The 71,343-nt window shown below is 46.4% G+C and overlaps 4 protein-coding genes across 4 annotated transcripts in view; 2 read left to right on the top strand and 2 right to left on the bottom strand.

The window, feature by feature from the left end:
• LOC142563695 (uncharacterized) overlaps positions 1-7,740 on the top strand; it is a 7,907-nt gene extending 167 nt beyond the window's left edge. The window contains exons 1-4 of the mRNA XM_075674289.1: positions 1-145; positions 3,682-3,862; positions 5,960-6,104; positions 7,499-7,740. The exon at positions 1-145 is cut by the window's left edge and continues 167 nt beyond it. Coding sequence (XP_075530404.1) covers positions 1-145; positions 3,682-3,862; positions 5,960-6,104; positions 7,499-7,585 — 558 coding nt within the window. The 3' untranslated portion in view covers positions 7,586-7,740. The remainder of the gene's footprint in view (positions 146-3,681; positions 3,863-5,959; positions 6,105-7,498) is intronic.
• Positions 7,741-12,991: 5,251 nt separating this feature from the next.
• On the top strand, positions 12,992-23,977 carry LOC142563630 (uncharacterized). The gene is made up of 4 exons (XM_075674206.1): positions 12,992-13,147; positions 20,688-20,868; positions 22,479-22,620; positions 23,462-23,977. The coding sequence occupies exons 1-4, from the start codon at positions 13,051-13,053 to the stop codon at positions 23,549-23,551; spliced, it is 510 nt and encodes a 169-aa protein (XP_075530321.1). The 5' UTR covers positions 12,992-13,050; the 3' UTR covers positions 23,552-23,977.
• An 8,076-nt stretch (positions 23,978-32,053) lies between these two features.
• LOC142563180 (uncharacterized) lies at positions 32,054-40,956 on the bottom strand. The gene is made up of 4 exons (XM_075673731.1): positions 40,812-40,956; positions 36,682-37,313; positions 35,196-35,827; positions 32,054-32,578 (listed from the first exon to the last, which is right to left on the bottom strand). Exons 1-4 carry the CDS (start codon positions 40,954-40,956, stop codon positions 32,125-32,127), a joined length of 1,863 nt encoding a protein of 620 aa, XP_075529846.1. The 3' UTR covers positions 32,054-32,124.
• Positions 40,957-46,932: 5,976 nt separating this feature from the next.
• LOC142563179 (uncharacterized) lies at positions 46,933-70,989 on the bottom strand. Its single transcript, XM_075673729.1, has 6 exons — positions 70,795-70,989; positions 60,393-60,657; positions 55,453-55,890; positions 53,711-54,013; positions 47,975-48,076; positions 46,933-46,961 (listed from the first exon to the last, which is right to left on the bottom strand). Exons 1-6 carry the CDS (start codon positions 70,987-70,989, stop codon positions 46,933-46,935), a joined length of 1,332 nt encoding a protein of 443 aa, XP_075529844.1.
• Positions 70,990-71,343: the final 354 nt, after the last annotated feature.

The raw sequence follows: 71,343 nt of genomic DNA, 5'->3' as shown, positions 1-71,343 counted from the left end.
ATGCCTTTGGCTGCTTCTCCTCGGCGATTGCGCAAGGCGTCCCAAAACAAGGCTTTGACTGCGGTGGCTCTGGCGGTGGTGGTCACGGCAACTTTATGCGCCGGTACAGAAGTTGTACAATGGCCCAAAGTGACATCGTGCATGAGTAAGTGGACCGATTTAGGGTGGACGATTAGTAATGTTTTTGAGACAGAATGAAATACAAATCGAATAGCGCCAGAAGCGAATCGGAAATGGAATACTTTGTCGAATAGCTTTCGAGTAACGAACATCCGTTTCCCCAGTTATTAAAGAAAGCAATGTTCATATCCAAACATTGTCAACGCTAACAAGTTTCTATCATTACATCAAACAAGCTGTTACTTCTCATGCACAGTACTCTTCGGGGACTGCGAAGGTTCTATGTATAGCCACTAAGGTATTGCACCTGAAGTGATGTAGCCAGCTATACTACATGAAGCTCTCATGTTTTATGTGTGTGTACTATACCCAGGAGGAAATCACCGTACTTTTGCTCCAGTTTTATGCTTACAAGGCACAGTTGGCATTTTTATTTATTTCTTTATTTCTTTATTTCTTTATTTCTTTATTTATTTATTCATTTATGCATACTGCAGCGCAATTTGCGCTGTAGCAGGAGTGGGTTGAGCAGAGGTACAGAAAATGCATTGGAGTATACAGCGGTAAACACAAGTGAACACTTTTACAAAAGAGCGCTGAAAAAAGGAAAATACACGAGAAGTTATACAAATGCTGCCGGGCATGGGTGAGCACGATTACGCAACTAGGATGGCGGTTGCAAAATTCGCGATGAGCATGAGCGAATGGACCCAGGTAATGAATTCCAGTCTTCGACTGAGCGGGAAAAAAAGCTGAATTTGAACATGTTAGTACGTGCGTAATAAGCCTCTCTATATGGCTTTCAAAGATTGCGAAATGGCCCTTGATTCAGTAGAGACACCAACAGTCATAACGGCATTACGTAATCAAGGAGTACAGAACGCTTACGCAAATATCATGGAAAATATCTACAGAGGTCCTACAGCTACCTTAATTCTACACAAGAAAAGCAGGAAGATACCTATAAAGAAAGGGGTCTGACAGGGAGACACAATCTCTCCAATGCTACCCACTGCGTGCTTGGAAGAAATATTCAAGCTTTTAAACTGGGAAGGTTTGGGAGTAAGGATCGACGCCGAATACCTGAGCAACGTTCGGTTTGCCGATGACATTGTTCTATTCAGCAACACTGCAGACGAGTTACAACAAATTATTGAGGACCTTAACAAAGAGAGTGTAGGAGCGGGATTCAAGATTAATATGCAGAAGACAAAGATAATGATAAATAGCCGGGCAAGGGAACAGCAGTTCCGGATCGCCAGTCGACCTCTAGAGTCTGTGAAGGAGTACGTTTACCTAGGTCAATTAATCACAGGGAACCCTGATCATGAGAAGGAAATTCCCAGAAGAATAAAAATTGGTTGTATCCCATACGGCAGAAATTTCCACCTCCTGATTGGAAGCTTACTATTATCCTTGAAAAGAAAGGCGTACAATCAGCGCATTTTCCCAGTGCTGACTTATGGTGCAGAGACTTGGAGACTGACAAAGAAGCTTGAGAACAAGTTAAGGACGGCGCAAAGAGCGATGGAACGAAGTTTTCTAGGCATTACGTTAAGAGGAAGCTTTAGCTCGGGCCCAACTCCGACGCGGCCTATTCAAATACATGTAAAACGCAAAAACGTTTTTATGAGATAACCCCTGGACCGATTTTGATGAAATTGGTTGCATTTGAAAGAGAAAGTTAAATTCTAGTGACTGTTGGAAGCCGAATTTTGATTTAGGGCTTGAATTTTCTTAAAACGATTTTCAAATATTTGACCGTTTGAAAAAAATAGAAGCACGAAGTTTACAAATTCATAGCTCTGCATCAAAAACTGATATCGCGGTTCCGTAAACGGCATCCATTAGATCATTCAAAGCGGACAAATTCAATATGTCATTTTACATCTTACGTGAATTTGTTACGTTGGTTACAACAGTTCTGCAAAAGTTGTATTTTCCTATGATTAAATTTTTTTATATTCATGTGTAACATATCAATTTTGTCCGCTTTAGACGTACTATTAGATGCGATTCACAGAATTGTATTATCATTTTTAGTGGTTGAGTTACAGAGTTGTAAACTTGATAGTTTCGTTTTTTGAAAATTTACGATTTTTGCCAATTTTTAATAAAAAATTGACGACCTAAGTCAAAAATTCGAAACCAACAGTCACTAGATTTTAAGTTTGTCTTTTAAATGCAACAAACCTCGTCAAATTTGGTGCAGTGGTTGCCGAGAAAAACGAATTCTCCTTTTACATGTATTTAGATAGGAGCACTCGAGCTAAAGCTTCCTCTTAAGAGACAGAAAGAGAGCGGTTTGGATCAGAGAGCAAACGGGTATAGACGATATTCTAATTGACATCTAGCGCGAAAAAAATGGAGCTGGGCAGGTCATGCAATGCGCAGGTTAGACAATCGTTGGACCATTACGGTTACAGAATGGGTACCAAGTGAAGAGAAGCGCAATCGAGGAGTACAGAAGACTAGGTGGAGCGACGAAATGAGGAAATTCGCGGGCGCTAGTTGGAATCGTTTAGCACAGGACAGGGGTAATTGGAGATCGCAGGGAGAGGCCTTTGTCCTGCAGTGGACATAAAACAGGCTGCTGCTGCTGATGATGATGAATCTTATCGAATGCTTGGTCCTGTGTTTGTTCGCCACGGCTTTGTAGCCAGTGCTTCCGTTATCCGACCCGCAACTATTCCAATGTGGGCTGCGTCGACAGACGTAAGAGGAAGCTTTAGCTCGAGTACTCCTATCTAAATACATGTAAAAGGAGAATTCGTTTTTCTCGGCAACCACTGCACCGAATTTGACGAGGTTTGTTGCATTTAAAAGACAAACTTAAAATCTAGTGACTGTTGGTTTCGAATTTTTGAGTTAGATTGTCAATTTTTTATTAAAAATTGGCAAAAATCGGAAATTTTCAAAAAACGAGACTATCAAGTTTACAACTCTGTAACTTAACCACTAAAAATGATAATACAATTCTGTGAATTGCATCTAATAGTACATCTAAAGCGGACAAAATTGATATGTTACACATGAATATAAAAAAAATTTAATCATAGGGAAATACAACTTTTGCAAAACCGTTGTAACCAACGTAACAAATTCACGTAAGATGTAAAATGACATATTGAATTTGTCTGCTTTGAATGATCTAATGAATGTCGTTTACAGAACCGCGATATCAGTTCTTGATGCAAAGCTATGAATTTGTAAACTTCGTGATTCTATCTTTTTCTAACGGTCAAATATTTGAAAATCGTTTTAAGAAAATTCAAGCCCTAAATCGAAATTCCGCTTCCAACAGTCACTAGAATTTAACTTTCTCTTTCAAATGCGGCAAATTTCATCAAAATCGGTCCAGGGGTTATCTCATAAAAACGTTTTTGCGTTTTACATGTATTTGAATAGGCCGCGTCGGAGTTGGGCCCGAGCTAAAGCTTCCTCTTAAGGGCTGAGTAACAGATTGTACCCTTTACAGTAAATACGTAACTCTGGCCCGAGCGGCGTCCTACATAGGCCTTCCCACTTCCCCAATTAACGACGCGTTTATGTTTGTTTCAGCTGGAAAACGTGGCTTTCGCCTCAGAGACTTCTCCATCCAGGACTCAAAGGTGGGCCGCTACATGCGTGTCAACTACACGGTCGACGTCCTCCGCGAGGGCGATCATTCGCCGGCCGTGAAGTTTACCGTGCACAACTCCATCGGGCTGCGAACTCCCTGCGTGGACGACTTCGGCTCCTGGTTAGTGATGCTGGAAAAAACGCCCGCGCTTTACCTTGTCAATCTGACTGATCCAGTCGTTGGGTTTAGCGTCCCAATGTAACACTGGAGCTATGTGAAACGCTGTAGGGGAGGGCGACGGATTAATTTAGGCCCCCTTCGGTTCTTTACCTGTCCTTCAATTGAAGTAGCGTTTTTTTTTTGCATTTCGGTCCCGACAGAATGCTGGAAATGCTGGGCTGCGGACCTTGTCAAGCCATAAAAGGCTTTTTGTTCGCGGTCCTCCACACTGTGGTGTTAAAAATAAAGTGAATTGAATTGAATTGAATGCAACGTGAGAACTTTATAGTCACAATTTTGCCCCCAATTTTAAATATATGAATATTCACTATTGGGGGCTACAAACAAATGCTTACACTCATTGCAAAACCACGAGTGTGAGTACTGGCAGTATATGTTCGGCTTGAAAGATCAGGCACAAGAAATATAAATAAAACGAAAAAAAGTCTACATGAGAACGAGGAAAACAGGATCAGTACTGGCCACAGGTTTTTAGTTTTCTTTTTTAGAGATAGTGCAGCAAATATACGTTGCTCTGTGCAAGCGCCACACCTGACAAGAAACATGAATATACTGATGTGTAGATAAATACGCAGGTCGATAGATAGATAGATAGATAGATAGATAGATAGATAGATAGATAGATAGATAGATAGATAGATAGATAGATAGATAGATAGATAGATAGATAGATAGATAGATAGATAGATAGATAGATAGATAGATAGATAGATAGATAGATAGATAGATATGGTAACAAGTGTTACGTTACCATAAAATGAAATTTACGAGTGCAGGTGAATCATATATTCATGCCCTGACAGGCCTATACTGTCTCCCTTCTCCACCAATCCCCCAGCGTTCTCTTCCTCATCTCGACTTTCCGCGTAATGATCTCCCACTTGCAGCTTTAAAATCGCGATGCTTCGTCGATATCTGCGCTTGCCTCGTCTACTTGAGGCTGAAGGAAATCGCTCTTAAGACATGTTTCATCCTATCTCTGGCTTGCATCTGCAGCAACGAAAATCTTATCCACGCAGTGAAGCCTTCATTTGCACTCTCTAGTCATCTAGCTCTCAGCCTTGACCTCATAAGGTTACGCACACTGCCTTGAGTTGTGGAGAAAAAAAGGCTTCCTCGCAATCGTTTTGTTTAGCCATCCTACAGAGTTTTGATGTTCGTTTATCTTGCATTTTAGTTGTCCAGTATTACCTCTAGTGTGCATGCCTTGTGCTCCGTTTTAACATCCGTGTTTAGTTGCAAGCCACCGTTTTTTTTTACCAGGTGTCTACACCGTAGCGATACAGGTGTGCATGAAAACTGTCGTCGTGCAACCTTTGCACTCCATTTGCCTTTTAACCGTTCGTCAAACGGAAGCCTCTTCTTGTGGTTCATATGTCGCACTTCACACAATGAAGAAAACGATCCGCCTTAAGTTGTTTGATTTGTCCCGCTGTGATGGTCACCTAAAGATTCTCTTTACCTACTCATAGCCCTCTGCCTAATTTCAAGGGTATAATGGCGGTCTGATTCCAGGTAAACAACCGCATTTACAAGCGTGTGAACCGGCAGCATTCCACCCTTCAACATTCCCAAAATATTGCGCATTATTGCTCCCACGTGGTTTTGTGCTTTATGAGCACAGTACTCAATTTTTCTTTCCTCTTTGATTCCCTTCTATGCTGTCGCATGTAGTCCTTCTCATAATTTATCCATACGACAAGTGATACACACATTTACTATAGATGTACAGCGCCTGTTTATTTTCATATTACCATAATAATCACATTTTCTTTGCCCCGCTTACTTGTAAGCCTGAGATATGTGTCTTTTGTCTATAAATATAAAGCAGCGTTGAAGACATCAGTGGACTGTTTGGCGACGAAGTGGAGATACTGAACAACGTTTTAATATTTTCTGCAGTCGCTGGAGGGCTGCTTCGCACATGCGGACTGTGTTCCTGAAGTTTCGTTCAACAGTTCCCGCCAGAAATGCTAAGGGCTTTTATAGGTTAAGCTGTCTTCACACTAAACACACTCCATTTTTTTCCCGATGCAGCACATACAAGGCCTGCGGAGGCACGAAGTTGACCGAGCGCATGATCGGCGCTGGCTGGAACAATAGTTGCGAGAACATCCCGCTGGGCTCCTATCAATCGTCGATACTCCTCAAGGTCATCCCTGCTGTCCGGCTCGTAATGGGGGTAAGTGTGCACGCGGCCTTAGCAAATCAACTCGACGGTATTTAGCATGGACAATCATTTCCTTATACAAACGTGTACTCATCGTGCTTGCCGCATGTTTTTTCAAGGAGACACTAAAGGCAAATATTTAGTCAAGATAAAGTGATAGATTAATTCTTGAGAACGTCTAAGACGTCTATATTATCGTTAACAAAGCTTTAGTAATTCAGAAATTGAGGTTATTGGAGGTCACGACTTGAGACTCCACCGGAACATTCAATGGCAAGCCTGATGACGTAGCAACTCCTGATTACAATTCTGGCACTTGTGCTCGACCACTCATGAAAGTCGCAGTTTCACCCGAAAGGCGAAGCACCGATTGCGATAAAATTAGTGGATAGCTGAACGAAGTAAAGATAGTAGTCTTAGCGGCCGTACAAACGTGTGAACATTCCCTTAATAACTAAATTAACAATGATAGAATGTATAAGCGTGACTGAACGAGGACGTACGAAGAAACATACACACAGAGACGGCACTGTCTTTGTGTGTTTGCTTCTTTCTGCGTCCTTGTACAGTCGCGCGTACACACTCTATCATGTATTAAACCAACTACCGCCCCGACGTGTTTTAACTGAATTAACATGCACGATGCCCTGCGCGCACAGGTCAGCATGAACACATCTCACTCGATGAACGCGGAAACTCGCTGTCAAAATGCTAGAGTTACAAGTCGCGGCAGCACAGCACAGCGCATACGAAGCTACGGGCGCTACGCGCACTCTGCATACATCGCAGATCACATTGAAGATGAGGCCCGCGTTGGCGCGAACTTTGGCCACGTCGCAGATTGCTTTCAAGACACACAAGCGCCGGCAACGCATCCCTATGGCCTCCGCCAAACTACGGCGGGCGCCATTCGCGTTCCCCACGCTGCAGTAGTTGCCGCAGTTGTCTCCACTCTGTACAGATCTGTGGGTGAGGAGGATAACGAGATAGCCTAGCAGCCGCCGGAGAAGAACGCCACTCTCTCGCCAGACGCTCCTGCCTCACGCGCGACAGCGGACGGCACACTTCCAGTCCGCGTTCCTCGCTTGCGCACGCGAGATTGAACCGCGTTCGCCGGTTCACCCTTGCACGCATTCACTCGCACATACAGCATACGGCGTGTGGCGATGGTTTTATCGGCCTTAGACTTTTACAGAACCTCACGGCGACGGCGACGGCGACGGCAGAAATGCGCCTGGCGTGTTCATATAATTGCCCACGCAGTAATAAAGAAAGATCATTGCATTCCGTTATAATGTAGAGAAAATGCTACTTGTCTACATGAAGGAGCCCTATAAACATAGTACTCTGTATTCGGACGTTGACAGGAGCTAACTCTTTGTTTTGTGTTTCTTTTTCGTTCACAGAATGGCACATTCAACATTCGGGTGGAGGGAATCACTGAGAAAGGACGAGTTGAGTGCGTCTCTTTCGACATCTTCATCGAGGACTGAGCGAGAATGTGGTCGGTCGAAGGAACGAAGGCTATCGCCTTCGGCGTTTCCCTTGTAAGGCGTAATGAAGTACTGAAGCACTGCAGACACGTGACTTCCACTCATTGACTTAAAAACAGTAAATCGCTATTAAACCTGTTTTGCTGAGAATTATGGTTTCGGTTGCTTGAATACGGGATAACGCCTAGCAATCACAGAAATGTACTGACGGGGCATTCTCTATCTGACAAGGTACCCCAATGACTATGACTATGCGTTGTTGAATGCAATACCGCTGGTGTGATCGCGGCCGTGACCGCCGCATTTTATACAGTGAAATGCAAAAAACGCTTGTGTACACCCGTGAGCAAAAGTATACAGGCGAGAGATTGCACGATAAAGCCCATTCATTTATCTGCCTGCGAATGGAACATAAAATTAATAACTGCCGCACAAACTTGGCATTGCGAGCTTTCCAATGCACTTATCAATTTCAGTTTATGCTGGTTAATTACGAAGAAATTCAGGTTTTTCGGCGACCCTGTGGTCCGTATACTTTTGCTCACGGGTGTACATAATTTATGTGCATGGTTAAGAACGTCAGGTGGCAAATTAATTCGCGGTGCTCCAATACGGAGTGCCCCAGAATACACTGCGGTGTTGACACTTAAAATCCGAGAATTTAATTTTGTTTGCCATTGTACTAAAATTTGGCCAGGAAGATCTGCACTCATCCTGAGAACTAAATACTCAAGGACAAAGACAGACTGGATAAGCTCGTTTCGAAAACGCTTAAAGAGAGCAGACCATGCCCACTTCTACTCATTTGAGTAGCGCTCCCTTCATTGTAGGACGCAGAATTTTTCAAAGGCGGAAAACTGTAGCACTGGCAAATATGAGCTCAGAGATTCTACACATTGTCAGTGGACTCACTCCATAATAAATCGCGAAGTTTTCATGTTTGGCCAAACGACGTCCACAAAGCTGCAAATAAAAGGACCGAGAAAGTCTGGTGATTTTGTTCTGTAGTGGCCCTTTGGCTTTGCTGTACGAATTCTTTGTGAGAATTAGTCGAGAAAAATTGGGAAGCAGTTACTCCACAGTTTGTCTATAGACTAGTGAGGCCATATAATACAAAAAAAATCGCGCCTGTATTGCCTGTAAACTATCGCAACGCATTCTTCGTGAACCAGCATGCGAAGAACAGGCGGACCCCGCCTTGCAAAGGCAGCGCCGGCGAAACACAACGCAATGTTGTTTTGTAAAATAGAGCTGCAACACACAAGCCACGTGCTCGATCAGTCCAACTAGTCCAGCTCCTTGCTGAGCCGAATAACCGAAGGCGCACGCACGCACTTCGGGCCTCTCGCACGCATGCCATGTGCTTCGAAAATTTCGTGCGTTTCTCGATCGTCCTACTTTCTGAGGATTTTGCACTACGCGAAACGGGGTGCTCAACCGCACATTGCTACGCAGATGGCTACAATGTAAAAAAAATCACCGTCCAAGCACTCCGTACAGATGGATAACGAGCGATGCTGAAACTTGCGGCCACGGTGTTTATCAATGGGGTATTCCCGACGCTTCATTAAACGACGGCTTGGTAAGCTGCTGGATCCTCGGTAGGAAGTAGCCGCTTGCGCTCGGCTTCACGAGCCTGTTCATGTGGCCGGGCGTCAGCATTGGCATGGCGTAGACGAGCTCGTTCCTGGTTCTGCTCGCGGTGCTGCTGATCGAAAGCTGCCTGCTCCTCAGGAGTAGGTATGACGCATGGCCTACCCATTTCGGAGCCGGAGAGAAACTGTTGCGCGCGCGCTCGGCTGCGACGGTGAGCAACGACGTCCCTACTGGTGCAGCCAATCGCGCGCTTCTCTTTCTGTGTTCTTTTTTCGCGCATGCGGATGGCGTTGCGCCAGAGGATTTTCCAGCGTACGGGAAACAGATGGACGGGCGGACGAGTCGGCTAGCCCGTATACGGCTTCACTGTAAAAAAATGTGCCCGTTCTTCTCACACATATCCTGGTGGTGGTGGTGGTGGTGGTGGTGATGTTGAAGCAGGCGGGGTTAGCCTGGCATACATAGCCGGCAATTGTTCCGCCTGATCCTCCTTCAAGTTGAGATCAGGGGCGTGTCACCAGGTGTCGATGAGCCACGTGTCTCGCAGGAAGGCTATCAGCAGGCGTTGCGCTCTCTTCCTGAATGCCGCGGGCCCTCCGGGGAAAACAACGTCTTCAAAGGTCCTGTGCGTGAGACCGCTTTTTTGCAGGTTGTCGACCAACGCTTTTCTTTCTGTGTCAAACTGTGGGCATAGCCAAATGAAATGTTCGATGTCACCAATGTCACCACAGAAAACACAGAGTGGGGAAGCGCGAAGCCCAGTCTTGAATAACCAAGCTGGGGTGTATGCGGAGTCGGTCCTGATGCGGTATAAGAGCGTCCACACACATATCCTGCTGTAGAAATTACGGCCCTACGACTGTATAAACTGAGAGAAAACGGGGCTGCTCCGTTATAGAGCCACGCCCATGCGCAGTTTTCTCGTCATGTGCCCCGACAAGCCTGCTGTATGCGGTCAGCGTATTGGCGGATGCAAGAAGCGCTCCCCAGTATCCGCTCTTGGCTCAAAAAGTGAGCAGTCGAGTGTACAAGCAGTGTCGGCAAGTGATAAACGTTGTTTCAGGAGATTAGTGGGGGGGGGGGGGGGCTTAATGGCTGAAACTGGCAAAATTGCCCCACGTGGCAATTTTGCATCTATATGCGGGCTTCTTTCATGCTCGGAAAAAGCTTTTATGTAGCACGTATTGAGCAACAGAAAGATACATCCAGAGTTTCTCATGTTGCTCTAGAATTCTCTCATTGCCACTTTCTATATTATTATAAATATTTGACAAGTTCATTAAATAATTCAGGCTAATTATGCAATTAGGTGCAATGCAAAAAAATACTCTGAGTATCTCCAAGTGACGACAAACAACATTATCTTAGTCCTGTTCAGCTACGCGGCATTTGCATATCTTTAAATCTGTGTGCATGGTAGTTGGGACACTCTGTATAAAAGTGTTATGTGGGGTAACAATGCAAAACATTCTGGCGTTCGTGTCCAGGAGTCTTTACAAATGCGCACTTTTGTTGTTGTTTACTGACGTATCTATATCATGTTTCATGCAGGTGTTCTTATGATTGGCGTCGCGATGTACCATTGAATACAGCTTCGGTTCCTATCTTTCTAGTGCGTGCCTTTACTTGCCCCGACTTAGCCCCACCAGCACTGACATGATGAACCTATTTGAAGTAACCAACCAAATACTGCCAGATGGGCAGTTGACCGGCTGTTTATACTATTCCTACTTTTTTGCGAGCAAGAGTGTCAATTCCGGCAGGTTGTTTTTGAGCACATTAATAAAGTTCACTGATTGACTGATTGATTATTATTAGTCATTGGTCTGGGGCCCGTGCCTACACTACACGGTCGACGCAATGCAATCCAATATCGATCAGTTCACTGTATATTTTCTTACCACTCCCGCACTACCAGTGTTTCAACATTGAACAGCTTTAAGAAGCCACCGTGTCTCATCATCTGATCAACCACCTCATCAACAAACTTTTCTTGCGTGACCCCGCTTTTAAATAAGAACCTTTTAAAGCGAAAGCTTTACTGACCACGAACTTGCGATTTCGCCGTGGCGGTGCTCCGAGGAGGCACATGACGTCACAGCGCACGCCATGCCGCGGATATTTCTCTCTCTCTCACTCCTTGGTCACTACTGCGCATGCTCCACTAGTAGCACCGAGCCACATGGCTTCCGCCGCTGCGCAGCGCCACGCCTTTCCGCCCCGACGTTTGGTATGACGTCACAGCCAGTTCCTCAACGTTGCGCTCGCCTCCGGTAGCCTCACCAGCTGCGTCGCATGCCTGATAACATGTCGGAGGATTGAAAAGGAGAACTCGCGTGCGCCGCAACCACAGTTGAGGCGGCAGTATGGAGGGCGACAATTCTTACAAACAGGAGGAGGCCTGGAATCGACATCGGAACGAGATGAAGAGGAAACGAATCGCCCAGGAAACAGACGAACAGCGCGCCGAACGACTGGCTAAACCCCGCAACATAGCTGCACAACCGGACTAACCTGGACTTGCAATCAAGGTTAACCAAGGCTAACCATGCTATGCCTTAGCTTTCGCTACGTATATCCTTGCATAGCCGAGCTAAGCCACTGCCAATTTTTTACATTCAACATGTTTTTCACCATGGATTGGTTACTGACATCGTCGCCATTCCTATTTCTAATAGTAAAATGTCTTGAGACTGCTCAATACGTAAACCTTGTTCGGACTTGGACCACCTTCCCCGCTGCATTGCCAATATCGAAGTTGCCGCGTCAATCCAAGTGGTCATTATCGTTCGTATTTTGAAATCACCTGCTCTTATTGTGTTTTCGGCCATTTGTTTGCGATATAAACTATTTTGTAGACTGCCATTGTAGTTTTATTTGTAATTGGTGAGTTTCACCTTACTGCTTTTTTCTTTCAATGCACCCGCTCCCCTCAGAAATGTCCTATGCACCCTACGGCTATTGCAGGTAATAAACAAACAATATATATGTGAATAAATAAATTAGGCACCCTTTACAAAGTATTAAAGCAAAGATAAATAATAAAAGTTATTTACATGAATAGGTGTTCGATAATTATGAAGTGCTGGTGACAACGGCATCGGCGACGGCAGCCGGGCTTGTGAAGTTAAGGCGGTGAAGGCACGAGCAAAGCCGTTACAATGTCTTGCTGCTCGAAGCCCAGAAAGCAGTGCTAACGCTTCTTCCCTACCTGAAGGCAACAGACTTATGTGCCCGACTATAGACATCCTGCACTTAACTTAGTGCATGAGAAAGTGCGGTATAGACTCATGTTTACTCTCTCCCTCTCTTTCCCCTCCCCGTTCCCCTGCCCAGGTGTAGGGTAGCAAACTGGACTCAGTCTGGTTAACCTCCCTGCCATTCCTTCTTCCCTTCTCTCTCTCTCTCTCTCTCTGCTGCTCGAATAACCCAGGAAGCTTTGAGAATGCTGGTCCGGGCAAGTGGGCGCTCAACATCAACTTGATACTCGGTGCGATAAAAGTAGAAACAAATTGCATACGATGAATACCTATGAATGCGGAAACTGTAATAATATATCTTGTTTGAGGCAGCCAGACTAGCAGTCATGGCTTGGGTACTAGAGAAAAAAATATGAAACGAATGCTGCACTTGTAACAAATATAGAAACTACGGCATGCGCTATAGGTGACACATCGTTAATCACTCAACCCATGTCGCCCATTCATCGCGTAGACTTCTTCCTGGTGGGCACTTAGCATAGCGAACAGGTGGCCCAAACTTCAGAGTACACAGTAGAATGTTTTTAAGCCCATGACACATCAACCTACGCGGAAGAAGCAACCTCTGCTGGCACAAACACTGCAGTTGGCGACGCTCCTCATCCCGCGATGCTGACACTCTCGTTGGTGGCAATATTCTTCTTCTGGTCCACGCTCTCAACAGGCCAGAGCGAAATCCAACGGCCCGAGTTGACACAATGCCCCTGTGAGTCCCCGCTATTGACTGACATTCGTGCTGTCACGGAGCTAGATCAGGGCTGTGCGCATGAGAATATTTTGCTTAGCACTAGCGATGCATCCTTACAAGCAAGGCGTATCCTAGAGACGCTGCAGAAGCTCTTTTATTCATGGTGTATCAAGTCTCGAGATACACAGTGGTACCGTACGTGCCAAGACGGCATACCACAGACTTCACAGTCTGCCAACAGATCGCCACAGCGTACCATTTGCATTGTGAGAATAACGCACGGCATAGCGGCGTAATTGCCCATTTTCCCTGTTGGTTCATTTGTGTAACCCATTTATTTATTTATTTTATTTTATTTATTTATTTATTTTCAATACCCTAAAGGCCCCGAGAGGCATTACATAGGGGGGGATACAATTCACACATGATATTGTAATAAAAATGACTGAAGGCAAGAAGCACAGATTTCAGTAGAAGAAACACTTTGTAAAAGAAAGATAAAAAAAGGGAAAAAAACGAAAAGTAATTTGGGCGAGAGTTCATGGTACAATTCATATTTGCTGTACATGGCATTTTTCAACAAGGCACAAGTGGCAGGTGGGTGCGGGTAAATGGAAATTTAGAAATTATACATATATGTAACACAGGCCAGTCAAGAAGTGGCAGCTGAACATTTTATACATTTAAAAATGTGCGCAGGGCTGATTGGAAGGCAGACGGGTCAGTGATTGTCACAATATCTTCAGGTAGGGCGTTCCATTCGTTCACTGATAACACGAAAGGGGTCCTAGCAAATATGGGAGCCACTTTGCATACATGGTCATTGCGGGTGGACAGATAATGGGCGGGTAAGATGGGAGCAGATGAAAAAGATGAACCACTATAGTAAAGGGAGTGAAAAAAAGACAGACGGAAATATTTCCGTCGTGTGTCAAGATCCGGAAGATTAAGGGTCTGTTTTAATGCTGACACACTTTGATATGGAGAGTAGGAGCGCAAAATAAAGCGGGCGGCCTTATTTTGAATTGATTCGATGCAATCAGAAAGGTTAGCTGTGTGAGGGTTCCAAATAATTGAGGCGTAATCGAGGGTTGTTCTGACAAGGGAGATGTATGCACGAAGTCTTGTGTCACTGTTTGCAAGGTACAGACGGCGTTTTAAAAAGCCAAGTTTTTTTATTGCCTTGTTAGTAATATGCTCAACATGCGTGGCCCAGCTTAAGTCAGATGTAAGAATAACGCCCAGATATTTAAAGGAAGAGGTTCGTTCGAGTATGCAATTGCATAGAGTGTATACGTTAGATGGAAAGGTTAGCTTGGAAGAAAATGTCATGACCTTAGTTTTCTCTGCATTAATTTCCATCTTCCATACGCGACACCATTCAGCTAATGTGGTTAAATCTTTTTGTAATATGGCAACGTCATCAGGGGTGGTTATCTGTCTATAAATTACACAATCATTGGCAAACAGCCGTATTGTTGAAGTTATATTCGTAGCTATGTCATTAATATATATTAGGAATAATAATGGGCCTAACACGGACCCTTGAGGTACCCCTGACCTAACGCGGCAGAAAGTAGATTGGTTGTTATTAATAGTTACCGACTGAGAGCGACCAGATAAAAACTCGTTAATCCACTGGGTAGTTTTCTCATCTAACTTAAGGCTGTTTATTTTCATGATTAGCCGTTTATGGGGAACACGATCGAAAGCTTTCGAGAAGTCAATAAATATTGCGTCAGTATAAAGCAAATTGTGCAAAGAGTCATGTAGGTCAGTGGTTAGTTCGAACAACTGTGTTTGGCAAGACCGTTTGTATCTGAAGCCATGCTGATTTTTGAATAACAGATTATTTGCATTAAGATGACTCATAATGTGGGAGTAAATTATATGCTCAAGGAGTTTACAGCAAACTGATGTCAGTGAAATCGGGCGGTAATTGCTTGGACATGAGGGATCACCAGATTTGAATATAGGTATGATATGGCCAGACTTCCAATCATCTGGAACACAGCCGGTATCCAGTGATTGTTGGAAAATTAAACACAGTATAAATGCTGATACGTGGGAAGTTAGTTTTAGTAGTTTAGAACTGATGCCATCCGGTCCAGGACTGGAGCTAAGCGGGAGCCTGTCGATAGCCCGTGATACACCTGTTGCAGTAACGGTGATGGGCTCGCTTGGATGAGTTATCGTAGAAAGAGAGACGGTACAAAACTGGTCGAGTGGCGGTTCGTCGGTAAAAGCTTGACTGAAAGTGTTGTTCAAGAGGTCGCCACATGCTTCATTGGGCACCATGCAGCCAGCTGCGTCCTTTAGGGTCATTGCAGTGTCCGTATCTTTAGGGTTAATTACACGCCAAAACTTTTTTGGATCAGACGTTAACAAAGTGGGCAGGGTATAATTGAAATAATGATCCTTAGCTTCTTCAATTGTTTTTTGTGATTCACGAGCTAATTCTTTATATTTTTTCCACGCATAATCAGTTTTGGTTCGCGAGGCTTTATTATACGCTCTTTTCTTTTTATTCAGGCAATGTTTGACTTTTTTTGTAAACCAGGGAGCATTTGTTCTTGACGTGAATGAAATCTCTGGGATGCACGTATTTTAGATTTTCTTAAGGAAGTCACGGAACACTATCCAATTGTCATTAGTTGAACGATTAATGAATTCGTTTGAAAAGGAGCTAGCAAACTCGATTAGCATGCTATCCATTTTTCCAAAATCTGCCTTTCTGTAATTAAGTATGCGTTTTAGCTTTGTTGGTTTATTAGGAAGTGGGAGTGGGTGCGAACAATGTACTACTCTATGGTCACTAATTTCATCAAGGACGTGAACTACAGCATTAGTCGGATTGTTAGTTAGGACTAAATCGAGGGTGCGTTCGCCTCGTGTCGGCTCCTTTACCAACTGAGTTAAATGAAACAAGTGTAATGTTTGAAGGAAGCGAGACACCTCGAGCCGGGCGGGTGTTAATGGCGATGATGGCATTGACCAGTTAATAGCAGGGTAGTTAAAGTCGCCGCCAAGCAACAAAATACACTTTGGATATTTATTATAAATAAATTCAAGCACACTGGTCATGTGGTCAACGAAATCGGGTTTGCTATCAGGAGGCCGATAACATACGCCGATGATGCATGTGCGACCTTCAAATCGGGTTTTTACAAAGATCATCTCAAGAGGGGTATCAATAACTACAAGAGAAGGTTGATACGCAGTCCTTATTGCTATCAAGACACCACCTCCTCTAGACAAAGTTCTATCTTTACGAAATATTGAAAAGTAGTCAGGAAGTGACAACTCGCTATTGCGTATGTCACCCCGGAGCCAAGTTTCTGTGCATAGTATAATATCAGCAGAGCACGTGTGAACTATTGAAAGTAAAGAATCAACCTTATTTATAATGCTGCGAAAGTTAGCCAGAAGAATAGATAAGTTATGTGCCTTTCTACTGACAGGCTCGATTCGTACAGTTTGTCATTCTGAGGCCCGTGGTTGTGGTGTGTCTGCCTGAATTACACGGGCAGAAACCGCATCATAGCAGTAGATGTGCCCTTTAAGCTTCAGTTTGTTGTACCGTATCGTGTAGCGGTCATCCTTCCCTTTATTTTGTTTAGCAAAGTCACGCAGCATTTTCCTTGCAAACTGTATTTTTGGGGAAAAATCTTCCTCAAGCCAGATCTTAGGTTCAACATCTCTGAGTTTATGCGCATTGCGAAGAAGTGTGTCTTTCGTCTTGAAGTTTAGGAACTTGATAATTAACGGACGCGTAACATCAGGTCGAGGCTGCCCGATTCGATGCGCGCGTTCAATGTCTTCAGTGTGCAAGGTTATATTTAGGTGAGTGGGACAGAAATCTCTTACTAACTTCTCGCTAGCGTCATAGTCTTCCTTCGCAACTTCAGCTAAACCTTTGATAATTAGATTGTTTCTTCTTGAACGATTATTCAGGTCATCTACAACATCTTCTAAGTCGCCATTCGTACGTGACAAAGTCATTTTTACTTCTTCAAGCGAGTCATTAACAGCTTTAACACCAGTGCCGATTTCGGGTACAATAGGTAGATTTTTTTCAACTGCGCAGACACGGGACCTAATATCGGCAACATCTCGCTGGATTTCTTTCAGAATAGTTGCAGTGGTGTCAAAATTCTTTTTGTTAGTATCCATGAATTCTTTGAGTAGCGCATATACATCATCTACTTTGGGGCCAGGGTTGGCTTCAATGTCCCCAGCACAGAGCAACAGCAGCGCTAAGCAAATTGACAGGGCAAGCGAGGGCTTCGGGCAGACGACACAGACTAAGCTGACTACGGCATGTGAGCGCTCAGTTAAATCAATCTTATTCCGGTGACAGGTACTGAAGGCACCGATACGAACCCTGTAGGTAACTATGTCAATTCCCATCACTCAAAGAGGTACAGGAATGCTGGGCAAAAACAGCAATAAGGGGATAAGCAGCCACGGTACTAGTTAAAGAAGAAAAAAATCAGGGGTGAGGGGTGTTAAGTGCTACTACATACCTAGAACACAGCAGTGAAATGTTAAGACGATGTCGTGCGTGACCGCATATCCCGGAGGGCCAGAGAGAAGCAGTGCCTTTTATGCGGTGCGGTGGCGCTGGACCGAGGAGTCGCAGCGCAGGCGCAGTTGCTTGCCCTACCAGGACACCGACGTCAGTCGGTCGACACGTGGGCCAGGCCGTATCTTCAAAGTCTGGTAGGTCGACACACGAGCAGCAGGCAGTGGCGATGGCAGAAATCTTTTATGCGGTGCGGTGGCACTGGACCGAGGAGTCGCAGCGCAGGCGCAGTAGCTTGCCCTACCAGGACAGCGACGTCAGTCGGTCGACACGTGGGCCAGGCCGTATCTTCAAAGTCTGGTAGGTCGACGCACGAGCAGCAGGCGGTGGCGATGGCAGAAATCTAGAACACAGCAGTGAAATGTTAAGACGATGTCGTGCATGACCGCATATCCCGGAGGGCCAGAGAGAAGCAGTGCCTTTTATGCGGTGCGGTGGCGCTGGACCGAGGAGTCGCAGCGCAGGCGCAGTTGCTTGCCCTACCAGGACACCGACGTCAGTCGGTCGACACGTGGGCCAGGCCGTATCTTCAAAGTCTGGTAGGTCGACGCACGAGCAGCAGGCAGTGGCGATGGCAGAAATCTTTTATGCGGTGCGGTGGCACTGGACCGAGGAGTCGCAGCGCAGGCGCAGTAGCTTGCCTTACCAGGACAGCGACGTCAGTCGGTCGACACGTGGGCCAGGCCGTATCTTCAAAGTCTGGTAGGTCGACGCACGAGCAGCAGGCGGTGGCGATGGCAGAAATCTAGAACACAGCAGTGAAATGTTAAGACGATGTCGTGCGTGACCGCATATCCCGGAGGGCCAGAGAGAATTAATTAATTAATATTTGGGGTTTTACGTGCCAAAACCACTTTCTGATTATGAGGCACGCCGTAGTGGAGGACTCCGGAAATTTTGACCACCTGGGGTTCTTTAACGTGCACCTAAATCTAAGCACACGGGTGTTTTCGCATTTCGCCCCCATCGAAATGCGGCCGCCGTGGCCGGGATTCGATCCCGCGACCTCGTGCTCAGCAGCCCAACACCATAGCCACTGAGCAACCACGGCGGGTAGGGCCAGAGAGAAGCAGTGCCTTTTATGCGGTGCGGTGGCGCTGGACCGAGGAGTCGCAGCGCAGGCGCAGTTGCTTGCCCTACCAGGACACCGACGTCAGTCGGTCGACACGTGAAACAGGCCGTATCTTCAAAGTCTGGTAGGTCGACGCACGAGCAGCAGGCAGTGGCGATGGCAGAAATCTTTTATGCGGTGCGGTGGCACTGGACCGAGGAGTCGCAGCGCAGGCGCAGTAGCTTGCCCTACCAGGACAGCGACGTCAGTCGGTCGACACGTGGGCCAGGCCGTATCTTCAAAGTCTGGTAGGTCGACGCACGAGCAGCAGGCGGTGGCGATGGCAGAAATCTAGAACACAGCAGTGAAATGTTAAGACGATGTCGTGCGTGACCGCATATCCCCAATGGCAATGGCAATGGCAACCCATGGCAATGGCTCAGTGATACGCAGTTCTGTTGCGGAACACAAGGTCAGGATTTCGATTCCGTATAACTGCAGGCTCATTCCCGTGTAGGTGAAATGCAAATAAAGAAAAAAAAGGAGCACGTTCCCCAAACTTCGGTTGCGGGCTGGAGTACTCAAAGTATTCGAAATTATTTCGAAGCCCATAACTGCGTCGCCTCGTGTTCCTAGTCTTGATTTGGGACGTCAAATCCTGTTGCTCGGTTGGAGGTTCTCGTGTCTCGCGAAAGCCCTTGCATGGTACGTGCGCAGTTTTCGATCAACAGTGCTCGAACGAGGGGCGTCTCTGGAGCCAACGTTTTGACAACGGTACCCTTATGCTTTAAAGTGTGAATAACAGCGCAAAGACAGCAGAGGGGACAGAAGAGAAACAGCGTATTTTCTTTTCAGAAAGCATAAATGTTATATAGCCACGCACTGGCACACCAGCCATGTGCAGAACACCACGACAAAGCCACGCCAAATTAAACGATGACAAGAAGGTGTACACAGCCACGACAAAACCACACAATTTTGTGGGCCTTTTTCGTGGCGTTCTGCGCATGGTTGGTGCGCTAGTGTGCGGCTATATGACTTGCTATGCTTTCTGAAAAAAAAATAAACTGCTGGAAGTAAGCGCTCTGTCCTCTCTTCTGTCCCCTCTGCTGTCCTTGCGCTGTTAGTCGAACTTTAAAGCATGTTTCCCCAACAAGCCAAATCCTACACCCTTCTTAATCACCCTTATGGATGCTTTGGCTTCAGAGACGCGACATATTTGACCATGTTAATCACTTCATGTCATCAACTTGATGCTTATCGTTGTCTTATGTGCATGAACTTGGTGCTTGAAGGTGCGATTTGATGACAAAATGGAGTTTTCTGGGCGGGCATGCGCTTATGTTATTGGCCGTATTCGCCATTTCTTTACTCTACTTAGCTTTTCCTAACTAAACACAAAGGCATGGGTGGTCCAACCTTCCTATCATATTCCTTCCCTGTCATTTCACATCTTCCAGGCAATGCAAAAGGTGTGGGATCATTTTCACCTGCGGCAAGCTGTCGTTTTGTCAACTTTCGTTTCCCCCTTTCGTAGTATTTATACATTTTATTTATACACAGCAATTATTTACGCTTATGCTATCTCGGATTTCATTGCTGTGTTTTTTCATAAGGTTTTGCCAAACAAGATTCGGGCCCTTCGGATGCCCTTATTCTTATGACATTGCAGAAGATTCACGAGCATTAGAAAAGTTCGCGACTTCTGAGGATGCCACGGTGCTTAAACATAGAACCTGGTTAAAAACGAACACCCTTTTCTGTGGCTTCGTAATCTCTCCTTTGAGGATGCATTTACAAAGGAAAATTTCCGGCCCATATCTTTTTTACTTCAGAATTGTTCTGTGCTAATGTCACCGGCATGTGTGCCAACCACCGACAAGCTTGGCTTAGTTGTATAACTTTGTGTCTCCTTCTTGCAGTTACTAAGAAAGCCATGGAACTTAAGGACTTGGTCGTAGAAGATCTAGCGCTCGGCCATGATATGAAGCTCAACTTTACTGGGCGGCTCCTGGAAGAAGTGGTAGGCGAGCCATCTCTAAAGTTCACGATGTGGAATTCCTACAACGTCCGAATGCCTTGCATCGAGGATTACGGCAGCTGGTAAGGACTGCGTGATTCGCGCAGTCAACCTAGCTTTCTGCTGGCTGTCAAAGCTGTTTATAACTTGCTTGACTACAGCTTTGGTGACACCTGTCAGCAGAGTTATTACGTTTATCATGATTATTATGATCACTGTCGTACCATCACGATACTAATTGCAGAAGGTGTCGCTAGAAAAGAAAAAGTAGTAGAAATAATCGAAGGTGATTGCCGAAATAAGCGTGTATAGCTTGTAGAAACCGCAGGATTCAAGTGGAGACGTCAGCCATGCTTTCGAAGTATGCCGCTGACGTCGATAATGGTGCTTGACGACGGTGACAGAGGTAATCGTGTAGTTTCGATGGGCGGCATGACGGCGTGACCACGTTGACGACGGTATGGGGACGATGAAGACGATGACGGCGCAGTGACGATGGTAGCATGACCAAGATGGCATGACGACAACGGAATCTCCGCAGCGTGACGAGAGCAGTGTGATTGCGGTGGCATGAAGATAACGAAACGAGGACAATGTGACGACGGTGACATGACAACGAATGTGCATATCCTCTGTCTTCTCCATTCGTTTACGCTACACGCGGTGGTCAGCTGATGTTTTCCACGAGCCGAGACGGTGCCGTAGCTACGAGCTCGAGCAGAGCTGGAAGTGTGTCTACCATGATTGTTTCTCTCCAAAACAGCCGCAGCAGTCGCATAATACGTGTTGCAACTTCTCAGCAGCGTTACAGAAAGAAAACATTGGGTGATGGTTGTTCAAGGCCATGATATAAGGCATGTAGCAACGCATACGCAAATGTAGCTACAATAAGGGTTCACAGTCCACTACAGAAATACTAAAAAGGAAAGAGAAATACGATGCTAAATTGGTGGGGAGTTTAACCAAGGAAGAGAATAATTCCGTTTGCGACCCTGCTCTGGGAAGCGGGTAAGAAGAGACAGAGAGAGAAAGAAGAAAAGCACGCACTGAGAGAGGAAGAGGGAAAGAAGCACACGGATAAAAAAAAAAACGCTAGAATGCCACAGTCGTTCGACAAAGTCGTTTGAACGGCGGAACTTCACCGACGCCTTTATACTGGTGTGCTCTATACTCAGCGCAAGAGCAGCAACATACACAGACAGCCAGGTACGCACAAGGACTACACAGTAGCGTGAATTGATTTGATTTCATTTGCGCTCAGTTTCACTTATTGACTAATTAAATTACATGAATGCAAACGTTATGCGGTAAAGAAAAATTAACATCGGTAAGCAGAAACGCCAGCAATCACAACCTACAGGTTTGCAGTTCCACGGACATATAAACATACAATGCTCCTAAGGGATGGTCTGGGAATCATTAACTTTAAGAACAACTTTGACGTGTTTGTTAGGAGGTGCACTAAATGCGCTGATTAGCTTGACGGAACTGCTAGACTATCGACGCATTGCCACCTTTGCGATATATCATTAAGAAAGTTATGGGAAATTGTATTGACTGGTATCTACTTGCTTCACGAATTTTATGTACCATCAATTGCCTTTATAAGCAGTATTTATGTTTCTGCGACTGGTAAAGAAGTTAGGGTGATTACGACTTCTCTTTGTATTGTGTTTTTGCCACTCCCGTACAGCACCTACAAACTGTGCGGAGGCATCAAGGTGATTGAGAAGATGGGAAGCGTTGGCTGGAACAACACTTGTCCTATTTTACCCGGAATGTACGAGACTTACTTGAAGCTGCCGGTGATAGCGGCTGCGAAGTACGTCCGCGGGGTGAGTAAGACTCAGAGACCTTCACATTTTTAAGTAACAGGCATGATGTCAGTATAGCGAGAACTAATACGAGAGCTTGATTAGTTTGCAGCTATCATCGATAAGGTTATTTCGCAAACACTTATCATTATCATCTTCCACAGCGATCTCTAATTACCCCTTCCCCTGCGCTAGCTGATTCCTAGCTATGCCCCCAAATTTCCTAATCTAATCAGACGCTCTAATTTTCTGCCGTTCTGGACTGCACTTCCCCTTCCCTTGGCACCCATTATGCAATTCTAATAGACCACCAGTTATCTGCCATACATATTATATGGCCTGCATAGCTTCATTTCTTTACTCTTACTGTCACCTAGATCACAATGTCTGTTTAATAATTGAAGTCATAGCGATTCCTCAAGAAAGTGCCACCGCTTGCATAAAAGATGTTTCCACAAAATGGTGGTAACAACTGTTCAAAAACAGACCTATATTAAGCAGGTCTTTACGTCAATGGGGCAAAACGGCATGGCGAAAGATGATCACGCCACTCAACAACTGGCATGGTTCTTATTTGTCTGAAAAGTAGGACACCTCTCCACGAGTGGGTATCAGCTACGCTTTGATGCAAAAACAGGAAAAAACTCTGTTAAAACCGAACTAGATTAAACAGAAAAGAAAAATACTCTAATTACAGGGAAACCAATAAAATAGCGCCCATTTGCTGCGTATTTTTCCGATTTTATTTACGTATTATCGTGCTGGAGTATTTCAGTGAGTCTTTTTGCAATGCCTTTCTTCACGTTTTGTAGGTCATTCCCCAGCTCACATAAGAAATGTTATTTTTTAAATTCTTTTTCAGAATGGTACCTTTCGGGTGAAGTTCGAAGCCATAAATGGGAAAGAAGTGATGGAATGCAAGACGTTTCATGTTTATCTCGCACTAAAGTAAAAGAAAACGGTTATTCCGATTGCCACTGCATTGCTTGGCCCCGGATCAAGCCAAATTAAGTCAAAGTTTATTTCAAACAGCAAAACGGTTGTCCAAGTGCGAAAATATGTCCCCAATATCTGGAGTGCATCTGTAGAGACCTGTACAATCGGCACCAGCTGTTAGCTTGAATTCAAAACGGACACAAGGTACTGCAATCTAACGTAAATTATACGCCGAAAGGGCAATGAAAACAAAGTATAAAGTCAAAACCGAGCGCGTGCGATAGATTTGGTGTAGCTCCAAATATGCCAGGTTGTATTTGAACTCACGCATGATTAAACAAATATCCAGTGGTACATGATTATTCTTTTCCTTGAGCTGGATTGCTCCAAAATGTGGACATTACTAAATAGAATTGCTAAGTAAATAAATTACACGAATTAAGTTATACCTTTTTACGTACTCAATTACGAATTCAAGATGGTTAGCTTGAAAGGCATATCTTCTTAACACGAATTCTGAAGATTGTGCTGGATGATTGCACCTCTGCATCAAGCTTTAATGAAATGGGGCAACCTGTGTTAAGGCGTGAGGCCAAGCCCCATAAAAAGAAATTAGAAGAAGATAATGAGTACAAATCACCGAGGTTTGACAGTTCGGCCATGGGGGGGATTCTTCGCTGCTCGTCAGACCAGGCTTGTGTTCAAGATTCACTGAAGTTCGATGTTTTCGCGACACATCCGGTGAGCAGTTTCATTCCTCATCACCTTGCATGTACCAAAGGCCTAGTCCGCGGTGTCGACATAAGTCTATATCCGGAAGAAATTTTGGAAATGTTTTCAGCAGCAGGCGTGATTTCTGTGTATCGTTGCAGCCGTGTCCTTGACAATAAGCGCATGCCCACTGAAACAGTCATTGCTACTTTCGCTGGAATGAACCGCCCATCGGAAATCAAGGCATGGCCACTGATATACCGAGTTGAGCCTCTATCACCTCGCGTCCTTCAGTGTCTAAAGTGCTGGCGGTTCGGGCACTCGATAAAAGGCTGCAGATCCAACACACGATGCCGAATTTGTGGTGAAAGCTATCACTCAAATGATTGTTCTTCCCGAAATGAGTCCTGCTGCCTTTGCAGTGGTCCCCACCCCGCAGATGAGCCTAATTGCCCTACAAGGTCAAAAGAAGTTCGAATCCTTGAAATAATTGATAGACGTCGATGCTCTCGTCGTGAGGCCATTGGAGAAATTCAGAGTAGGACTCAGGGGTATGCGGGTACAACGGCCCGTCAAACGATGTGTATGGAAAACTCAGTCTCTGAGGCTGTGGCAGCTTCTGTAGAAAAGGCGCTGGAGAAAGCAATGGAGCGCATCATGACAAATCTCGCCGACTCCCTTGTTCAGATGTTGTCCTCACAACTAGCTCCGTGGCTTCAACTAACTAATAAAGCCAATATTGAGGATCCGGTGTCAGATCTACCGCGGAGTCCACCAATTGGAATATCGACCGCGCAGACATGCACAAATAACGAGTCGTCTAAGCCATCTACTTCTAAGAAAATCGACCAAATCTGTCTTTCTGACACAGATGGGATGGAAAATCAAGATGTAGACATGGACCCCCGATCTCTTAAACGAACAAGGTCACCGACACAGAAAAAACCTAGCTCTCCCACCAAGTCCAAGGCAAAAAGTACGATAGAGAGATTCCTACTAAGAAGGACTCCTTAAAAGAGAGCGTTTTAGACCAAGCAGTTTCTACTGCTCGGATTTATTCACCATAGGAACTTTAACAGGAATTCAGTGGAACTGTCGTTCCATACTTTCCGCTGCAAGAGATTTGTTATATCTTATTTCTAAATATTCTCCAGGTATTATTATTTCACAGGAAACTTGGCTTGTTGCAGGTGAGGCTTTTCATCTAAAAAATTTCCGATGTTTTCGATTGGATCGCTTATTCCGAGGCGGTGGTTTAGTTTTGTTTGTCTCATCAAAAACCTGCCATAAAGCTACTATAACATACCAGATAATGTCCCCAGACTTTGAAATCTTAGCACTGGATATGATATTCCCTGGTTGCATACCTTTTTCTATAATTAACACGTACTTCCCCGCTGGAGTGCAAGATACCCGCTATCTGGATACCTCTATTGCACGCAGTCGGAAAAACATCCTACTGGTGGGAGATTTTAGTTCTCATCATGTATCATGGGGTTTCCGAACAGACACTTGTGGCAAACGCTTGTGGGATTGGGTCTTAATGAATCAGTTCTCTTGCTTAAATTCGAGAGCACAAACTTTCGTACTGGGTCAGTCGCGATCTGCCCTAGATCTTACGTTTGCTACCTCGAGCATGTCTGTCACCTCCTGGAAGACTGTAGACTCCGGAACTAACAGTGATCACCTCCCTATAATTTTTGAACTGCTTACCCCGTTAACTAGTTTAGATAGTACTGTGCGCACTTTTGTTAATTACGAAAAATTTAAAAATGCATTAAAATCAGCTTTGCACGCTCAGGAGGGCATGGAGAGGGATATTAAAGCAATGAGCCTATCTTCCTTTCTAAAACAGTCATCAAAAAAGAAAAACAGTCATCAAAAAAAGCTCAGTTTGTTGTGCAATCTACTAAGGGTGGATCATATTGTCCCTGGTGGAATTCTGACTGCGAGCGAGCTTTTAGACGTAGAAAAGCAGCATGGAAGAAATTTTTATTCAACCAAAGTCCTGTTAATTGGGCTGATTATACATATATAGCTACTACATTTAAACGAACAGTCTTAAAAGCTAAGGAGGATTATGATTCCAAGCACTACACATACCTTTCGAAGTTTTGCAATAAAAAGACCCTGTTTAAATTTCTTAGATCTCGTAAAGTTGTACCGGCGCCCGTGAATGTCGATTCTGTCGTTCTATCAACAAAATAAGTATCGGAATCACTTGAGAAAATTGCTCAAGGAATTGCGCAACGTTTCAAACATAAATTGCCCTTAAGCCTAGAGAAACCTCCTTTGGCAGACGACTTTGAGATAATAACAGCGACAGAGATTGAACGCATCATTACTTCGCTGCCAGCGTCATCCCCCGGTCCAGATGGAATTACAACAGGAATGCTAAAATTTTATTTTATTATGTGCCTCAGGACCTCCTAACTCCTAAACAAAATAAATTTCTCTCTCAAGAATGCATGGGTTCCAAGAGACTGGAGAGTAGCTAAAGTTATTCCACTATTAAAGAAAAAATCAGCTGGACTTGACTTAGACAACATAAGACCAATTTCTCTTACTTCCAATGTCGTCAAATTAATAGAAAGAGTTCTTCACAGCCGTATAACAAATTTTATGCAGGATGACACCCTTCTCAGTCCTTGCCAAATTGGATTTCGTCCCGGCCACTCCATATGATGCGCCCATGTAGACTTAGAGAGCCGCGTTAAACTTGCTCGCCGCAAACGAGAGTACGCAGCTTTGGTGACGCTAGATGTATCAAAAGCATACGACTCTGTAGAACATTGTATTCTATTCGATAAACTTCAGTCTACGAATATCCCAATATATATAACCGCTTGGATCTATGAATTTATAAGAGATAGAGAGTTTTATTGTTACCAACACGGTATTTTGACGTCCAAACACAAGCAGACAAGAGGTGTACCACAGGGTTCCGTTCTTTCCCCTATATTATTTCATATTTCGCTAAGCACAATTCCTTTGTGTCCGGAAGTACATGTTTATGCTTACGCGGACGATATCGCATTTTCTACGTCCGCAAATAATATACATTCACTACAACAGTCGTTGCAGAATTAGGAATGCTGGAGACATGGCTAGAGGGGTTATGCATGTCGTTAAATATTAGCAAAAGTGCGGTATTGGTATTCCCATTAACTGCGCAGGTGCAAATTACTTTACTATACCGACAGGAAATCATTCCTCAAGTTGACGAAGTCAAGTACCTTGGTGTCATTTACGATGGCAAAGTCACCTGGCGCAGTCACATTGAACATATTAAAACAAAGGCAGAACTAGCCGTAGCTATGCTCCGCCAGCTCAGCCACCGTCGCTCTGGACTACGCAGGGATACCTTACTGATGATCTATAAAATGTATGTTCGGCCCATATTAGAATTCGGCTGCGTGATATTTTCCGGTGGCCCCGCCTACAAAATTAAACCTCTCATACTTTTAGAAAGAGAAGCTCTACGGTCATGCCTCGGGCTTCCTAGATTTGTTGCCAACGCTGTTTTATATCAGGAAGCTCGTATACCCACCCTAGATTGCAGATTCCGCATGCTTACGGTTCAGACATTTTTAAAAATTTATGAGTTTTCAAAAAGACGTACGCAATATGCTTTTATCACGGAACCTGCTGAGTTTTTCCAAGTATCGTGGTCGAGATTCCACAGTCCTCAGATACTATTCGTACAAGCACAGTTACAAAAACTGGATGTATCCATACGCCAAGTTTACCATTCAAATGATGCCTTTACAGACCTCAAAATTGAGTTCGAGGACATATTTCCTAATCATGCTAAACTATTACCAAGGCGATATTTATTTAATATCTTACACGGCCACCAGCACCAGCTAACCACTGACAACGTAATAGCTACTGACGCTTCTGTTTGCAATGAGAAGGCAGGAGTGGGGATCTTCTCTGAATCTCTTCAATGGTCCTACTCCCTTCGCCTTCCCGACTTCACACCAATATTTCAGGCAGAATTATTAGCGATTAGCATTACGAAAACTCCCCCCAAAAGACCCATTAGCTGTTATCGTGACCGACTCGCTATCTGTATGCACAGCACTAACTGCATCTTTAAATTCAGCAATTCAAAGAACATCTCGTTCAATGATACCTCCGTACTTACGAAAAGTATGTTTGCTTTGGGTACCGGGACATCGTGGGTTGCACTTGAATGAAATGGCCGATTCACTCGCACGAGCATCCCTGAACGGCCCTATCATATCTGTTTTGCCGACATCAGCTTATGTCACCGCGGCAAGGCACAGAAATTTCGCTATATCTCAAAATTCTGCAATATACATGCTAACACCGTGTTCTGAATTCCACCATCTTAACTTCCCATGGAATATTAATTGGTGTCCTTCAAGGCAATTGGAAGTATCTTTTACAAAATTGAGATGTCGTATACCTCCTCTATATTTTTACTTACACAGGTCTGTTCTCGCTATGTCCCCTCTATGTTCTTATTGCAGTGCACCTGAAACCATCGAACATTATTTTCTCTCATGCCGCCGCTTTCTAAGACAAAGAAAAATATTAGAATACTCATTTACCAAACTTGGCCTATCGCTAACCTCGACAAGCATTCTTTCCTTTGGGGCAACATCACTGGAACCCAGCCACAGGGATGCTTTTCTTGCAGTTTACAATTTTATTAGAGAGACAAAGAGAGTACCTTGCTGATTTTCTACAATTATCCATAGTTTCCATTACTTCCTTTCTTTACGTTAAATTATTTTATCAAAATTCTTACCAATATTTTCATTGCAAGTCTAAATTACAGTTCTATCGTCCCACGCTCCACTATTCAAATCTAGTTTCTCTATACTTCTAACCTCACGGAAAACCGCCTGCTTCTTGGCCAATCCTCCATAGTGGGTACGCGCCACTGTCTGGGACACAAGACAAGACAAGACGAGACAAGAAGTCTGTGTTATAGAGCTTACCTTTTTAGACGAACAACAGCCTCATAAAGTCTGTAAGAATATTTCTTGCATACATTTATCTAAGAAAACTAATAAATGTGGGTCTCACGCCAACACTGATAACTTTAATTCGCCTCATCACCACAGAATTATTTTTGTCAGCAATATAAGTGACCCTATGAACTGTGCAATGAACCAGATTCAGTGAATCTTCAGGTCAGAGTGATTAAATAACCAAAAAAATGTGCTTTTCTAACTGAAACGCCCTGCTTTAAAGGGGCGCCATATTCAAAACTTGTTCTACGATTTTACTTATTGCGGTTTTTTGCACACCCAACAATGTGAGAAATAGGTGCGCAATGTATGACAAGAAAATCCTTATTAGCACCCAGGTACGCTTGTTCGCGTATGAAAAAAAACTGCAAAAAAATAGTTTTTGAGAAAATCAACAACAAAAAAAGATTTCAAAGAACTGCATCGCGCACAAAAGACACTCATGAGAGCTATTAGCCCCCGTATTTGTAACATGACTCGTCTTAAAACTTGTCCTTGTGTGCTTTTGCTCGTGTGGCACTTCGTATTTTTTTCTAGCTCGTTGTGCAGCCTCATCACTTTGAAGCCGGGTCCGCCGCACCCTGTGAAGTCTGTGTGTAATTAGAGTGAACATTTGTTTTCCTCACCTCCCCGCTCTGAAACATTCGCATGCTGTGGCTGCCAGTATGAAAGAGAAGACGACAGCTTGTAAGGACCGCTATAGAAGACAATACACTGGTCCTTTGACATCTGAAATAACTTCCAGAACGTTAAGATGTTTTTAAATGTAGTGCGTCTTCCTTGTGAGAGTTAATGCTCCTTAAAGATGCTGAAAATACCCCTGAAACATAATTACTTGTTTACACGTATTATTAATGCAAAATAACAAAAAGAAACCCCGCAAAACTGAAGAATTCGGGCATCAACAGGCACTTTCAGTTTCGGTTTCATAGGTGCCAGGTAGGGTTATACTTGTTGCGATATCTTTTGTACGAAACTACATAAATGTTTTTCTGCAGAATGTTTCTCGGTGGATTCCACATCTACTACGCAAAAAATGTCATTTCGAAAAAAAAGAAGCGATTGAGATTTCAACTTGGCCTTTCAATCTTAATAGGTTAGGTGGAACGCAGACGTACGAATGTTAGCTCACCAAGCGGCCATATCGTAATTCTGTGTCTTCACTTCTTTGACCGTTTTTCACACTACGTCAGGGACATCTTTCAAGCGGCGGGTTATGGGCTTTCAGAATATATAACGAATGTTGCTGTGGAGTGTTCTCGTATGGAGTCCCCGTTCTGCAAATTTGAAAAAACAACTCATTAAATAATTAAAAGTTCCTAATCTGTTTCGCAAGCTGCGCGCGTTTCATGATTCTGAAGAATGAAGGAATTTCGTGAAGACAAATTTTTACAGGCAAGTTTAAACGGTGCCTGAAGAGAATAAAACTCCTGCTTTACAATGAAGAATAAACTATGTAGAACGATGACGTTACAATCAATCAATCAATCAATCAATCAATCAATCAATCAATCAATCAATCAATCAATCAATCAATCAATCAACACATACATACATACATACATACATACATACATACATACATACATACATACATACATACATACATACATACATACATACATACATACATACATACATACATACATACATACATACATACATACATACATACATACATACTGTGCAATCGCATAAAATCTACCTGAGAATGAAGTGTCGTTATTTTTGGCTGGCACATTTGATGAAGCTCATGCTTGTAGTTCGGCTGGCTCGGCGGCACCGAGGCTCTGCAACTCCGAACAGAAAGATAGCACGTAGAGAGTGCAGTTTACTTCTAATATGATTGTAGAAACAACTTTTACGAAGTTGTCGCTTAGGCTTATCGCCATGTTGGCCATAGCAGATAGGATTAGAATGATTGTTTGCTGATTGGCTTGTCAGATGGCCATATTTCAATACTATCTCTGCTCCCCATATGTTTTTTTTCCTTAAAGAAACTTCTGTGTTAGTGTGGAGCAAGAGGAGGCGACGGCGCTGCAATGCTCCGCTCCATGAAAACGGCAAGGGGAAATTAGTGCTTTAGCCTATGTGATTCCTTCTGGTGAGACTACTTATCTTGGGCTTGGGAGGTAAAACGGCATATCAGCTGTTAAACGCTCATGTGGCCCAATTTGCGCTTACGGCGTGGTGAGCGACATGAAAATACCTAAATAATGAGCACGTCGAAACCATCCCGAGCACACGGCCACCCGTAAGCCATGGACGAAAGACACGAGAACGACCACCAATGCCCATATGAAATTGGAAATCTTTCAAAGGGTCGTTGCAAAAGTCAGACTGTCGTGGTCTTCACCGCGCTCGTGTAAGGCTAAGGCACCCCGCTCTCCTGATCTTGTTGTTCTTGCATTTTAAATATGGCGCGCACCTACGATGGGGAATGGGCAAAGGTTTCCAGTGGAAACCATAATATGTGACTGCCTTCCCGAACATGAAAGTATTACACGGAGAGAGCAGGGCCTATGAATGCGACATATTGTTTTGGAAAGTTCTACGAGGTGTATTAGTAAAAAAAAGAAAGAAAAAGAAATAGGAAGGAGAACGGGTGGAAAAAACGCATCGTAAAGGAATTTCAGTATTGAGCCGTATAGCGAGCGTGTTCTTGAGTCCACGTGGTCGAAGTTCCGAACGTGCCTTGTGAACGCTACAGTTACACTAGGTATTGCAAAAATTGGCAAACTAATATTTTTCCTCGCTCTACCATTAAACGTACAACTTGACATTCTCTAAACACAGGCTCGATGAAGACGGGGAGCGTTTATAAGGCACAGGTGCCGCAAAAACATAAGCCACACGACGACGACGACACGTCTCAGAAAGGAGCGCACGACTCTCGCAGATCGTTGTAAGACGCGTTTCGACAGTCGAACGCCGTCGCAAACTCAGGCATACTAAGGAGGGGCCAGGTGCAGCGCTCCCGGGGCTTCAGAGCGTCCTGCCTCTCGGTTCCGCAGGCCATCAGGCAGAAGCGAGCGAAGAACTGCCTCTGGGCTTGCGGCCAGTGCGGGTCTCGCGCGGAACCCTCACCGCGGTCGTTGTGCACGGCGGTCCTCATGGCGTCGTGCGCGACCCTGGCGGCGCGTATCCAGGCGAACGCGCTGCTCTTGAAGGCCTCCGACGTCTTCGGGTGGGGGTTCCGGTTCGGGTGCCGAAGCACGTCCTCGTCGGCGCGCGTCCGCAGACATCCCAGCCGCAGTTGAGCGTCGAAGAGCTTCGGGATGGTCCACCACGAGTCCTGCGACCTGTGCGGTGAGCTGGCGTTCCATCTGGACGAAGGAACGCAAAAATGGAAAGCGAGTACGCGAGGATTGCGTGGCTGCCGAGATTGAAAGGCGCAGCTTTAAATCGCGCCTGCACGCCTAACACTCGAGTTCGAACGTTGAGGCATATTCGCAGACTAGGTCCAGCATTGTGCTCCCGTCAGAATGCGGCAGCAGCTGCCGGGAGTCGCACGCGCGACCTTCTGTTCAGCAGCAGTGCACCAAAGTTGCTGTGCCAATACTTCAGCATTTTCTTTTTCTCATGGATGAAACGAACACATTAAGGAAGTTCCATGCGTCACGCACTCACTCGGGGAAGTAATGTGCCCACAAAAAGGAGGCGCAGCGCTCGTCCGGACCAGTCACAAACACAGCACACGTGATTGAATTGTGAGAGCACGTTAGAGAGTTATTTTCTGGCCATTAGCCTGTACCACCTTTTACTATCTCACTCGGCAAAGACAATCGCAACTCGCTGAAAGCGAGTGAACGTAAAAGAAATCTGTATTTGTGCAGTACCGTACACACAATTTCCACTTGCTATGATTTTCCAGCGAAATAGTAGCAGAACGTGACCCCTTCCGTAAAGGTTAATTTCAATGAGAAGTCGTGGTTAAAGGGGCCCTGAATGACCCCTCGAACGTCGTGAAATAACATAAACCGCGGGTAGCATACGCTGCTGTGAACACCTCAGCCAAGTTTTGCTGTCGTACGCGGTGCATGGAGCTCGCAAGCGGATCGCCAAATCACCTTTCTCTCAAACGCCCTCTTTTCAACAGAAGGCCCTGCCCTCACTTTCTTCTTTATTTTGGCATTCCCTTAGACGGCTGCTATGGCAAACCAGCGCTGCAGTTTTGACGACGCCTGCAGCGCCGCCCTCGCGGTCAGAACGTGCACAATGCGGCCGCACCCGCGGAAGAAAATTGCTACTGGTAGTAGCGTTGTGTGCCCCGAAAATCGAAGGAAAACAAAAGGACGCCGACGATACTGTTGCGTATACAGGTGCCACAACTACGTCGGGATGAGGAAGGATGTATGCTTCTGCGTCTTTCCATTTGAACCCTAAGAACAACAACGGAGGCGGCGTTGGATCCAAGCAGTCAGGCGAGCGGAGTTAGTTCCCGTCTTGTCGCTCTGTCAAGCGGTGTCGGGCTGGTTTCTCAATTGAATTTCGCGTGTGTGCTTGATTTATTCGATAGTGAAGACGGTCAGCCATGGCAGACAGCACCAAAAAGCAGAATCTGCAGTCGCTATTTCGGCGGAAATAAAATGAGGAATAGCATGTACCATACACCATATGTACCAACCATTTTTCCTTCGCAATACCACCGCCAAGCCCCTTCCAACGCCACCGCACTAAGCGAACGATACGAAAGGTAAATATTATCCATTCATTGCCAAAAATTATGTGGTAGGGAAGCTGCCTTGTAATACGAGTTGTGTGCGCATACTGGCGGCGCACGCGCGACTAAGCCGCCTATGTGTTTTCAAAAATGCGCATGCGGATGAGGACTCGGCGCTGAAATGCATTCGGTAAATTTATGTAATTAGTGCTAAATGCAGCCAGCGTTGTTACGGATCCAGCAGCGGAGCACTCAAACCTTTGCTTGCGTGAGTCAGCTGATGCGATAAAGCTTTCTTCTCCATTGACTGCCGTGGTGAAGTAACCTCAGCATTTTTTGTCTAGCCAGAGAAATAAGGAATGTCTTCAGGCCAACTAATACTTCCAAAACCATAGCGCAGCACGACCGGAGCCATAGCTACTAGATTTGCGAGGCAGGCTGCCACGCAAGCATGGCAACGGACCACGGCGCAACCATATGGCGCAACCGTTAAAGAAACACACGTGCTCGCTGCGACACACTGTGAAAAATATATAAAGCTTAAAAAGCTTCTTTCGTCATTTCTTACTTGATGGCGCTAGCTTCTTTACGAAAACTGTCCGCTTGAAGCGGCGGGAAAACGGGAACATACGAACTATAATACGACCGCGCACGTGTGTATCGTCGTGTCGTCTGGTCGAGAGGCTGGAATATGCCGCGTTTCGTCGCCAGGGCGGCGTGCAACGCACTCTTTTCGACGCGCCGCCTATCCAGCGCTGGTTCCCCACTGGCCGATAACTGACATCAAGCTGCGGTCGGCTACATGGCGCAAACACCGCGGCCGCCGCGGAGTGCCGCCACGAGTCCATTGGCTGAGCGCACTGCGGCTCGCTGAGGACAATCGAGTTTGGCTTATTTTTAGCGCGTCGTAGGCATCAAGGACAGAAGTGGTGGCCTGTACGTTAACATCCAAAATGAAACTTGAAATGCGTGCCACCGTGACATTTAGAAGGCGGAGCGTTATGGGGCACGCCCCACTGCACCGTAGCATTCACAGTGCAAGGCATTGAACGAGGAACGGGTGCACAGTGGACGCCGTTGATTGCCGTTGATTGATTACCAATAACTCCGCTTCTGCTGAACGCATCGAAGTACTCTTTGCGGCAAATTATTTCTGAAATAGGCTGTTTTCACTTGAAATGCCTCTCTCCACTTCGATAAAAAGTGGTTCAGGGCCCCTTTAAATTCTCGTCTGTGAAGACTCCAAAAGATTCCAGATTGCGCTACACGTCTGTACCAACCTGCTATAAGGACCAACGACGTCGGCCAACGCCTTAGCCATCGCAGCCCCAACAGTGCCGTAGAGAAATGGTGGCGCTGTGCGTTCGTTGTAGAACACGGGACTGTCGAGGTATGCCGCCGGCAGGAAGATCTTGTCGTAGAGGACATCGTACACGGGCCACGGGTGAGCCCACAGCGACGCCATGCGTGCGGTTACCCAGTGGGGCGGATTGTGCAGGACGCTCTCTCTCTGGGAAAGCGCGCGGAAGGCGACGTAACTTCCTGGAAAACTTCGCATCGATTCTTCCGCCGAGGACGGTTGCGGCTCCCGTTGGAGGTAAGTAGTGTTCGCGTTCTTGACGTCGCCATCACCGGCAGACGGCGCCAGTGTGTGTAATGAGGTCTTGTTGAGCCTTCTGCGAGCCAGAGCCGCCGTTTCTTCGTCGAGCCAGTCGGGTATGGTAATTCGGTGGACGTTGAAAAAAATGGAGTTGAGCTGGCCGATTCCCGCTGCCGGGTGGGTCACAGCGATACCCCGCAGCACCAAATGCCAGTGCAGATGTAAGGCAGCGTTGACGGCATCGAAGCAGAGATGTACGGTGTCCTGCCCACCGCTCGAGTGGAAGCGTCTGGCGAAGTCATATTGAAGAGCCTGCGCGAGAACAAAAAGCAAAGAATGAATTATGCACAGTGTAAAAAAAATTACGTGATGAGCTAGTATAGAGAAATTTTTTTAAGTGACCATTTTCGTTTGTTTGTGCTGTGTGTTTTCTAGCTGATATTGGATATGGCTTTGATATAGTATAATGCGCTTTGTTTCACACGTCGCAGCGCTATTAATTTTCGCTCGCACTGCGCATAATTATCCCTGTGCGCTGTTTCTCTAGAGCTGAACTCTGATCAGTCAGTTGTCAATGCTCAGACGTTCACAGTCTTGCTCTCACGGTCCCGTACAATCTCAACCAGATTTAAACAGCTTCAATGTTTGGAGACAGACTGAATGCTGCAAGAGTTCAACGCTGGTTGATTTGGTTGAGGCTGAACAATCTCTACGTGTCTTCCGCTTCGAGGCAGCTTCTTGGCTGGACCGCTGTCTCGGCTAGTTAATATACGTGGCTGGGGTAATTGGAATCCAAACTTGAGCTCTGATTGAAAATAATAAACTATATTCCTTGACAAAGAAGGAATACAAGCTCTGACGACGAAATCACACTCGACCTGCCTTCTCTGCCTCCGCTCTGCGAGACGTAGTTCCCTAGAGACAGCGTTCGTAATAGATCCCCGGGATAGCACGTGTGGATTGCGTCACCTCTAGTTTGATTATAGGCAACAAACGCTTTATCTTCCAGACGCCAGTGCAGATTTAGGTAACTGGAAATTTCCGCGCTATAAAAGCGCTGTTTGGACACGTGTAGTCGCGTTCCCTAAGTCCTTGCATGCAACATATGCGACGTCATGGATTTGGTGTTAAGTCTTTGTAACGTCTCGGGTCAAAATTCAAGTTACCTGAGCGAGAATGGTAATTATGAGGTACCACGCAGTCGTTCGGAGCCGAGCCTCGGCCAGATGTTGGAAGACTTTCCGGGTCTGCTCGTATCCGGTGAATATTAACATGTCGACGTCGGTCACCGTGAGCCCCTGGTCGGTGAACGAACCAAACGCCCGCTTCCAGACACCCGACGGAAAGCCGGCGTCACTCTTTAGTTCACCAGCGGAAAGCCGTACGCTCTTCACATCTTCTTCACCGAAAGTCTCTACCTCGCTGTCCACGTCGAACACTTCGCGGGCGATGTCCACGGCATCGGAGGACACGTGGCGTATGACGTCGACGAAGTAAGCCTCGACGTCATCGTCCGTGGGTGCAGCTCGCAGTTCTCGTCGTATCGAGGGCGCGTTGATGAGGTGGACAAACGTGCTCCGATCATCCTTCCTTCGTGCGACGACCACGGCGCTGTGGAGACCCGTCGCGAACGAGATGTTTATCGCTCGTACGAGAGCGGTGCTGTGCGAATCGCTTTCCAAGAGGACCGTCACGTTCACCTGTTCCAGCACGCACTCGACGTCGCGCTGCAGGCTGGAGCCCGTCGCGTTCATGTACGCGGTGCAGTCGTCGAGCAAGCGCTTGCCGATCCGAATAACTGCGTAGACGCGAAGAGCGAAGAAAGGCAGGCGCGGGTTGGAACTCACGCGTGAATTCGGCGATTCAATTTGCACTGATGCTGAACGCCGCCGTTCGCTATCACACGCGACGAATGCAGTCGACAGCAAAACCATTTACAATGCAACCGTGTAAGAACATTCCCTTAATAATTATGTCATAATAGTCAATGTGCGCCGGCAAAGCGCAATCAAGCATCATTCAGCTAATCGAGATGAGGTTTGCATGTTCGAATAGTATAGAAAATTGCAATTGCAATTTTTATTTTTGTTAAGTCACCTTGTGCTTGCTATTGAATTATTAATTGTGTTATCTCGTCAGTGTTTGGTGATAAGAAGCCGTCACGCAGAATTCATTTCTGGACCTCCTCCAACAATGAACCATGTGCGTGCACAACGCGGGTTGAATCGCACACATGAACGTTACCTTGATATATCAGTTTGCGACTTTACGAAAACATCGCCTACCATTGCTTAGAAGAAACGGAAGTCAAGTACCACAACGCTTGTAAGAGCATTGTTGGAGCTATTAGGAATTTTAGTGTTATAATCAACGTTTAGTGTTATAATCAACGTAATCATTACTGATATGGATGAGATAGTTCAAGTGGCTGAGCATTTCTATAGACATTTATACAGTACCGGTAGCACCCTCGACGATAATGGAAGAGAAATTAGTCCAGAGGAATTCGAAATCCCAAAGGTAACGCCGGAAGAAGTAAAGAAAGCCTTGGGAGATATGCAAAGGGGGAAGGCAGCTGGGGAGGATCAGGTAACAACAGATTTGTTGAAGGATGGTGGACAGATTGTTCTAGAGAAACTGGCCACCCTGTATACGCAATGCCTCATGACCTCGAGCGTACCGGAATCTTGGAAGAACGCTAACATAATCCTAATCCATAAGAAAGGGGACGCCAAAGACTTGAAAAATTATAGACCGATCAGCTTACTGTCCGTTGCCTACAAACTATTTACTAAGGTAATCGCAAATAGAATCAGGAACACCTTAGACTTCTGTCAAGCAAAAGACCAGGCAGGATTCCGTAAAGGCTACTCAACAATAGATCATATTCGCACTATCAATCAGGTGATAGAGAAATGTGCGGAATATAACCAACCCTTATATATAGCTTTCATTGATTACTAGAAAGCGTTTGATTCTGTCGAAACCTCAGCAGTCAGAGGCATTACGGAATCAGGGTGTAGACGAGCCGTATGTAAAAATACTGAATGATATCTATAGCGGCTCCACAGCCACCGTGGTCCTCCATAAAGCAAGCAACAAAATCCCATTAAAGAAAGGCGTCAGGCAAGGAGATACGATATCTCCAATGCTATTCACAGCGTGTTTACAGGAGGTATTCAGAGACCTGGATTGGGAAGAATTGGGGATAAAAGTTAATGGAGAATACCTTAGTAACTTGCGATTCGCTGATGATATTGCCTTGCTTAGTAACTCAGGGGACCAATTGCAATGCATGCTCACTGACCTGGAGGGGCAAAGCAGAAGAGTGGGTCTAAAAATTAATCTGCAGAAAACTAAAGTAATGCTTAACAGTCTCGGAAGAGAACAGCAATTTACAATAGGCAGCGAGGCACTGGAAGTCGTAAGGGAATACATCTACTTAGGCCAGGTAGTGACGGCGGATCCGGATCATGAGACGGAAATAATCAGAAGAATAAGAATGGGCTGGGGTGCGTTTGGCAGGCATTCTCAGATCATGAACAGCAGGTTGCCATTATCCCTCAAGAGAAAAGTATATAATAGCTGTGTCTTACCACTACTCACCTACGGGCCAGAAATCTGGAGGCTTACGAAAAGGGTTCTACTCAAATTGAGGACGACGCAACGAGCTATGGAAAGAAGAATGATAGGTGTAACGTTAAGGGATAAGAAAAGAGCAGATTGGGTGAGGGAACAAACGCGAGTTAATGACATCTTAGTAGAAATCAAGAAAAAGAAATGGGCATGGGCAGGACATGTAATGAGGAGGGAAGATAACCGATGGTCATTAAGGGTTATGGACTGGACCCCAAGGGAAGGGAAGCGTAGCAGGGGGCGGCAGAAAGTTAGGTGGGCGGATGAGATTAAGAAGTTTGCAGGCATGGCATGGCCACAATTAGTACATGACCGGGGTTGTTGGAGAAGTATGGGAGAGGCCTTTGCCCTGCAGTGGGCGTAACCAGGCTGATGATGATGATGATGAATCAACGTTTATGCTCATTACCGGCTCAGCGCACTTCATTGCTGCGATCTAATAGACACATCGAGTCCCTCTCCCTATACTCGGCTTGCCTCCATTGTTATTACCTGCTGTACTATTTGCCACCCAATCGCGTGAGGAAAGTTTACTTGCCAACGTAAATGTCGCGCGAAGGCCAAAATTAGCTTCGTCCCAATGCTTCAACGTGTAGTGGTCGAACATGGCGTACAAGGGAACATTGCCGAAAGGCTTTGCACCGATAGCAACAACACTCCGAAGAGACCGCCAAGCGCGAATTACCGTGTTACTGGTTATCGGTCAGTCGCGTTGCATGTATGCAACGGTGTTTTATCGTATGTGCCCGCTAAGCATCTGAATACAATGTACCAGCGGTTACACTAGCGTATCGTCTTGAAGGGCGATTCTAGAACACCTGAACAGGAAGACGGACGACACAAGCCAGCTGCTTCGCACTTTGTTTTCTTTCCGTCGGTACGACGTCCTCGATACGACGTTCCCAATGAGACAAGCAGCTCGAAGTTAAAGTGCAGTTTATGCGATTTCACTAATAGTTATCTTCTTCGTATTAGTAAACAAGTGTCTGGCGCACTAATGACATGCCTCCACCGATCGCATGATGCCTAGGCTGCATCATGCCTGGGCATGATGCATGGGCTGCTCACGTGTTCGCGAAGTTGGTACAGGTGGTAGTTCCGTTTAGATTAATGTAAAGATAGCGCGCTATGTCGCCTTGCATTAAAGGAAATGCATCACCATATTTAAGCATAAACAATTCGCTTCGATGACGCAGCACTTCTATAGCCACCACGTGTATATTGTAAAGAAAGAAGCCACACTTCTCGAATCTATATAAAAGGGGGAGGTGAACATGGGGTCCCATTTAAAATGATCCATTGGAGACATTGCAACTGCGGAACCTTCATTACAGAGACATCTTTTAGTTTAGGCAAAAGTTGTCGATCAATAAACTCACACATCTATTTTAAACATTACTCGGGAGGGCTATTTAAGGCTGAGTGCCCAATGAAAGCATTTGACGCCCTTGCCTCCTGCTTGTTTGATATACAAGATGCATCGAATATTTCCGTATCAAATTGCCATTCATCAACCGCATAATAAACTCAGTTTCTATTTTCACCCGAGGTTCCCAAAGCCCATGCGCACCATTCAGTGTCAGTTTTACATGCTTTTACCCGACAGCCCCTGTGCCCACGCGCGCGGTCGGATCTCAGAGGCCATAGAGTTTCGGCCTACCTGGAGCCATCCGGTCTCCCAAGACATCGTCGAACGAGCTTTGAAGCCGGCGTCGGAAGCGTTGCAGGAACTGGTGCAAGGCGTCCGGCACGAAGCCAACGCCCTGCCGTCGGCTTGTCCACCGGCTGCACACGTGACTATACATGTCCACACACGGGTGCAGGTCTTGCTCAACCACGGAACGCAGGTAGAGGGATGCGTCCAGGCACTGCTGCGACTTGCATCCCTGCGCCAACACTTTCACACTATAGCGGCATCTTGAACTGCTGCAGTCTCAGAGCGTGCTGACAGCGGTATAAACTGTCCTCTAATGTTCACAGCGTGAGTAAGGCAGTTTGATGAATGAAGGTAATTTACTAGATTTCTCTTCTTAGATTGACTTATGGGCTCATTAATTGACGCTCTGTGAGAAATTGATTAGCATTACGCGAAGTTGTAATGTTCCATGTTTGCCTTTTTAGTGTGAATGATGCTTCTTTATTGAAGTGTTGAGCGAAATTGAGCGAAGTGTTGAGCGAAAGCACGGAATAAAAATTTAATGTGCGGCATTTTGTTCCTTAGCATGACTGATTGGTTTATTGATTGAAATACTGAGCAACATGAATTAGTTGTGTCGTTTCAATATTACATACCTTCCTTATTAGTGTAACTGATGGTTTCGTTGATCGGAGTATTGAGCTAAATTGATTAGTACCGATTCAAGTTTTATCATTATTCATGACACTTTCTACGATTTGGCTCCTCTGGCCTCTACTTGATGCCCTTGGATTCAGGGATGGCATGGGGAAAGTAAACACGTCCGCAACAGAGATTAGAAAGAAGCGATAGGAGGTTTGGCGGCAGGAAAGTGGGGAGACTAACAGAACCGTACAAAAACAAAGTTCCAAATAGTAGTTCAGAGAGTTTGATGCTAGGAAATATCGTTTTCTTCTTATAAAGAAAGCTAGGTAGGACATTAGGCAAAACAAGAACAAGAGCTTGGTGGTGCAAATCACCGCCCCCATTTCAAGTTGAACATTCATAGCATCCATCCATCCATAAAGGCATCTTGAGCTGCCTTCATGGATGCCTTCATGAAGGCAGCTCCTTCTCCTTCATATGCGTCTACTCCACCACGCCAGTATTACACCACTGATTTCGTTGTATTATTGCGATGCAAAATATATAGGGACTCCATGTGAATCTTTGCCGTCTACGTCTAAGTGGAGCAAGAGCTTCCAGTCGAAGATCGTTTAGGGACACTAGAGTCAGGCTTACTGCACATTACATTTCACCGGCTATAGCGTCACTGCTTTGTTGCGGGTGAAACTGCAATTTTTTTCTCGTATCTCGGTACGGCTGAAAGATTCATGTACTAACTAATTGGTTGGACGATTCTTTCGAGTCACACATCGCCTTGACAGTCACGGTAGTACAAATGACCATGCCTGTGAGCCCTCGCCAAACCGCTTCGCTTGATGTGTCAGCGCCAAAACCAGGATGCTCAAGACTGCGACGCCGATGACGCTCGCGCTGCAGCACAGGGTCATGTTGACGACCTTGCTCTGGAAGGGAGTCATCTCGGCGTTGTATTCGGGCGCTGCGAGAGCGTATACACTGAGTCAGTTTAGGCAGACGAGGCCCTCTTTGAAAACTATATTTTCCTTCATTTCGTAGCAATAGGTTGTATGATAGAAAGGGCAATGGGCAAATTCAGGCTTCTAGCTCATGAATTTTGTGGCGGAACCTTATATCTCCACCACGCCAGTATTACACCACTGGTTTCGTTATATTATTGCGATATTAACTATATAGGCACTCCAAGTGAATCTTTGTCGTCTACGTCGACGACGCCGTGAGGTTCCGCATATATTTCGGCATACGTATGCTAAATGCCGCGTCATGCTATACGACATGCAGTATATGCGGGTTATATTGCCACACCTTTCTGTGACTAAAGTTGCTCATGGTATTTCTTACACTCTTGACGAAATGATTCCTGAGAAGTCGAGAACGGCAGCCCACGCACACAGATCATGAAGCAAACCACCGACACCGCATGCCTTCTGTCTTAGATCTTCTCAGACTTAAATATTTAAGGCGCGAAATAACAGGAGAGCCCAAACCTGAAAATTATGCAATTTTATTGGCGCGTCTGGGCTCTACCTCGGGGTCGCTAAGAAAGACGTTGGCTTTAATTAACAAACGCAAATGAAATTGTTCGATCGTAGGATTCAAACAGAGGAGCACTAGCACAACAGCTCGTTTTTACTTAGCTTAAATTTACTTAAATTCATATTGATACTACAGCTACGAGTGTTACACTTCGTGAAATATAGTCTAACATGTTGCTATCGCATTCATTGTTTCTCGCTTATGACCAAACGGTGGTCGGTGGCTGGTCTGTGGTCGATAGATGGACTAAAAAAAAAAAGAAAAATACGTTCGCTCGCTCTCTAGGGCTCTCTCCCGCAGTGGTCCATTCGTCCACTGGTTCGTTCGGGCTATTCGCTTACATTAGTAATCATCGCCGATGGTGTCTGCAAAAAAAAATTTTCGTATTTAAAATGTTGCAAGTCGGTAAAATTTACCAAAATTTGATAAGTTCAGCCATCAGTTGCTTTAGAATACAATGTAATTCATCTGTACCGAAAGAAGTTAACTAAACCTGAGGAGGCGCCACCATCGCCTGTTACATCACGAGGGGCTGGTGCTGGAACTTCAAGGCGGCGCCGTCACCGGTATTTAGTTTTTGCGTCTTTTTAAGCTTACAAGTCCTCTCTTAAGTGTAAGACTTCATTTATTTTGTTATTGCAGAAGGTTAATTTAGAAATAAAGCTGAAGCTATTGTTTAGTATCAGTAGGGAAATGAGTTGATGCAATTACGGACGTTTATTGTTTTTCGAAGTCCTTAAAATAAAGTTCATGCAGAGTTTTGGAATATCGGCACCAAAAGTTAGTGACCTAAACGAGCTTTGTGGATGTCGACTTCGGGGAACCCGACGTAGGAGATTTAGAATACTTTTAAGCTGCCGGTGTGTAACACCAGGCACTTGTAGCGGTACTGCGGCTGTAAAACGTAGCAATGATAGATAATAAAGCAAAAACTACTGATAAAGGACTTCGCCCTACTTCATCGAGTCTTTCATCAGAAAGTTTAGTGTCAGTGTAGCAACAGCGAACTAGTCATTGCGCTTAGTTATGTGCGACACACTGATTCGCCGTCATCAGGTAACACAATTCAAGTTAGGTGCAAACGCCAGGAGAAAAAATCCCGCTCGAGGCCTGCGAGATCTCGAATCGACAACCGAATTCTAGAACGGCGGTGATTTAACATTCAATGTGACAAGTCAGTTCCACGGAAATTCGGAAGCTGCAAGTAGTTTCATCAAAGAGAAGAATTTTCATTGACTTGAGAGCAGCACGAAGCGACAATTATTTCTTATTCAGTTTATGCGATGTACCTTACCTGACATGACGCAACGCGGTATCATTTGTAAGCTTATCTTTTTTACGCAAGTCCTACCATTACACTAAAATTGGGCCAGATTTGGTGCTGTCGAGAGCCATCGTTTCGTTATATGCCACCTTGTCTCTTGATTCGAAGTCTTTGAAGCAAGTGCGGGGCGTCTCATTATAGCCAAAGAATAGCGTGCCCGACACGACATCCTGAGGAATCCATATTGGAACTAATGTTTAATAAGGACTTGTTAGAGTGGATGGCCTCCGAGATTTGGTGGCGCGCGGTGATCTAGGAAGCAGTGAAGCAAGAATATAGTTTTCTGCACAGATCGCTAGAAGGAAGTCTGGCATTAGTGTCTACTGGTGTTTTTTTAATCAGCATAGGAATGATGGTAAATAAATGGATTTCCTTAAACTTCATTCTGGCTTCAAATGACTGGGTGACCACTGCAAATTATCAACTGCAAAAAAATATCGCGTTGTAACTGCGACAAACTACAACGATTATGCATGTGCGCTTACTCTTATGCCTCTAAGTTTCAGAAAGATGTGATTCACTGAAAATTCAGACACATATAGGCAGATATAGTGTACTAAGAGCACAAGGAATGCCTGAAGCCACGAGTACGAAACGTAAGCAAATCTATATCAATATCCGCCCATCACGTAGTAGCTGAATGACCGCAGCGTCATTGTTGCTTGTAGCAATTTAAGTAGGAAACTCTATAGATGGGATAGTGGATGCGGGTTTCTAATTATTAATTTTAATTTTCTTTAGCACTGACCCCGAATCTTCTTCGCCAACGCATACCGACGCGTGCGTACCATTTATGCGCAAATATCTCTGTTAGAGAAATTGAGGTTGTGCGCTGAGTATTACCGTTTACTGGAACGGCAGTGCATTTGGCCGAGCACTGAAAATTATATCTTGAGGCTAGTGCAGTCCTGAGAATTCGTTCCAACTGGATGCACCTTGTGAAGCCATCGGCTCTAATTCGCAGATTGAAATTCGCGCCGTAAGGTATTTTAAAAGTTAATTAGTGTAACTTCGTTACTATTCAATTAGGCATTTTGATTTCTCGTAGAAGTAACGGACGCCGCATCGATTCATTTAGATCCTACAAAGGGTTAGAATTGTACTATCTGCCACAGGCGATTTCTAAAAATTTGGTTCAGCTAAAAGAAAGCACCCTATATGTCAAGAAGCAGGTTTGTCTATGGGCAAATCTTACCGATCGAAGAGTACTGCGGCGGTTCCTCGGACAGCACTCCCCTCTCTTCTTTCGGAGCGGCACTATCTTCTGGCAGCTGGTTCTCCGCTTGATCTGTAAAAGTTGCCGTTGAATCCCCGTCATGCGTGGTATTTATTAGAGCGAACCTTGTTTGCATCTGTCCTGGGCTATGGCGTCCACCTCCGTTCCCTGACCGTATATATTTACGGGTATATATAGACAACTAGGGCGTACACGGGTTGCTACCTTGTCTAGTAGACAACCTGGGTCCCTGTGTACGTGCTCGATTGACAACTTGCTGCGGGATGCTCTCAGGTCTACCAGAGACAGCTTGGAGTCATTGAACAGGTGCGACTGGATGTGTGACCGAAGAGAAAACTTCGGCCCTAGGCGTGTGCCACCCGGTTATGTGCCGCTGGGTATGTAATTATTCTTGGTCAATCCCCCAAACTTGATGTGCCACTGCGACACAATGGGTGTCAAATGAATTCACATGCATGCCCTACCTTGTGCGTACACTTGTCCTAGACGTTGTTTCAATGAGAAGCATCATGCATCGAGTTCGTTCTCGTGATGCAGACAGCCAACAGCTGCAGGCGACGAGGTTGTGCTTGCGTCATCCGCTTCTGCTGCTACCCCACTAACTCAAAGAAACTTTGCGTCATTTAAGTTCCTACACTGCAATGCATCTACACGTTTTATTCAGTCCTTTGTATATCTACTTAGAACACTTCACTATCTCTGCAGCAGCCTCACAGAAAACATTGGTAAATTCAATTGTTTCATAAAACAGTCTTGAACCAAGAAGGCTTGGCGTTGCCGAGAATAGAGGCGCAAAGGTGATTCCATGCGGCTGAAGTCTTCGACATGAAAAACTAAAGTAGACATTGATGATGGGGAGGTCTTGCAATGGGGCTTTAACTTCATTCTCAAAAGTGATGAAATGTAGGAAGGCGACGCAGGAAGTTTGTGTTTTAGCTAGTGTTGCTGAAACACTTAGGCAACATACACAGGTGAGCAACACTTTTTAAAGAATGTCTCAATTGGTACATCTATTGCATGCCTTTATTTACGGCATATCTGCTCTTTGCTCTGTCGTATGGAGTCATACAAATATCTTCCTGTCACAGTGTGTCGCGACTGCATCTAAACATACCGCATAGCTACAGCGCGATATAGTATTTTATATTTTAAATGCATAAAAATTCGTCAAAACATGCACAAATTGGCACGTTTTCTTACTTTGACTGTAAGCTGTGTGTTTTTACCTAAGTAATCGCAACCTACGAAAGAATTTGGATGTTCCTGATATTTTTTTGTCAGGTTTAGAATGGGGTTTCTACTCCAGAATTCTTGAATTAACCTACTAAGAAAATCCTGAGCAGTTTGTCAAAATTGATTGTGTGAAATCTGGAAACTTGTGTGTTCCCTCTTGTGTGCCTTAAGGATCAGTGCTGGGATGGCTGTTGTTCCTCATCTGCCAAAATGACATTGGTAAAGGTTTGGATCCAAATGTTAGGGTGAAGTCGTTTTGAGATGACTGTATCATTCATTTTGTTGTTAACTGATCATGCTAGGAAATGCCTAATAACGGAGTTCGTAACCTCACGGACTGGTGCAACAGGAATGGTGATAACCTTCTCTAAAATAGCGTCAATGACAATAACAACAAAATAAAAGACATTGCTTTATTCTTATCACATCGCAGATCAGAACCTTAAATCTGTTACCTATGTAAAATACTTAGGTTTAAGAATTAGGAACAACCTGAAATTGGACATCCATGTCGACAACATATGCGGCAAATCATTAAAGAATTACTGATTTTTCTACGTTGAACATTAAGGAAGTCTTCAACTTTCAAGCTACAGGCTTATCGCTCCCTCGTGTGGCCAGTCGTAGAGTATGCTTTCATAGTAACAATATGGGATTCGCAATTTGGCAAAGAAATTGCCAAAGGAGAGTGAATCGAACAGCCTGGTGCACGTTTTGTATTCTCAGATTACAAAATGTCATCGGGTTCTTGCATGTTCACGCAAACTCGGACTGAATCCACTCCACATGCGCCGTATAATAACCAGGCCCAAATTTTCCGCTTGATGTTCAATAACCAAGCTGCTTTGATAGGTGCAAAGTATACTTCTCCAGCTTCATACAGGTAATCGCGTATTTTTTCATTCTATCGTACTACAAGCATACTTCTCGCCCAGAAAACTGTTTAAGAAATGCCTCTTTCCACTTGCGAGCGAAGAGTACAATCATCTACCTGAAAGCGTGGCTCATTCTTTGAGAAATGTTGCGAGCTAAACTCCTTTAACCCTCTCCTGCTTAAGGTGCACTGCTGCGTGCCGTATTGTTTAAATAAAAAGGAAGGCATAGGTCAAAAGTTGGCATCGCTGATAAATTTCCAAGAACAACCTGCGCACGCCCTGAAACACCAGAAAGTAGAGCCCACCAATTGTTGCTAACTCTGTAAACCACTCATCTTACCGCTGAGGTCCCGGATAGCGCTCATTTCCCGCACTTCTGGCAGGCTCGACGATTCCACTGGGCCCTCAGGCACAGTCGAGGGCTCAGCATCATGTGTGACATCTAGAAATGCCAGAGAAAAGCCAAAGATTCCCAAAATGGGGATTTAATGCAAGCTGCTAACACTTGATAAAGGAACGACGCTCAATTAGACATAGTGTCCGAGCACGTACGTGTCTCTGAGGAATAACTAGCAGAAGCCTCCGATGGAGCGGCCATTCCGAATCTGCTGCTGCTTTTCTTCTTCTGCGTCTTCTTACAATGAAGTGAATCTTATTGTTGGTGTCTATTCCTTCGAACCAAGGCGCATACCAGCGAGAGAGACTGGCTACAGAAATAAATATATATACACGAAATGGTTAGCTATAAACATCAAGATTTAGAAAAAGAAAGTGAGGAAAGGAAAATCTGATAAATGTAAACCCTTTTCCCACTTCTCAAGTTCGCTTCTCTGCGCTGCAGATTTGCGCAGTCGTCATTCAAATGAAGACGAAGGGCTACAGATGCACACTGGTTGAGTGCACCTTTCAATCCATCCAGTGTGGCCAATCCCCCACGTGGGCACGAGGTATGTTTTGAGGCAACAAGAGCAACAGCAACAACAACATTATGGAGCTTGTCTCTTTCGTATGGTTTTATCGCAAGACCCTCCTCTACATTATCCATGTAGTACGACAATCAAGCTGCTTGTACAGGTTTGTTACAAAACTTGACTACACGGCATTTAGTTGGCAAAATTGTGTCACAGAGTTAGCTTTACACTTGTGAAAAAAGGTTCTATTACGGCACATACAGCACATTTGTTGGAATCAACGAAGTTTGTGACGTTGATAGACACCCCTCAGTTTAATGTTATGCAAAACACGGTGCCCTTCCACTCTGTGAAGAAGGATGACCAGCGAAGCTGTGTATGTGGGTCCCTTAATGGCGAACTGCACCTCCGCCGCGGCCCGGCCTGGCATTGCACTATCTTTGGCATCGGCCCACGTATGGAGAGTGCTTAACGCCAGCGTCACTTCTGCCGCGGATCGGTCCAGCATTGCACTGTCCTCGGGATCTGCCCACGTATGGGGAGTTTTGTGCCTACACGCGGACACGATCCTCGGGGACTAGCTCTTAACAGCTTCGCTGTGAAATTGGTTGCATCTGCGTTTCTCAATTATTGACGACGACGAATGCGGGAACAGTGGCACGAGCGCGTTCGCGCGGTAGCGCCGGGGGTTGCCAACGAGCCAGCTGTGGAAGAAGACGACGGCGCTGGAGCCAATCGTGATGATGATAGTTTTGTGTTAACACACGGACACGATCCTGAGGGAACTAGCCCTTAACAGCTTCGCTGTAAGAAGTGCAGACGTGATCTGGGAAATTCTCTTAATTCCGAATGGCCGGATAGAACTCTTCCCGTTATTCTTCCATCGCACAAGGTTCATGTCACTTGGCTTCTCAGTAACGCGTGTGTAAACGTTCACTATCTGCAGTCCCTTTTGGAAGATGACCAACACGTGTCGCCCCGGCGAGACTTAGAGACGCTAGTACTCTGACCATATGACCTATGTGACCTATGTGACCGCGAGTTGCACTCTCTCCGGGGTCCACCCACTTTACTCGGTGACAACTTGGCCAGTGAGACGCGCCAATCCTTGTTGGGCTTATTAGGTGGAAAGAAATAAACTAATCGATGAAATATGTGTTAGGAAAGGAAGCTTCCCATGAACTAAGTATGAGCCTGTCCACATAAGATGTGCTACTCCAAATCAAGGAAGAAGTCCTCAGTAAGGTTTCCCGCAGCGGCGAACACGTCCTCCTAGCAATCTACATCAAAGGGGCTTTCGACAACGTCAGCCACCAAGGAATCCTAGAAGGACTGCAACACCAACTGCGGCGAGCGAACGTACAAGTATGTTCAGAGCTTCCTGAGCAACCGCACGGCGGAGCTGAAGATGGGAGAGATCCAGACTCCAGTGTACCACCCTCCCAACAAGGGCACACCACAAGGTGCTGTCATCTCTCCCACGCTGTTCAACGTCGCCATGGTCGGTCTCGCAAGCAAACTGCAGGACGTAGCAGGTCTTGAGCACGCAATCTACGCAGATGATGATATAACACTCTGGACCACAACAGGGCCCCTCGTTGAAAATGAAGAACGGCTTCAAACTGCAGCAAATATCATCAAGAATACGTCAGCCAACGGGGACTACAATGCTTCCCCGAGAAATCTGAGCTCCTACGAGTCTGGCGATGCCGGTGTAACCACACAGTCCCCACAGATCCAACAAGAAAACTCGAGGTACGCCTCAACGGGGGCCTCATACCAGAGAAGCCATTGCTGAGGGTGCTGGGAATGTGGCTGCAGTCCAACCAGCGGGCCACAGACACCCTTACACTCTTCAAAACCAGGGTCAAGGCGATATCACGCATGATATCCCGCGTAACATCCAAGAACAGAGGCATAAAGGAAAGCGACACCCTCCGACTGGTCAGTAGCCTGGTGGTGAGCAGAATCACATACAGCTTGCCTTACTACCACCTCACACAGTCCGAGACGAAGCAGGCCGACACACCTTTAAGGATGGCTTTGAAGACCGCTCTCCGCCTGCCGATGAGTACATCGACTGAAAAATTATTGGCGCTAGGGTTGCACAACACCCTCAGCGAACTGACAGAAGCCCATTACGTCTCGCAACAGAGACTTGCGCGTACTCGCACGGGCCGGCAGGTACTACAAACCTTGGGGTTCCCAGCAATAACAACACGAACCCAAGAAACCTGCTTGATACCTCGTCACGTCCAGGACAGGTTTCACGTTGCCCCGATACCACGCTACATGGACCCTAACCTACACTCCGGCAGGAGGAGAGCAAGGGCCCAGTACATGGAGAAAGCGTTCAGGTTCAATACCACGGCCCGTTTTACGGACTCCGCCATATATGGGACGAACAACAAGGGCACAGTTGCAGTGGCATGCGACCACCGAGGCCACGTTACCTCCGCTGCATCGACCCGCTCCTGCACGATTACGGAAGCCGAAGAGCTGGCCATCGCGTTAGCCACGAGGGAAGACCACGGAAGGCCACAGGAAGACCACGAGGTAGCAATGGGAGGCACTGCTGTCCAGCTCGGCCCTCGACGACCAGCTCAAGCTGATGAAGAGAGCTGAGAAGATGGCAAGAGCCAGCGGAGCCCTAGACTAAGGGCCCCAACCATTAGCGGTTTTTCTGATTATTCTTTTAATAAAGTTTATCTATCCTATCCTATCCTATGAGCTTCAAGGCGGTTAGTGGTGGCAGTACAATGTTTAGATTGCGTTTGTAGGTTCCGTTGGCGTAATTCTGCAAAGAACAGAGCTGGCCATTGGCACAACTTTATAGCGGCTGATGTCCGTATGGACACTCACCCCTAGAGTGGGGACGTCCAGATGCGCAAACTCATTAAGTCCTTCCCAGCTGTTACTACTCTTTTTCTCTGAAGAGTCAAGAAAGGGTTGATGATTAATGAAGAAAACTCACCAGTTTGTAAAAAACTCGTCATCTTCATTATCAACCACCATCTCCAAGTCCGATCTCACCTCGAAAAAAGAAATACGCTTCACCTGAGCCTGGGAACACACGGCTACATAAGATCATTGTTAGTTTTACGATGCCCTGGTGCTGAGCTGCTCAGCAAGACACGGTCATCAAAGTCCGACAAGGCTCGCAAAGACAGCTTCTTTGTAAAACCACGGCAGAGACGACTCTCCTAGCAACATAACCCCCTGGATGCTTCTTTGATTGCCCTGTCGCTTCGGCCAAACTGTGTAGGTACGAATGTTAATAAAATTAAAACATTAATCGCAAACCTATGTCGCCGAAGACGTAGCTTAAGGGAAATTTTGTTCAAGGCCGTGAAACAGCGGTAAGAAAGAAGCAAGCAGTCAATTGGTTCTCGTTCGTTACAAAAAATGTAAAGAGTAGAAGTCTCAGGTGCAGAGGCGATACCAGTAAAAAATTTGGAACGGGTCTCTTCGCACCATCGTCGTCAACGTGACCTCGCTCTGACGTGAGAGGTATTGACCCATTTGACCTTGGGTAATATGATCTAACTCGACAGTACAGGTAATCTATGGCCGAACCTCATCGTGTAGAATTGAGAATGGTTCCTTTCTTTACTGAAACGAAAACTAACACCTTATTTACCGGACAATCTCATTATTTAGGCCAAACAGGACCGTCCAAACCGGGAACGTTTATATCATGTAGTACAATCGGCAATAGTTAAACAGAACGTCAAGGGACCCGGTAAAGAGGTGTTATTTAAAAGGAGTTACATTTAGCTTATATTTGAAACGGACAGATACTTTATTGTCAGGAAATGTTAGGGTGAGGCAAGTTGACTGTACATACTGAATAATTGCAGCGTGTTACTGGGAAATGAGGTGCAAGATGCTAAAGGCGCAGACGGCATGGGACAAGGGCGACTTCGTTAGTGTCATCTGCGCCCTATAATCTCATTTCACCAGCATTTTGTCGCAATCATTCAACTTTATTGTCAACAGCAGATATATACAGCAGTTCTGCTAGCAAAGCTTCTTCTTGCAATGTTTCTACTTGCGCACAGACGCTTCACTATAGCTGGCAGCATGAAACATAACTACGAAAAGAAAGAAAAAATGATTTAAGTCACAGGATAGCTGTTTCAGTGAAGCAACCGCTATCGAAGCAACCACAACCCTTGTCGTCTCCAGCATGGACGCATTGTGCGGGTGACTGCGTGCTACCATCTGAAATGCTAAGAAAACTCACAGTTGACCGACATTGTCAACACAAAGAAACCACAGCGAACCACAACCACCGTAGAGCTACGCTATAACCAAGGTAGTGTTTCTAACCACGGCGCAAACAAAAGCGAGCAAACGCACACCTTGGCGACAGCTTCGAGAACTGGTGAAAAAACAACCCACAAAGGAAAGTGCAAACAGCGCCGCTGAAATTTGCTGCACAGCTTCATTTTCGGCAATATATTCAGTTCCGTTTACCCGGAGTTAGAGAAATATACGGTCCCGTTTAACAAACATTTATTTTGGCATTGCCCTAATGCAAAACAAAACAACCCTGTGGATGTTGTTCCGTTTAAGCGATTTCCGTATACCGAGCGCCTGCTGTATACTTGGAAGTAGTCTCAAGATGGCAACATGGACACGCCTGTCCTCGAAGAGATCTTGTTCTACCTGCAGCAGTGATGTCGCGAGCCGCAACTTCTTTGACCGACTGCTTGAGTTTTGTTTTCTATGTAGTGTTTTTGACTCCAGGTATAATTCCAGTGTATGTATATTGCTCTGCATATACGACTTTATGTATTGGGCTGTGTTATAGCACAACATAATATATAATGTAATATTCAAAGGAGGTGCTAGAAGAGCAAACCAACTTCTTCCTCAATTTCCTGAAAGAAATGTCGCCATATCTAACCTTCAATCACAAATTTTGTCACCGGCGCATTTAGGTTTCAGGTGTGCACTGCGTCTATTGTTTTATTCGCTAATTATATAACAAAATGTTTTACTCGCTGGAAAGCGACGGTCACAACGTGCAAAAACGGAGCATAAGCTCAGGGTTCGGAGTGCTTCACGGCCAGATGGAACCTGTACCCGCTGGTATGGCCGGCACCAAGTGAGGCCTAACTAGACAAAGTGAGGCCTAACTAGACCGAGTGAGGCCTAACCATAACCATCGTCCTCTACGGACGGCAAGTGCGTCTCGCAGTTGTTCGCGGCGCTGCAGTTGCATCTGAAGTCCGCGCCTTCGGCGCAGCCGTACGCGTGGATAAAGTCCGGCATAGTCCGGGACATATCCCTGCAATGGTCGGCATCGTCTGGGTCCCCGCATCCGGAAGCGCAGACCGCCAGGTATAGCAGCCTTCGACGAGCGGGAGCGTCCAGGCGCCAGGACGTCACAGGGTCCTTGTCAGTCATTGCCATGGCCGTGGCCACTGCCCAGCGACCTCCCATCAAGGACTCGATAGCGTCTGCAAACGCACGCCAAGTGACCTTACTTGCTAGCAGTATGGGGGCTTTGGTGGGTTCTAAGCGTTAGCGCACACGTAAGGGCACGCTAACGCTTAGAACATTGTGACAAAGAGGGCATGACAGCAGCGTATGTTATTATGACAGCTCGGCCGGGTACCTTACGTAGTTATAATTTCCTGCTGTTTGTATTGAAAACTTAGGCAGCTTCCATGTTCATCTCCTCATTGTTGCCATGGCCAACATTTGCGCAGGAGAAATCGAACCCTAAATTTAAACCGCAGTTCCCTTGCCGTGCGAAGCAGTTTTTTTTTTGTCGTGGCGCCTCGCTGTAGAAGTCAGAGTCAACAGAATGCAGTAGGAACCCGCCACGGTAGCGACTATGCTGTTGCGCTGCTGAGCTCGAGGTCCCTGGTTTGATCCCAGCCATGGCGGCTTCATTTCGATGGTCCGTATCTCTCTCCTTCTCTTTCACTGGGCTTAGCTGCTGCGCTTGCTTGCCGCCCTTGGTGGCCACTGCTGCTTCCTCGGTCTCTCGTTGCGCAGGACGTTGGGGGCATGCGGCGTTGCCACCTGGCTCGTGCAGAGCGTACCGCTATGGTAACTGCTCGCAATGCAAAACTCTAAGGACCGCGGAGCGACACTCAATTGGGCATTAATGCTTTCGCATTCACAACTCATCAGAAGTGCTCAGGTGTCCTCAGGTTTTTTTGCTTAACTGATTGGCTGACCAGAGGGGAGGAGCATGCAGAAGTGGAGAGGGTTTGGAGGGGGGCGAACTAGCGCAGTGAAAGCAAAAAATCGGATGAGAAGGGTGGCGCCGGCGTTTGCGATTGACCCGCTTCCGCTTGCACGGTTGGCGGTGGCTGGTTGAAAATCGCCACGACGTGGAACGCAAGGTTAAAGATGCCGCTATAACAGATGATCAGTGAAGAGTTGGCAGAGCGACGTTGTCTACATGGCGACAATGCTATACTGCCACGCGAAAATATTTGTGGCACGCAAATCCATTCTGCCTGGCAGCGCCGAGTAGCGCATGCCACAGTGATCAGCGGATAGCCATCTTCTGTTCCTTTTGGAATGAAGCAGGCCCTGGCTAATCGAAAAAAAATATGTCAGTTTTGTGCAGCATAATTATGTATATTTCTTGCGTACACGCCCCGTTCACTGGTAGAGTTCTCGCAGTTTTCGGGACGCCGCGCTACAGACAGGAGAGATGGGGTGGCCAGAAAAATGTTTGACCAATCGCGGGATGCTGATTGCAGCAATGGAATAGAAACGATTTAGAAGATATTTATGTTGTAATGCCCACAGTGGTTCTCCTCTGCATTTGTTTATGGATTCTATATAGTGTCACTCTGCGGAGACGGCAAGTACCATGATGCAATGCTTCCAATCTGCTTGCAGCCAGTGATACTTATGAAAGAAGCGGTAGGCTCACCTTCATCGAGGCTTTTGTTGAGGCTTTTCCTGAACGACTGGCCAAAGCAGGACAGCACGTAGTCAGCCATGCTAGAAGTTCCGATAGCACGTTTCGAACCTGCCGGGAACCCAGCGACTTGGTACGTGGCCGCTCTATCGTAGATCGCCCTCAGGATCAGGTAGCGAAGCGCGAACATGCCGACGTTAACCTCGGGGACCTGAAGGGACAGGAAGCCTCTGGAGGCGACCAAGGCAGGCGGTATGGCAAACTTTTCCTCGCGCCTTCGGCCGTAACCGAGTTGGCCTATGATCAAGTCATCGGTCTCGACGAAGACCTTCTCTCGGTCGGCGGTGCCGACCTGCGCTGCTATCACGGCCGCCACGTTGGGCAGGAACGTGTCGTTCATCGTCGCCGGAAACGGCTCTGTAGGCGTGTCAAGGACGCTGCTGGGTTCCCCTGGGTACGAATGGAGAGCCTCGTACTATGTGCGAACGCTTACACTGTCGAATTCAGCATTCCATAGGGAGCAAAGACTATGGCAGACCGCTAAACGTTTCTGGCAGGGAAACGAAGGCTAGAGCCGAGGTAAGAGGAGGTAAAAGGAGAAAACATTCCTGTTCGTCCGCGTTTGTTTGTTTTGCCTAAGCGCTTGTCTAATTTACTTGTTCTTATCACTTTGCTAGTTAGTCGTTTGCCATTAGTCAGCGATAGGAACCAACTAGCCTGGCAACAAGTTATGATTCAGACGGACGTCTTTAGGGAGGTAGGGTGAAGGATTGTGCGGATTAATTTTCACGCTCTGAGGGCTCTTGAAGATGCGCGTGAATCGAATTATTGCACTTACAGAAATGCCGCCGCTACGGCCTGGATTTTTACCCGCGACCCAGTGCTGAGCAACAGCCCGCAAGTGCCTCGGCACCATTACGTCTGGTTTCATCTGTGACGGAAACTTGGCGAGATACTTGGTTTTCGATTTAACAGGTACAGCGAGACGCAAGGATTAATTGAATACAGATTGTTAAGGTTAGCTCTTTTAGGAGGTTTAGGTGATTCAGTTGCTGAGAAGTTGGGCCTATAAAGGAGCGCGCTTCTACATTTCCAATCATCTGCTACCATGGGGTAAACGCTATGCCTATTCCGAAGGTGTATGTGCGGAAATGCTGCGTGTGGTCGGGTAATCTCGGTGGTCATGCGCTGCCACGCGTTACCGTGTGCTGCGAGTCAAAGTTTCACAAAAAAAAAAAACGGGCGCCACAGCCCGGAAGAAGTTCGAAAGCTAGCAATGTGAAGAGTTAAAATTGGTCACTGTTGTAAGATCCAATAAAATTTGCCGTATTGTTTTCTTTTCGTGTTAAGATTGTACATAATTTCTCTTTTGTAAAGAACGTCCGACAACTCTACAATTACAAAAGTTAGATTATCTGTTACCTGAAGGTAGTATGTTATCTTAAGGTCGTTGCGCCGGTGCTGTCCTACGTTTAGGATATTTTCTAGTTTATGAAGGCTCCGTCCCACGACAAACGTGCCGTGGTGAATTGTGGAAGCGGTAAGATTAGTATTCGTCGTTACGAGTTGACGAATGGCTTGCCCTAGCAGGTTAATCATTTCAGAAAGAAAGTATTTTACGTATAAATACGACAAATTTTCGCTTTTACAGGTATGCCTAAGCCCATTAACAACTAAGTAAATAAAAGTTTCTCTATGACGGCAAGAAAGACATCTGAGGGCACCTAAGCACTTAATGTTGTCTCTCGGCAGCTCTCTCCCTTTCCTCACTCTCCTGAGCAGCAGTTTTTCTATCCTGAATAGCTTCATGAGCTTCCTGGACCTCCTCGGTCGTCACGTTCCTCTGACCCTCGATAAGCGCCAGGATGCGTTGTTTCCGCCTTGCGGGACCAACTGAGAAGTGGTCCTTCAAATTTTGCGCCACGAGTAATGTACCACAGCGGTACGTGCTGCCCGAGCCAGCAAACAGCAGCAGCAGCAGCAGCCTGCGGTGCCAGTGCCGCATGCCACCGACGCCTTGCGCAACGGGACTGAGCAAGCAGCAGGCCGCCCCACATTCAGCGTTTTCCCGGCGTTTTCTGGCGTTTTGTCACCCGGCGTCGCTCGGCGTCGACGCTGAGGCTGGCGCCAAGCCAAAACGTCGTGCTCAAGGGACACCAGATCTCGCCGCCGCCGTCGGAAGCGGCTCGACAGCGCCGACCAATCAGCGCGTGGCAGGGCGTGGCCGCGCTGCTGGCAACTCTTGCAAGAAACTTCCGCAGATTCGCAGTTCGCGCCGCCATTGCTGTTTGTTTGGTTGCTTCAATCATGCTACCGGCGAACATCGATAACGAGCTTCTTATAGCCATTGTAGAAGCAAGGCCGATATTGTGGCAGACCAAACACAAGGAACACAAGAATCGTGTTAAAAAAAACGTTTTGTGGATTGAAGTCGCCGCCATCGTCCTGCCGGGTGTACCAAATGAGAAGCAGGAGCTTCTTTTTTAGCAGCAAAAGCTGCTGCCTTCTTTCCATGATGTGGCGTATGGCGTCTAGCAATAAAAAGCACCTACTTCCCCCTCTATCATAGAATAAAGAACCCTCGATGCTCAGCTTCGCACGCCGACGCGCCGACCACTCGTGATGTTCACGCCGATATTGCTGCCAGTTTTCTGAAGCTTAGCCTTGTGTAATTTTTCTACACAGCCCTGAATATCTTATTTAGCGTAAAACTATGCAAAAGGCATAAGTATTGCATTGAAGAATACTTATGACAGCTCTTTTCACTGATATTACACAATTAGCTTAGGAGGTATCTGGTAAAATAAATCTGGTCACATTGTGCGACGCTGCGCTGGCGCTGGTCCGCGTGCCGCTCGTGTGGCTGGACGCCCTCTCTGGCGCCGTTCATGCGACCACGCCGGGAGACGCAACGCCAAAAAACGCCGGTAGAAACGCTGAATGTGGGCGGCCTTTAAAGGCCGCCCCACATTCAGCGTTTTCCCGGCGTTTTCTGGCGTTTTGTCACCCGGCGTCGCTCGGCGTCGACGCTGAGGCTGGCGCCAAGCCAAAACGTCGTGCTCAAGGGACACCAGATCTCGCCGCCGCCGTCGGAAGCGGCTCGACAGCGCCGACCAATCAGCGCGTGGCAGGGCGTGGCCGCGCTGCTGGCAACTCTTGCAAGAAACTTCCGCAGATTCGCAGTTCGCGCCGCCACTGCTGTTTGTTTGGTTGCTTCAATCATGCTACCGGCGAACATCGATAACGAGCTTCTTATAGCCATTGTAGAAGCAAGGCCGATATTGTGGCAGACCAAACACAAGGAACACAAGAATCGTGTTAAAAAAAAACGTTTTGTGGATTGAAGTCGCCGTCATCGTCCTGCCGGGTGTACCAAATGAGAAGCAGGAGCTTCTTTTTTAGCAGCAAAAGCTGCTGCCTTCTTTCCATGATGTGGCGTATGGCGTCTAGCAATAAAAAGCACCTACTTCCCCCTCTATCATAGAATAAAGAACCCTCGATGCTCAGCTTCGCACGCCGACGCGCCGACCACTCGTGATGTTCACGCCGATATTGCTGCCAGTTTTCTGAAGCTTAGCCTTGTGTAATTTTTCTACACAGCCCTGAATATCTTATTTAGCGTAAAACTATGCAAAAGGCATAAGTATTGCATTGAAGAATACTTATGACAGCTCTTTTCACTGATATTACACAATTAGCTTAGGAGGTATCTGGTAAAATAAATCTGGTCACATTGTGCGACGCTGCGCTGGCGCTGGTCCGCGTGCCGCTCGTGTGGCTGGACGCCCTCTCTGGCGCCGTTCATGCGACCACGCCGGGAGACGCAACGCCAAAAAACGCCGGTAGAAACGCTGAATGTGGGGCGGCCTTAAGGCTGGCAGGCGCGCGCTTCAGCTAAGCCCAGTGGGGACGAGAGAGAGAGAGAGAGAGAGAGAGAGACAGAGAGAGGGATACGGAGTGCGCGCGGGCTTCCGGGAGCGAGACGGCGGCACCAGATCGCACGTGACTACCTCGCCGACGGCAACCCGTCTGACCCCGCGCCGTCGCGTAGCCGTGTCGGCTCCGCCGACGTGCACCGGTGACGTAGCGTCGCGGCGATGCCCTCTCCCCTCACGCAACACGGTTTCTCCCAATCTGCTTCGTCGAGGCGCATTGGCGACGTGGCGTCGTATGTAAATGGGAATTTAGGTGCCGTTTCACTGCTACAGACGGCTGCTTTCTCGCTCAACCCGCCGTTTGAAGCTTTCGCACCAAAAAGAAAAAAGAAAGCTTACCCTCCTCCATCAGCACAGAGACGCACAAAAAGCAATTTCTTGTGACGTGAAAACAGAAATTCAGTTTCTTGGCATGACCTGCCATGAGCCTGCCATGGTTGCTTACTGGCTTCGGCGATATGCTGCTAAGCACGAGGTCGCGGGAATGAATCCTGGCCATGGCGGTGGCTTTTCGGTGGGCTCTAAATGCAAAAACGCCCCTGAAGCGCACACTCTGTGCACGTTAAAGAACTCCTGGTAGTCCAAATTCATACGGAGTCCCCCAATACGGCGTGCCTCATAAACAGATCGTGGTTCTGGCCCGCGAAACCCCCGAAATAAATTTTGTTTAGTTTCTTGTTATGACTAAAGACGGGAGGTTTTCTAGCCCCTGCGTGTAGCTCCGCCCTAAATGTCATCGTCCACCTGCGCAATTATGAGTCAGATAACAAAGATTCCTTTCTTCCAGGGCCTTTGAGCGCGTTTCCTTTTCCTTCGTATCCATTAAGTTATTCTAAGAGAGCACTGCCTGCATGATTGTATGAACGAACATTATAAGAACCGCCCACCCCTGATGGTTTCCATGAATTTCAGTCAGAATATTATCCAATCTCATCCGGTACCATCTTTCGATGTCACGCCTATCATTCCCCATTCCAACTCCTAAAAATGAACTACAGAGTGTATAGTCCAGCGTACCGATGATATTAAGCCATGTGCGGCTTAGAAGCGTCGACTCGAGGTAGACGCCAAAGTTGACGACGTTGTCCCTCAGTACAACCTCCATGGTCTCGTTGAACGCTTTCACGAACCTTGCCGTCGAAGTGCTTGGCAAGAAGCTGCTGGCCAACCAGGCAGGGAAGAGATTTCTAAAGTTCCAGGCCGTCAGGAGAAGACACCACCTGACTCCCATGAACGGCTGGTCGAAGCTCAAATGGTGGGCGTAGTACGAAAGCTTCATTACCTGTCGAAAACGAAGCGAAACATGTACACGCATTTGAGAAAAACGGGGGCGATACAGAATTTTTAAAAAATTCTCCAGTAAGGCTTGCATGTTGTGAAAACATAAATTTGGCTTTCTTAACAAATGGTTGCGCTGAAAAGCTTGTACCGAGAATAAAACCAACTCAATGGAAACGAAGCGCGGGTTTGGCCATTGTGGGCTGCCTTCGGTAATATGCATGCCCCGCACCACGATTGGCTGACAGACACTCTTATGCAGAACTACAGTGTTAGAACTTTCTTGGATATGGGTTCTGGAATCACATATGCCTAAAAAATTTTTTTTCCGACAGTGCTGTTCATAAGAACGAACACCAGCCAATACGGACGTTGGACGTATTAGTCATAGCGTTCAGCCAATTAGCAGAGATCAGTCACGAAGGAAAAGATCTGAGCATTGGGCCTCGGATTTTTAATGCACTCCTGAAGAACGGAAATAGAATCATAAATACAGGCAGTATAGCAAGAACACTTTTATAGACACCATAATTCATCTCTACAGAGCTGCTCACATCATCTGCCATTTGCTTCGCAATAACACTCTCTCGGATCGATGACCAGAACCCCTATTCCATTAAAATTGTTCAGAGCAAGTATCAACCCATTGGGACGTTGGACATGTTGCAACAATGGCGATCAGCCAGTAGCAAGCAGCTGTTACGGAACAAATAATATCTTTGGGAATTCGGCCCCTTGAAGTAAATAATACCAACGGAAAGGCTCTGAAAGGCGTACGTGCTGACAGACATGTATTTTGCATCATAGGCTCCTTTAAACGAAAGTACTACCGGTCATTCCAACTTGAGGCTAATAAAGCACTGTGTGCTTTTCAACGCTAAAGCTGCCTTTGATTATGAGGCGTTTGAAATTCCTTGCTTTTATCGTAGCAAGATGGTGAGCCACGCGAGTTCGTAGATGCTCACCGCACGCATATTTCGAAGCGCAATCAACAGATGCGGTGAAAATGAAGTGGGTATATGGGTGTAAACAGAAAGCGCTTCTTGTTGGTGCGTTTTATAAAATATATACGATTTTTTTTGATGGGCTAAAGTATTCGCATTTGAGGATTTTCACATTAAAGTATTTTGCTTCCGCATGCGACTACCGCGTCGAAGTGAATCCAACAACATGGCATTTTATACTATAGGATTAGAATTGAGCTTACATTTGACAGTGCACTTAGAAGACCATACAATCCGATCACTGGAAGCTGTTCCTCATGGAATATCTGTAAGGTGTCCTTGATGAAAGTAACACCACGCAGTGCAATAGTGGTTCCATTTGTTACCTTTCCCAGCGCCGTTGGGCGGTCCGTGTTGAAAGCGCTAATCCAGTTGACTTGCGGAAGTAAATCGACTAGTTCCTGAACACTGACCGTTCGAAACTCGCTGGTTTCGCTGGAAGCAAGAATCAGGCTATCGACTTTGTGATCCAGGTCTAGCGTTTTTTGTACGGGGTCGCTGATGTTCACGTCAAGATCAATGGCAGCATCAACTAGATACTGCCTCAATTCTGGCTTGAGCACGAAGGTCTTCACAAGCGGCGAACCCATGTCAAATTTCACTTCGCCCTTCAGGAGCCTGACGTCTACGAACGCTGAGAGTCCAGTCCTCAGGCTCGTGCTCACGGTAAGCTCAACAAGCCTCTCAGCCGACGCCACCGCGATCCACGACATTTGCTCAATACCCAGGGCTGCCATGACATCAACGACGTTTCCCCCGGAGTTGCGGCCCGTGAACATCCAGTAGCAGCTGGCATGGAACAGCGCCATCTGGTGAACCGAAGGGCCGTACGGCGCTGGCTTGCCTTCGCGGATGTCGAAAGACACGTTCAATAGCGTGTCGTGGACGAGGCCGTTAAACTGACTCGTTGTGTGCGAGATGTAGCTGTCATCGCCACCTAGCAATGGTCGCCAGCGACCGCACGCGTACTGGTGGAAGTCGCCGCAGGGGTCGGCGTCGAGGTCGACGGCTCTTTGGAGCTCGCGGATCGCTTCGTGGCACGAGTCATTTGCTGCCAGACCGGTGCAGAGTTGGCTGAGTTCAGTCGACGGGCCCGCGGAAACGGAGGCCTTGCCGTATCGTTCCGCACGTACTTGCAGTGCCAGAACGAACCCCAGGCCCAAAACGCACAGGACGGCTACAATGGCAAAGGGGATGGAGAACATAATTGCAAATGCCTTTTCGTGGAGGCGCGTGTTCCTGTCTTGTTCCTTTCCTGAAATGAATGAGACAGACCACGCGTGGTGAATCATAAGTTCTATACCGCTTTGGTGCATGGCTACCAGAGACTATTTATTTTCAATAAATAATGACACAGTGGATATACCTGAATCACGGTAAGAATATGTTCTCTCAAATTCTAGACCTGATATCATCCCCAACTTAGCAAAATAACGAGAAGTTTGATCCACTCATGCGGATGGAGGCAACCTTCTCAGTGTGACAAAGATAACTAGTTCAAGACCATCACGACAAGAAGATGCATTGTGACTACAAATTCCGTGAAAAATAATGGGTTCAAGCACTGAAATCTCTGGTGCTGTTTACAGCTGCAAGGAGAGACCGCTGCATTCATATCGTAGATATCTACATGAGCACTGGCGCTGAGTCTGCTTCTACTCTTTCAGAGGTAGCTACAGTTTCCTCCCATAAAATAATGCTACCTGGTCTACGTATACTTCATCTTATTTGTGTCTGACCAGGACCCAGGTTTAGTGAGATCAAAATTATAGCCTTGGTATATAATGAACATAAAGCTCTTTAACTCTGTCTATAAAATATATTAAGTTTCTTACTGCATCGTGCGAACATCCTAAAGAAAGGTCAAGAAGTGCAGTGTGTAGACGATGCATATCATCCGTCGAATCTTGAAAAAGTGCTTGAAAGTGAAATCAGCCTTCCCCTATTGTTAACCAGCCTTTATGTCAAGGCATACCACAGGGGTCGTCGCGAGGTGGTTTGAATTGGTTGTATACAGTGGGCGAAGAACGGAAGCCTCACAACCTGGATGAAATGTTGGCTCAGGGCAGAGGGTTCCCTATTTTCCTAACTGCTGGTCAGTGGACGAGCACGAACTACTTACGTTCTTCATATTTCTTCTTCATTTCCATCCAGGCCGCGTTGTCGGCCTTTCGATGGCGCTCACCAGCGTGCTTCTCTCGAAGAACATTGCGCACCGTCTTGATGTTCGCCCCGGGCCAAGAGTTGGCGCTGGTCATCGATTCCGAGTTGGAGACCGGCGGAATTGCGCAGATGGGCAGAAGCGTCAAGACATTACCCGTGCGACGTGCGCCTATTACTTCGCACAACCTGTCGATGTCGCTGGACGAAGCAACGAGCCCTGCGGCTCCTCGCGACGAAGACGTGCTGCTGCCTTGCTGGTCGCAGTCGGTTCTTGGTGGGCTAGGTGCCATAGGCGCGTGGCCCGCTGGACTTTCGGTCATGGTAGAAGGCTGATATGCGGCAGATGGGGTACGTTTGCTGACTCTGACCGCAACGGTTGCTCTTCTTTTCGTCGTCTTCGAGCCCGAGAGCTCCAGGCATGCTATATGAAATGGTGCTCGTGTTGCCAGGAGCCACGGTGGGAGGAGAGGAAACCGAGAGGCTCTCCCAGTCCACGCGCTAGGAAAGAAAAGTGTGGAAGCAGTGCCGTAGCAGTTTTCGCTGCAGTGGCCATGCTGTCGGGCGACAGTCGTGGTTTTGTCGTGGCGGTGTTCGTTCATGTGTGTGCTGATTCGTGTGAAGATCTCGTTCCAAGGAAGAGGCGTCGCATGTGTAGGCTTGCGTTAGCCTCCGTGTTTCTTTTTTTTGCCGCCTTTTTAGCTAGATCGTGCTTTCGCGGATGTTGTTATGGCCGGGTGGGACACGAAGATGCAAAAAGCGCTAACGAGCACGCATGATCCCCGTACGCCGCGTACCGCACCACGGACCAAGGACGACTTGGGACTATTGCTGCCGTCGTCCGTGGATTCGTGCTAACGTGCCATCACAGAATGAAACCCACGTGCTTCAGAACGTACAATATATGAATTGCGATTCAGTGACTATTGTACAGTGTTCTTGCTTCGGACAGCTGTAGATGCATCTTGTGACACGCTATACAGCCGTGCGGAAGAATTAGAAAGAAGCAGAGAGAGTGAGGTATTGATTGGCTCCTGCTCGGATGCTGCTCGGACTGCCGCTCGGATTGGCTGCTGTGAGGGACTAACAGGACTATCAGAAATAAAGAGACTAACCCTGCTTAGCGCAGACATCCGTGCGCCTGACGGGCTCATGCAGCGAAGCGAGTGTTGGTGGATGCGGTGTTAGAGTGAACAAGGCTCGACAGAAGAACGCACGCCTGCGCGCACATCAAACAGCGGACGGCCGCAAGTAGCGAGCCCGGACAACGCGCTAGCCGCACGCATACGCGCGTACTATTGGGCACCACGCGGTGGGTTGACTATGAACTCCTTTTAAAGCTAGATCACATTTCTCGGACGGCATGACTTTGGCAACGGTATCCGTTGCCGTAGGATACGCTTAACGGATCGCTGTGGCGCGGGAGCGTCCGCGCAGCCCGGTGTAGTTGCACGCCGAGAATATTCGCCGACAAAATGGCGGAGCAAAGCCAACTTACCGCGTCACGTGGCTTCAAAAAATGTGACGTTAGGATCTCTCAGTTTTTTTACTTTTATGTCAATAGCAGATAAGGATAGCTTTGAACGGACTTTCGTTTTCTAACGCTTAACGATGACCGCTATCACCCATTAACTGCGGAAAATGTCATCGTTTGGAGGGTGAGGCCTCGATTTTTGAGACCGTCGCTTCATCGACGCAGGTACATCATTGCGGAAGTTTCGGTCAGGACTAAGCCTGAATACGGACCCAGGACAGGATTGAAGGCCCACGTGAAGGCCCACCTGCAAATGGTGGGCCTTCATGTCACGAAATCACCCGATTCGACTATGCGTTTCGTGGATACCAGCACCGAGCCTTACTTACCTGTGTGTCCGATACCACCTACCATTTGTATAATTTGTAAATTACTTGAATAAACTAAAATGGAAATTTAAAATTTATAAATTTTGTTACTTGGTTGGTCGGGCAGAACAGGTGAATTCTATCCCTTGTAACACGGTGAAATGGAGCTGTAGAAAAGGGTGTATGCTACTGTGAGGTGATTTCTAGCTGCTTTTATTCTCATCCTATTTCTGGTGCTATTATTCTAACGATTCCCTTATGTCATTGTGATGCTTCTTTCACTGATAGTGGTAATGCTCAAGGAAATAGAGTTTCGTTTGGTACGTGCAAACTGGAAGTCCTCTTTTATGCATTCTCCTATAAGTTTGGTCTTCATAGGTCAAATGATTATGGTTATGCTTTGTTGGCACCTAGATAGGCATCTGTCATTCGAGGCCCGCCCCAGTGATGTGCGGCGGTTTTGTAGAAAACAAGAAATTGCTCTGTACTTGTGCATGCATTTGTTGGTTCATGAATCTGAGATAATACTGAAAACCATGTCAGATGTGCCACAGAAAGTGTTCGTTATGATCTTGTGTTTTTGTGATAGGAGCCGTAGCCATGCGTAAATTTTGCGTTTATTCCTTGCAGTTTATGTTCAGCAGTGTAATCAACCCACAGGTTTTATGAGAGTTACAAGTGGCGTGCAAAGGAAGCTTTAGCGTAGGCGCATTTCTTGCTCGGTCAACACGGTTCCTTGTAGTCATACGAGTACAGGAACCCCTTCAATTGCTTTACACGTCATCGATAAACAGCTTCACCAGCGGTCGGTGCCCTTCGAGTGGATCTCGGGGCCACACAGAACAACTGCATGATACACGGATTGTGATGACCCCCCTCCTGCGTCGCCGTCAGGCTTAACCACCATTCCATACGTCCATATCAAGCGCTCGCGGCAGCGTGAGTACCACATCTGCAAAAACACGAACCAACGTGGCCATGCTTATGACATATTTATAAACATGACCAATGCGCCAACTGAAGTGACATGGAGGAGGAAAGAACTTTATTGGGTCCTGAGGAACCCCTTTCCACCCACTCTTGGTTTAGTGGTCGGCAGGGGTCGCGGGACGCACCCACGTTGGGAAGGGAAGCCCGTGAGCCTCCGCCCTTTCTTGAGCCCTCTGGACGGCCCGGAGCTGGGTCTGGTGGTCGTCGCTTCGCAGGGCGTCCATCCATGACTACTGCATTTATTGCGTGGCTCCATCACCGCGAAAGCGGAACAAGTGAAAAAGCATGCAAGAACTACAGAATAGAAAACACGTATGTAGGCAGTTTGCAAGATAAATCAGTATTTCCATATTGTCACGTTGCAATGAGTGCAAAGAAAAAGAACGTGGCGTTGCGTCCCTTACCGTATGCCGGGCGCAGCCGGACTGGCCGCAGGGAAGAACTGAGCACCGAGTCGGATGGCGCGATAACGACCTTTATTTCATGCCAGCAGCCTACATATATCGATAGCGCTCATGTGGCAAGTGACGTCACAGACAACGTTTCCGACATCAGGGTCACAGCGCCAGGTAACGCGGACACATGACACGCGGCATAGGCGCTATCACCACATCTCCCCTTTTTCTTGAATAATACGCCGACAGTTGCAAAGAAACTTAGCAGCACAACCAACGAAAGTCTAACACTTTCAAAGGAAACAAACAATGCACAAAAGGAGGTAACAGTCAGTTACTGAATCCGTAGCGGTCTCGCTATCGAACAAAACGACCAACTCGAGTTCTGTATCCAGGAGGGTTAGTTAGTGGCAAGGGATCGAGTCCTAGAGGGACGGTCAGGTACCTTGCCGTTTGTAGGAAGATTAGTTCCCCCGTTTAATTTTTGCCAACTATCATATGCCTGCGGAAAATCATAGATAACTCCGTCCTCCCCGCAGTCCTACTGCCGTGAGAGAGAGCAAACCAAGAATTTTCAGTTTTTAAACTACGTCAGTAGAAGTTCTAACTACACACGATCTCGGCCGCTTTCCAGTCGGCCAGCCAGACTTCCGCGCCTGGTGTCATGGGTGTCAACGAAAGGGCCCTATGACGACTGTTGAAGCACCTACGCTGCCGTTGCCGGATAGATGTATCGCGATTTCTGAACTTGTTCAGACTCACCCTCTGGGGCTGAAGGCTCTTTGGAAGGACAGCAACTGTTGTGCGTAGCCACCTGCCCATCAGAAGTTCTGCAGAACTTTTTGTAAGTGGCCCTGGAGTATCCCTGTACGGTAGCAGTGATAAATAAGGGTCCTTGGCTTTTATAATAAGATATTTATTTGTTTGGATCATCCTTTCTACTTTCCCAGTTGCCTGGAAATATCTGGGGCTCGACGTCACAGTGCAACAGTGATAGTCATGAGGGAACTTATAGTCATGGGGCACAAAGTTTGCTCCATTTAGTGACATACGACTGCAAGATGTCCCGAACAACTGCAGTGGTTGAATTTCGCCGCTCTTGCTGGGCATGAGGCCCTGCGGTGCGCTCCTTGACCGCACTTGGTGCATGGACTGGGGGTGCCTGGTCGGTAATAATAATAATATTTGGGGTTTTACGTGCCAAAACCACTTTCTGATTATGAGGCACGCCGTAGTGGAGGACTCCGGAAATTTTGACCACCTGGGGTTCTTTAACGTGCACCTAAATCTAAGCACACGGGTGTTTTCGCATTTCGCCCCCATCCAAATGGGGACGCCGTAGCCGGGATTCGATCCCGCGACGCCTGGTCGGTAAGACAGTGCTCTGGTGCACGAACCTTGTACGCAAGGGGAACATTTTTTTCTGACGAGCTGCCCGAACGCTGTCCTGGAGAATTCTTCCTGTGCTGCGCCTGCTTGCTGACCGTGTCAAAGTTGCTGGTTTCCACTGCAAATAGGGTTCATCACCGGTTTCTCGCAGTTGTTGCTTTTGTTGGACGCTCTCCTTTAAGCGAGCTTTTGGCAAAGCACTGGCGAGTGTCACTTTGGCATTCATTTGTAGTTACTCAGAGTAGCATCAGTGAGGCCGGCAATAAACCTGCCGCGAATCACGTATTCTTTTTCTTTGCAGTCGCACTGGTCCGCCAGCATGTGCAACGCGGTAATGACTTGGTCGACTGACTGGACAGGCTCTTGAATGCATCGGTGAAATCATGCGCTCTCATAAACAAGGTCCCGTGCGGCCGCGAAGTGATGGTCGAACTTCTTGACGACTTCGGACTGCTTCTGTTCTTCTTCAGATAACGCAAAAGGCGAGAAGATTTCTCTTCCTTGCCTGCCTATCGTATAGAGTCCGGACTCACGCTTCTTCACTCCGCTCATTTAGGCGAGAAGCAAAGCGGTAGTCATCAGAAAGTAGTCTCCAAGAAGGCCATTCGGACGTCCAGCCGAAGTCCAATTTCGACAGAACTTGAACTGCGAACATGTCACGCAAGGGCTTGACTCCGTTGTCTTCTGACATGGCGCTGCTTGACGAAGATAGTGCAACGCCCCTTGGATATCAGAACACGGTCAATTCTGACACTACGTGGTGTTACGACTCTTGTCGTGTGCAGACGGCCTCGCCGCAGCAAAGAACTGAGCGCTGACACAGATAGTTGGCGTGATAACAACCCTTATTTCGCGCCCGCAGCCTACCTATATAGCGAATACTCATGTGGCAGTGACGTCACTTACAGACAACGTTTCAGACATCAGGGCCACGGCGCCAGATAACGTAGACACATGACACGTGGCATAGGCGCTATCACCGCAAAAACTTCGTCAAATGCGTCAATTCGGTAAGTTAAGAATTTAACTCCTATTCTGCTAACCTGTGCCCAGAACAACAGACAATGCTTAAACCCGTGACACAGCGGTGAGCACAATTGGCGGTACTTCGAAAATTTGAACTCACGGGTCAAGTCGATACGATAAGTACCACCGTACATCCAAGAATAATCACTAGTGCTCCTGCACATGCAAACATGTACACCATTATTCGGGTCATGTGCAGTCTTATTACAAAGGACTGTTTGAGTAGCCATGAGAAAATTGAAAGACATTCGAATGCCATACTTGCATCTTGCGCCAGGCCATAACTGGATTGCAGTGACAATGCGGTGCAAGACGGTTATCGGCGAAACGCAGAACATTGCACATATTGGTGATAACGTTGCCCGAGAGAAATATCTGCTAAAGTAACGAATATGTGTTGTATGCCGTTAGCGATGCTGTAATAGAAGGCTTAAGAATTCTCGCCAATGAGACTGTCGAATCGTATTCAAGTTTCAAGTTTATTGCTTCATTCATTAGTGGTACATATATGCAGTAGAAGTTATACAGAAAGATGTCTCACAGTTACAAACTGCAGCGGCACCTCTTGTTCTTAGTTACATAATAATATATAAATAAAAAGGCGTCAATTGGGGTTATGAACAAAGAACGGATTACACAATTTCTACAGTGTTAAAGTAATAAAACCTATGGCAACACATCACAACATAAAAAATGTACATAATAAGTAACATAAGAATACTTCAAAGAAGAGATGCAGTTTACAAGGTATTAATATAAGCTCTCAGTGAGCGTTGGTATGACGACAATGTAGGTGAAGATTTCACGTGAGCAGGTAAATTATTCCACATTTTCACTCAAGCATTTTCACGCTATTGCACTGCGCTTGCGACTTCTAGAGCAAAACTTTTTTTTTTTCGCGAGACGGCCCAGACTTTCTTGACCTTGGCTGCGGGGTGGTGCTGCTGCCGCGCTGAATACCTCTATTTAACAACGAAAAATTTAATTACGTGCCCGAAGGTGGGATCAAACCCTATCCGACCAACCCGATGCGCTAACCGTTAGGCCACAATCGCACGTACGCTTGAATCGTGCCAAGGTCAACTATAGATCTTTGAGATGATCCCCGTGCATGTTACATTGCTTAGCACGGGTGACACGAGCCAGTTGCTTTTGCGCCGAAGACGTATGAAATGAGCGAATTTACATAATTTGATGAGGCACTAAACGAAAGCTTTGCTTCACATAGGTTCCAAGATGCGCGCTGGATCTGAATAATTAATTTTACCTGTTACGGCTTGCTGGAAGGTCTTGCGAACTGAAACACGTACTACTGCACGTACGACACCAGCGCACCTTTTTGTCGATGGCCAGACACTCGTGATGCTCGTCGATATCGGCAGCGTTCCTCCCAGTTGATTTGGACTCGGCCAGGTTGACATCTATCGCTGCACTCTCATTCGGTGCGCATAACGTCTCGTAGAAGTACTGGCGCACAATAATTCCGTTGTACTGAAGCGTATCCAGGACTTGCGTTTTCCCGTGCTTCATTTTCACATTTGTACCTTTCTGATGTTTCTAGCAGGCAGAAATGAGCTCGACAAAAAAAAAACATTCATCATCCAACAAGACGCTAAAGCTAACAGTCCAAGGAAGTAATGTGTTAAAGAGACACTGAATGGACATATTTAGTAACGCTATATTGAAAAGTTAGGCTGCCGTAACAACGCATCCGTCATTCATAGCGAGAACAGAGCCTTTGCAAGCGAGAAAACGACAATAAAAAATTACCGACGATTACGTTACTTCCTAATGCGAAATTTGAGCGCAGCAAATAAGCTGTTTCACCTTTTGGATAGATTGAGGCAAAGAAATCGAGCAACACATGTATGCGCTATCACAGAA

The sequence above is a fragment of the Dermacentor variabilis genome, chromosome 11 (genome assembly GCF_050947875.1).
Source record: "Dermacentor variabilis isolate Ectoservices chromosome 11, ASM5094787v1, whole genome shotgun sequence".
Taxonomy (NCBI): domain Eukaryota; kingdom Metazoa; phylum Arthropoda; class Arachnida; order Ixodida; family Ixodidae; genus Dermacentor; species Dermacentor variabilis.
Note: the sequence above shows the minus strand (reverse complement) of the source record. Positions and strands in the feature narration are given on the sequence as shown.

Coding starts and splice junctions, on each gene's coding strand:
- LOC142563179 (XM_075673729.1), bottom strand. CDS start 70,989: ATGAAGCACGGGAAAACGCAAGTCCTGGATACGCTTCAGTACAACGGA. Junction 48,077..53,710: donor CGTAGAGGACGATGGTTATG/GTTAGGCCTCAC, acceptor TGGCATTTCTAG/ATGTCACACATGATGCTGAG. Junction 46,962..47,974: donor CGCTATCCGGGACCTCAGCG/GTAAGATGAGTG, acceptor TCATTTTGGCAG/ATGAGGAACAACAGCCATCC.
- LOC142563630 (XM_075674206.1), top strand. CDS start 13,051: ATGCTGACACTCTCGTTGGTGGCAATATTCTTCTTCTGGTCCACGCTC. Junction 13,148..20,687: donor CGAGTTGACACAATGCCCCT/GTGAGTCCCCGC, acceptor TCCTTCTTGCAG/TTACTAAGAAAGCCATGGAA. Junction 20,869..22,478: donor ATCGAGGATTACGGCAGCTG/GTAAGGACTGCG, acceptor ACTCCCGTACAG/CACCTACAAACTGTGCGGAG.
- LOC142563180 (XM_075673731.1), bottom strand. CDS start 40,956: ATGTATAGTCACGTGTGCAGCCGGTGGACAAGCCGACGGCAGGGCGTT. Junction 35,828..36,681: donor TAATTACCATTCTCGCTCAG/GTAACTTGAATT, acceptor GTTCTCGCGCAG/GCTCTTCAATATGACTTCGC. Junction 32,579..35,195: donor GTCGTTGGTCCTTATAGCAG/GTTGGTACAGAC, acceptor TCCTTCGTCCAG/ATGGAACGCCAGCTCACCGC.